This window comes from Scyliorhinus canicula, chromosome 13 (genome assembly GCF_902713615.1).
Source record: "Scyliorhinus canicula chromosome 13, sScyCan1.1, whole genome shotgun sequence".
NCBI classification, from domain to species: Eukaryota; Metazoa; Chordata; class Chondrichthyes; order Carcharhiniformes; family Scyliorhinidae; genus Scyliorhinus; species Scyliorhinus canicula.
In genome coordinates, this window is record NC_052158.1 from 5,027,793 (window position 1) to 5,099,881 (window position 72,089).

Genomic DNA, 72,089 nt, shown 5'->3' on the forward strand with positions numbered 1-72,089 from the left:
CAAGGAATTGGAGCAGCAGGGGATTATTCAAGGGGTCACATATGCCTCAACAAATAGTCCACTTCAGGTAGTAAGAAAACCAGATGGTACATTTAGGATGGTAACAAATTACAAAGCTTTAAATAAAGTCACAAAGAAGGACAAGAGATATTTAATAAATCCACAAGCTACCTTAGAGCAAGTCGCGGGAAAAACTTACTTAACGAGTATAGAACATAGAACATAGAACAGTACCGCACAGAACAGGCCCTTCGGCCCTCAATGTTGTGCCGAGCCATGATCACCCTACTCAAACCCACGTATCCACCCTATACCCGTAACCCAACAACCTCCCCCTTAACCCTACTTTTATTAGGACACTACGGGCAATTTAGCATGGCCAATCCACCTAACCCGCACATCTTTGGACTGTGGGAGGAAACCGGAGCACCCGGAGGAAACCCACGCACACAGGGGGAGGACGTGCAGACTCCACACAGACAGTGACCCAGCCGGGAATCGAACCTGGGACCCTGGAGCTGTGAAGCATTTATGCTAACCACCATGCTACCCTGCTGCCCCAATTCCCCAATATAGATTTGGCGAATGGATTCTGGAGTGTTCCATTAGACCCAGACAGCAGGGAGAAAACAGCATTCACCTTCGGAACTAAGCATCATGTATATTGTAGACTGCCACAGGGATATGTTAATTCTCCGAATCACTTTCAGGCAATAATCAGGGAACTGATTAAAGATGATTTGGCTTTAGTATATATCGATGATATATTAATTGGAGATGACGATCAGGACAAACATGTGGAAAGAGTGGCCAGGATAATTAGGACACTTAGTGAAGCAGGCTTTAAAATAGGGCTAAAGAAATGTCAAATTGGGAGAAGCGAAGTCAACTATTTAGGTTATTCAGTATCGAAGGAAGGTAGAGAGGCCAGTATTGAAATGAGGAAGAAGGTAGCTGACATTACTGCGCCCGTTTCGAAAAAAGGGGTTCAAAAAATAATGGGAATATTGGGATATTTAAGGCCAATAGTGAAGGACTTTAGTCTTTATGCTAAACCCATTTATGAAACATTGAAAGGGGATTTTATTTGGACCAGCGAGGCCCAGAGGGGGTTAGATCAGTTAAAGACAGCAGTTGCGATATCGGGACCATTAGTTGGGAGACAAGAAGAGGATGATTTAAGCATTAAATTAGACATATATAAAAATGGATATGGTATGGTGCTTGCTAATCATAGCAATCAGACACCTATCAAACATCTGACAGGAAACTGGTCGAGAGCTGAACAAAAATTTTCAGACTTCGAGAAATGTCTAGCAGCTATAACAAAAAGAATAGCAGAGATAGAAAACTTGTCGGGTGGTAAGAAAATTTATGTCACAACTGAGTTTTGGAATTAAAGGAGCTAACCAAGAGACAGATTTGCCAGCAAGGCGCGAATACAGCTCGATGGGAAAGATGGGAAACTATTCTTCTAAACCCTGACTTAATGTTTATTCATAACATTAAAAAGAGACAGAAACTTGATGAACCAGCTAGTAAAACGGAGTTGGTGAATGCTTGGGTATTATATACTGATAGTAGTAAAGTCAAGAAGGACGAAGAACAAGCCAGATGGGCATTCATTTTAAAAAATTCAGGAAAAATAGTAGTGGAGGAACAGGGAATAATCATTGGATCAGCTCAGACAGCTGAGGTAGAGGGAGTATTGCAAGGGTTAAAGGAGTGTCAGCAGAGAAAGCTGCAGGAAGTAACCATTGTAACCGATAGCTTTTTCGTGCAGCAAGGATTGGAGAAAGAATTGAAGTTTTGGAAACTAAATGGTTGGATGAACGGTAGAAATAAACTACTGGAACAGAAAGAACAGTGGGAAGAGATAGATAAAATTTTAGCCGATATGGAAATCCAGACAATTCATCAAAAAGCACACACAAAAGGAACTGGGGAACTGTGTAAGGGGAATCAGGAAGTGGATGAATTAGCCAGACTTAGGACGATAATCTTGGGGACTCTTGGGAACACAGCAGCCGACCTTCAAATGATAATTAAGCAAATACATGAAGCCACAGGGCATGGGGGTCATGTTGTAGTCGCAAGGGAGTTGAAAAAGTTGGGAATTAAAATAGCCTATTGGAGACAACATTTAACTGCAGTAAGGAGAAAATGTGAGAGATGTATGGCCTGTGGAGGACAGAGAGGGAATAAAACATATGGGAGCATAAAAACTGAGAAACCAATGCAAGAATGGTCATTAGATTATGCAGGACCACTTTTTCCCAGAAGCAGCAAAGGTAATTTGTATTTTTTAGTCAAAGCTGATAGCTGCACGGGAGAAATTGACCTTAGAGCAACCAGCAAAGCAAATGGAGCCACGACCAAAAGGGTATTGGCAGAAATGATGACCTCCAGAGGTAGACCAGAATCGATCCGAATGGACAATGCCCCGCACTTTAGAAATAATACTGTTATTAACTTTTGTGCTGACAGAGGAATAACAATCAATTGGGCCGTGAAATATGCACCTGAGAGTAATGGAATGGCTGAGAGGTCTGTAAGAAAAGTAAAGGATTGGATCATAAAGAATCAGAATGATAAAGGCTGGGATAAAGACATTGAAAGAATAGTATTTGATCTTAATAGTAATCTTGGAACCTCTGTCTCCCAGGGACAAGGGGACCCAAGTGAATCTGGGAATTATCAAGTAGGAGACGAAGTTTGGGTGAAGCTACCAACTAAGACTGCAGGGAAAATCATCCGTGAAGCTGTAAAATGTAAAGACAAGATTGTTCAGATTCTGGGTACACATAAAGTTGAATTAGAGAAGCATGGTGTCTGGAGCAAAAGAAATTGTATCACAATTAAAACACATGACCCAATTGGTGGAAAGACAGTGAATTAAAACCTGTTAGCAGCATTGAGTGGACAGATGATAAAGTTCAAATGTCATGTTTGGATCTTACTTTCATAAAAATCCAGTCGTAATCAAAATAAAGTAATTAAAGTAAATACAGTAGCAATACCAGGAATGTATCAGGGTATGGTTTTGACCAGATTGGATCACTGGGTGAGCAAAAGAGGTGTTTGAGATTCTTCGCATCTCACTCAGGGGTGCAATGACAGAAGGAGGAGGCTTAACAGGCCTTAATTGTATGGTGTACATCAAGGATATGGAAAATAAACCAGTTCAAAAAGAAATGGTGGCAAAAGAAATCCGGAAGTCCTGGAGAGGGCACTTCTGGGGGAATCCAAATGAAAACAGAAGGTACAAATTAAAGAATAGGGCCCTCTCCACCCTTGATCTGTTCATTTGATTTTTCAGGTGGAAAAAATAAATAACGAACCAGTTTACAAGAAGGAAGAGAACTACACCCCAGAGAAGAATCTTTTAGACAGGATTGGGGGAAATCTAATGATACAATTGGCTACATATTTGAGGGAATTAAATGAAAGAGCCCGGAGGAAAACTTTACGGGTTAGAAACAAATCAAAATATCAAATTATAACTGGACAGTGAAACCTCCGGTCAGACATCTCTAACTGGCCATTAGCTGATGGATGATCTGTGGTCTCCACGGGGTATGTACTACGCGGTGGAATTATTAAGGGTCTCGGCAGACAGCAGCGACTGACGAGGAACCCCAACATGATAAATGACAATCGTTTAAGAATTTTTGTAGCTTGATACCACGGCGGGAAAATTGTTACCAATGCAGCAAAACAATATTGCATTGAAGAGCTGTAATCGTTATTAAAGAAAGAAATTTCATGTAAATTGATAGGGACTGCTATATATATATGATAAGGGGGGTAGATGTGCCGTTAAAGAATTTGATCCGCATTTCTAAACTGTGTGAATGTTTTAATAGAGGGAATAGTCGTAGTTTAGTGTGTTTTCTTGATTTAACTAAATAGAACAGTACAAATAATATTGATGTTGTTTATATGTCATATTTAGTATGTAATGACTATTGGTCCCAAAGCCAAGAAGGGATGTTTCGATATTGTACCTTATTTCGAGTATTAAAATTGTGATTACAGTTGAAAATATGTAAAGTCGTAACACACAGTCTATTTGTGTGGTTAGGTAATGAGTAATGTGTTAAGATAAAATTTAATTTTTTTTTACTGTGTATTTAACAATAGGGAGAATTTATTTGGAAAAGAGACAGTTCAATGTGGTTTTGCAAATGCTGTAATGGAAAATATACACTTTCATGTTGTAAGGGAAACGATGACAGACAAAAGGGATTGGAAGGAAATTTGTCAGAAAGGTACTCTCTCATGTAAACCAGGGGTTGGCAGACATACATGGTTCACGACAATGTTAGATATTAATGTGGGGAAGTTAGGAATATAAGCAGGATCAAATTAACCTTTTAAATTAATGAAGCAAGGGGATCAGTGGGTGGTACATGATATCATAATTACCATTCCAATCAGAAATGGAAAGCAATTGTTACCTTCCTGAGCGGCTATGGCTATGGTTCACGGTAATTGGACTTGAGGAAGAAAAACAAGACTCTTATCGACACTGGTCTGAGATATGGATACATTTATGAATTGATTTCGGTGCACAATTTAAAATTGCAACACATGCATACAAATGACAAAGATCGGGGATATATGTTAGTACAATTGGATGGGGGGACAATTAACCAAATTATATAGTTATGTTTCAAATGTCAAGACGGGGTGTTCTTGAAAATACAGAAAAATGTGTCATTTGAAACATGGAAGTCTGGCAATATCTGGTCTGAGAGGGTACAGGGAAAGATCCCACAAAAGGTTAATAGCAGCTGCAAAGAGTAGGATTGTAAAATGCAGATTATCAAACACACAGGTTTCATGTGGTAAGCTAAAACAATGGCTCACACCTTCATAGAATGTAACTATCTCAGGAAGTATCTGGAAAGGCATGGATGAGAGTTTCAATTGACGAATGTTTAAAACAGGCAGGTCTTTCAGTTAAATTTTAGCATACAGCTAAAAGCAAAGTCTCACACCTTAATTGAAATAAACTCTTAGTAAACAGCTGGAAAGGATGGAAGATGCTCAGTCGAATTTGGTGTAAATTCTAAAGTGTAAAATTCTATGGACATCAAGTCAATTAAAAGAGGTTGACTTCCGGTGGTGCCCTCGAGGAGGCAGGTCGCAGGTCGGATCGCTCCCGCCCGAGATGGGCAAACGGACCTTTGTTTACGGACTTTTTAGGTACCTGGCAGCCTGAATCGGTGGAGGAGACGACAGGGAAGAGGCTTTCTTCCCGGGGTATGGGCGGCTGGACCAGAAGCGGTCGAGTGGAGCGGCAAGGATCGAAGCGGGAGCAGCGGGGAACCCAGGCCGGGCGGCCAAGCATGGCGGACGGCGGGGACCGAGGAGCGGAGGCTCACTGGCCAAGGGAGGAGCAGATGGAGTTTTTCAAGAACTGCTTCGCCGAGCTGAGGAGGGACACGCTGGACCCGATGAGAGCGGTGATGGACCGGATGGTCGAGACACAGGCGGCCCAAGGGAAGGCGCTCAGGGAGGTCGAGGCGAAGCTCTCCAGTCAGGAGGGCACGGTAACGGAGCTGGAGCACGAGGTGGAGGAGCTGAACGCCCGTCAGAGAAGGATGCAGGAGCAGCTTGAAGAGCTGGGGAACAGAGCCAGGAGGCAGAATTTAAGAATCGTTGGCCTCCCCGAGGGCTGCGAGGGGTCGGATGTGGGCGCATACGTGACGGGTATGCTTGAGGCGCTGATGGGACCGGAGGCCTTCCCTCGACCCCTGGAGTTGGATGGGGCACATAGAGCCCCCGCAAGGAAGCCCAGGATGGGCGACCGACCGAGGGCCTTGGTGGTCCGCTTTCACCGGCTTGCTGACAGGGAACGTGTGCTGCGATGGGCCAAGGCGGAGGGGAGCAGCAGATGGGAGAACTGCGAGGTGCGCATTTACCAGGACTTGGGACCGGAGCTGGCCAAGAGGCGTGCAGGATTCATCAAGGTAAAGGCAGCCCTCTACAAAAAGGAGGTGAGGTTTGGAATGCTATATCCTGCAAAGCTTTGGGTTACGTTTGAGGAACTCCACTACTACTTTGAGACACCAGAACAAGTTTGGACCTTTATTAAAGACAAGAAGCTGGACTTGAACTAATGGGCACTGAGTTCTTTCAGTGCTGTACAGTGGCGGCGGCCTGTTAACTTAAAGTTGCTCTGACTAGGACTTTTACTAAGAAAAAGAAGCTGGACTGGAACTAAAGGACTCGGGGCTTTCAGACATTTTGTGTGGCGGCGGTTTGTTAAATTATCCTGTACTGTAATGTTTTATCTAAGATTGTTTTCAGCCTGGACAGAGAGTGGGGGTTGGAGGGCGCACTGTTTAGGGTCCTTTGGGGGGATCGCAATGGGGGGGGGGGGCCTGTGCTTGGTACCTTCTGGTGCGAGATCGGGGCCTCTGATGGGGGGATGGGCTAGGGGCTAGTCACGGGACTTGAAAGGGCACGGTGGGATACAATTAGGTTAATGGGTCCCTGGTGGGTGGGGGGGAGGGCCTGAGCGCTGGGACGGGAGACAGGTAGGCGCCAAGGGCAGGGGTCAGTGTGACTAGCGTAGGTCAGGGGGCACCAGGGAGATCGGAGGGGGGGCGGGGCGAGCTAGGGCCAAGCGCAGGGCTGACCTGGCAGGCCAGGCCTGGGGGAGTAGGGGAGACCAGGCCGGGGGGGGGGGGGGGGGGGGGGGCGGGGAGGGAGAAGAGGGTTAGGGCCACGTTAGCTTAGTGTAGTGGAACACGTGTGGCATGGGTAAACAGAGCTGGCAGGGAAAGTGCCGTATGGAAGGATTTTTGGTTTCAACATTTATTAACATGTTTATTCTTTCCCACTGTTCGTTTTCACTATGTTAAGGCTCTTTGCACAGGGCCATTTTTCGCTTTGTAACTGTTACAAATTTGTGTTAAATAAAAAACTTCAAAAAAAAAAAAAAAGTAAATTAAAAGAAAATTGGAGACGACCTGTCTACGGGAGACACAATTTGAAGTCAAAATCAAAGGCAAAGTTATGAGCTGGGGACAATTGGAAAATTAAGCGATTCAAAAGCAGGAAGTGGAGGTAACACCTATTGAAACCGGGGCGTTTTGTAATCAGATCTGAGAGGTGACGTTATGCGCAAAATGAATAGTTGGTTGAATTTGGATGTTTGCATCAAGGATACTTTTTGACAATCAAAATGAAACAAGCTCATTTACAATAAAGTCATTAAAACTTGGTGACTCTTCGAAAGAGAATATAAACCTGAAGAAAGGGGACAGCCAGCAGAGCCAGCTCTCACAGCTCGGTGCATGGGAAGGATAGGACACAGCAACCGAGTTCACCAGCGAATACAACTCAAGAAGACCAGATTTTAAGAAGATTGATTGTCAAGGTGGGCCTGAAAGTCTCTACAACCAACCAGCAGCAGCCAGAAGCAAGGTCTTTTTTCCTTTCTGTAAAGAAAGTGTTTGCAGCTTTTAAAAGAAAAAATATAATAATAAAATAACAACTTAACCTGAAAAAGTGGTTATTAGCCTACTTTACTTCCTTAACAATGCAGGACCCAGGACATCGATGCTACTAAGGGTAAGTGGGTAAAATTCTTCGATGAAGGTATGGGTTATACTGGGGGATAACTTGAAAATATAGTTTGACCTAAATAGCACCCACCGAAGCCTGCATCGGAGTCAGGGAGTGAGAATCCCTGTTCACCATTTAGAATATCGACCTTTTTTTGGTATAGGGGGAATTCTAAGGATAGTGGTGAGTTTAAAATTCAATAGTTAGATGTTAAATAAAATCGTGTTGCATCTCATCAAGTGTTGGAAGTCTGTCTCTCGCTACACTGCATCAAACGCAGTCCACCTCGACCCAGCCTGCCCAACACATCATGGTACCAGGTATGGGTGCTGAAAATTGACAGACCTACCTTGAGTGAATCAGCGTTGACCAGGAAACAGCCATCTGGTGACATGGAAAATGTCCGCCCTCCTCCGCAGCTCTGCATCGCCGGCTACCTCGGTGCAAATTGGAAGATCTTCAACCAGAAGTTCCAGCTCTATCTCGAGGCCACCGACCTCAAGGCCACATCGGACGCCAGGAAGATCGCACTCTTCCTCTCCACAGCCGGGGACCACGCCATTCACATCTACAGCTCCCTTACATTTGCTGAAGGCGAAGACAAGACAAAATTTAAAACAGTCCTGCTGAAGTTCGACAGCCACTGCGACATTGAGGTGAATTAGAGCTTTTGAACGGTACATTTTCCAGTAGAGGCTTCAGGGGAAGGATGAACCTTTCCAATCATTTGTGACCCATCTCTGCATCCTCACGCATTCCTGCAACTATGACTCGCCAACTGATTCCATGATCCGGGATCAGATCGTTTTCGGGGTCCTCTCCGATTCCCTTCTCCAGCAGCTCCTGAAAGTTAAGCAGCTCACCCTCAACATCGCTATCGAAACGTGCGTTTTCCACGAGCATAACAACCGGTACTCCCACATCAGGGCGGCAGAAATGGCAAAGCTAAACCCCCACAAGGCAGAACGCGCTGACGTTAGCGTCATGACGTGTCCGAATTGTGGCTCCGCCCATTTAAAGCGGCAATGTCCGGCAAAATCACAACGCTGTCTCCAGTGTTGCAAGCTTGGCCACTACACAGCCCTTTGCAGATCTGCTCCACTGCCCAGCATCCAGCGATCCCAGCCACGGCGCAGGAGCGTCCGTTCAATACAGCAAGGCCATGCCAGACTCTGACCCCGACAGCCCAACAGATCCTGACGCCGAGTGCCTTAAATCCCCATTCCGGGTGGGCATCATTATTAAGCATGAGCTGCCTTTCTCAAAGATGGTGAAACAACTCCCAATTCTAAGCGTGGATCCTGACGATGAGTGGTGTGCTGTCCTCACAGTTAACAAGGCTCACATCCGTTTCAAGCTGGACGCCAGCGAACCTCATTTCGAAATCCGATCTCGACACCATCCGCGTCAGACCAAGCATTCTTCCACCGGCATGCCAGCTCCTTGACGACAATAGCAATGCCATTGCTGCCAGTGGCTCATGCCAACTCGGAGTTTCCAATAAGTCATTTAAAGCGGATTTGAAATCGTAGGACCTGACAGAGCTTCCCTGCTCGGTGCTCGGGCCTGACAGAGCTTCCCTGCTCGGTGCTCGGGCCTGACAGAGCTTCCCTTCTCGGTGCTCGGGCCTGACAGAGCTTCCCTGCTCGGTGCTCGGACCTGACAGAGCTTCCCTGCTCGGTGCTCGGGCCTGACAGAGCTTCCCTGCTCGGTGCTCGGACCTGACAGAGCTTCCCTGCTCGGTGCTCGGGCCTGACAGAGCTTCCCTGCTCGGTGCTCGGGCCTGACAGAGCTTCCCTGCTCGGTGCTCGGGCCTGACAGAGCTTCCCTACTCGGTGCTCGGGCCTGACAGAGCTTCCCTGCTCGGTGCTCGGGCCTGACAGAGCTACCCTGCTCGGTGCTCGGGCCTGACAGAGCTTCCCTGCTCGGTGCTCGGGCCTGACAGAGCTTCCCTGCTCGGTGCTCGGGCCTGACAGAGCTTCCCTGCTCGGTGCTCGGGCCTGACAGAGCTTCCCTGCTCGGTGCTCGGACCTGACAGAGCTTCCCTGCTCGGTGCTCGGGCCTGACAGAGCTTCCCTGCTCGGTGCTCGGGCCTGACAGAGCTTCCCTGCTCGGTGCTCGGGCCTGACAGAGCTACCCTGCTCGGTGCTCGGGCCTGACAGAGCTTCCCTGCTCGGTGCTCGGGCCTGACAGAGCTTCCCTGCTCGGTGCTCGGGCCTGACAGAGCTTCCCTGCTCGGTGCTCGGGCCTGACAGAGCTTCCCTGCTCGGTGCTCGGGCCTGACAGAGCTTCCCTGCTCGGTGCTCGGGCCTGACAGAGCTTCCCTGCTCGGTGCTCGGGCCTGACAGAGCTTCCCTGCTCGGTGCTCGGGCCTGACAGAGCTTCCCTGCTCGGTGCTCGGGCCTGCAAACCCCTGAACCTGGTTCAGCGAGTCCACACCATGTCATCCTCACAGGCGACCGCCTCACCTGATGAAAACTTCCAGGCTGAAATTGATGACATCATCACGCAGTACCTCAGTGTGTTCGAAGGTATGGGCACAGTCCCATACTGATACAAAATCCTGCTCAAACCAAACGCCACCCCTGTGGTTCACGCACCACGTCGGGTGCCGGCACCCCTCAAGGACCACCTCAAGCAGCAGTTACAGGACCTCCAGGACCAGGGCATCATGTCAAAGTTCACAGAACCCACGGACTGGGTAACCTCCATGGTCTGCGTCAAGAAGCCGTCTGGGGAGCTTCGAATCTGTATCGACCCCAAAGATTTAAATCGCAACATCATGAGGGAACATTACCCAATAACGAAACGAGAAGAGTTGACCAGCGATATGGCTCATGCCAAATTCTTTACGAAGCTAGACGCCTCCAAGGGGTTCTGGCAAATACAGCTGGACGCATCCAGTCGCAAGTTGTGCAAATTCAATACCCCGTTCGATCACTACTGCTGCAACTGGATGCCTCAGAGGTATTTCACCGCATAATGGAACAGATGGTGGAGGGCATCGAGGGGGTGCGAGTGTACGTTGATGATGCCATAATCTGGTCCACAACCCCTCAAGAACACATTGATCGCCTCAAGCAGGTATTCCACAGGATTTACGAGCATGGCCTCTGACTCAACAGGGCCAAATGCTCATTCGGTCAATCAGAAATCAAATTCCTTGGCGACCACATCTCGCAGCAAGGCGTGCAGCCAGATGCTGACAAGGTTTCAGCGATCAAAGCCATGAAGACCCCAGAGGACAAGAAGGCGGTCCTCCGCTTTCTAGGGATGGTCAACTTCCTTGGGAAGTTCATCCCCAACATGGCGTCACACACCACAGCCCTCCGCCATCTCGTCAGAAAACTGACTGAATTCCGGAGAACGCCTGCTCATGAGAAAGAATGGCGTGAGCTGAGGGCGAAACTTACCAAAGCCCCGGTGCTGGCATTTTTCGACCCCACCAAGGAGACAAAAATATCCACCGACGCGAGCCAGGATGGCATTGGGGCGGTGCTCCTCCAACGGGATGACTCCTCCTCCTGGGCCCCAGTTGCATAATCCTCCAGAGCCATGACGCCCACTGAGCAACGGTACGCTCAGATTGAGAAGGAATGCCTGGGCTTCCTAACGGGCATCGATAAGTTCCACCACTATGTATATGGCCTCCCTAAATTCACGGTTGAGATGAACCACAGGCCATTGGTCCACATCATCCAAAACTACCTCAATGACATGATGCCACGGCTGTAACAAATCCTTCTCAAGCTCCGCTGCTATGATTTTGATCTGGTCTACACCTCAGGCAAGGACCTCATTGTTGTGATGCCCTTTCCAGGTCTATCACCACACCGTGTGAGCAAACTGACATCGTCTGTCAAATCGACGCTCAGGTTCAATTCTGTGCCTCCAACTTTCCAGCCTCTGATGAAAGGGTCATTCATATTCGTGAGGACACGGCCAGGGATCCACTGCTCCAGCGGGTGATGCAGCACTTCATGAATGGCTGGCAGAAGGGACAGTGACCCCAGTTTTACAATGTCAAGGACGATCTGACGGTGGTGGACGGCATCCTCATGGAGCTGGATAGAATCGTGATTCCGCAGAGCATGCCAGCTATGGTCCTCGGCCAACTCCACGAGGGCCATCTGGGGGTCGAGAAATGTCGACGCAGAGCTCGGGAGACAGTCTACTGGCCGGGCATCAGCCAGGACGTTGCCAACACGGTCCTCAACTGCCCTACATGTCAAAAATTTCAGCCAGCTCAGCCTAAAGAAACTCTGCAGCAACCTGAGATGGTAACCTCCCCGTGGTCCAAAGTCAGTGTCGACCTGTTCCATGCCAAGGGGCGTGACTCTGTCCTCCTGGTCGACTACTTTTCCAATTACCCCGAGGTGGTGAGACTATCTGACCTCACGTCAGCGGCGGTGATTAGGGCGTGCAAAGAAACATTTGCCAGACATGGGATCCACTCACGGTGATGAGTGACAACGGCCCCTGTTTTTACAGCCAGGAGTGGTCTGACTTTGCCCGGCTGTACTATTTTCGCCACGTCACATCCAGCCCCCTGTACCCACAGTCAAACGGGAAGGCCGAAAAAGGGGTTCACATTGTCAAACGATTACTGTGTAAGGCTGCAGGCCCGGGCTCCGACTCCAACCTGGCGCTGTTGGCATACAGAGCTACCCCGCTGTCCACTGGGTTGTCCCCAGCACAGATGCTAATGAACCGCTCTCTGCGAACAATGGTTCCAGCCCTCCACATTCCCGACCTTGACCACTTCCTGGTCATACAGAGGATGCAGCAGTCTCAGGCCCAACAGAAGTCAGCGTACGATGCTCATGCCACAGATCTTCCCGACCTGGTCCCGACTGATTGAGTTCGTGTACAGCTGCCTGACGGCGCGCACGTGGCGTCGGGGGCCCAAAATGGCGGCGTGCGGGATCATTCGTGGCGGTGGGGGATGGGGGCAGCGAGGTCAGCGGGCCGCACGGAGCCCTAGAGGAGCGCGGGGGGGGGGGGGGGGGGGACCCGCGGTCGCTGCTCGGGACGGCAGCGACCGACTTTGATTGACAGACGGCCACAAAGTGGCCCTTCTTGCCGCAGCTTTTGCAGGTTGCGGTTCGGGCCGGGCAGCGTGGGCGGGGGTGCTTGGCCTAGCCGCAAAAGTAGCAGCGGGGCCCCGTGGGTTTATCGGGGCATCCCGCAGCGCAGGCCTGGGGGGGGGGTCCGAGTCTGCAGAGGTGAGGGGGGTCGTGTTCCACGCTGCCCAGGGGGCCGCCGCGCGGTCGGGAGAATACGCGCGGGCGTTGCGGTCAGCGAGATCTGAGGAGGATGCAAGTGTCCTTGCCTCAGCGAGGCTTAAAGTGTCTTTTTCCAGGAGTCTCGGGCCTATTTGGGACGATTGCATACCCGCAACGAAAGCGTCTCTGATCAAACGTTCGGTATGCTCGGCCGCAGAGACTTGCGGGCAGGCGCAATTTCTCCCCAGGACAACGAGGGCCCGGTAGAATTCGTCGAGGGACTCACCGGGGAATTGCTGTCTCCAGGAGGTGCCGTGCGTAGACCTGGTTCACGGGCCGGATGAAATGTCCCTTCAGCAGGTCCATAGCTGCCTCATAGTCGGACTCATCCTCAATGAGAGTGTAGACAGCGGTGCCCACGCACGAATGGACGATGTGGAGTTTCTGTTCCCTCATCGGGCGGTTTTCTGCTGTGCTGAGGTAGCTGTTAAAACACGCCAGCCAGTGTTTAAAAGTTGCTGACGCATTTGTGGTGTGCGGGCTGATTCGGAGGCAGTCTGGCTTGATTCGAAACTCCATTTCAAAAAATCCTGTGCATTAAATTGATGCACCATCAATCGGACCCGAGATGAGAAGTAGTTCCAAACGACAGGCTTTAATGCACAAGATATGTGCCCGGCAGTAGACGTACAGAGAGAGAAAGGCCGACTGCCAGCCGGTACGGGTTCTTATACTCCGCCTCGTATGCGGAGCTATCTACCTCTCAGCCAATTGGCAGGGAGGCACATGACTTGCCACAGCCAATTGGCAGAGAGGCACATGACTTGCCTGGGCCAATGGGCAGCGAGTCTTCTGCACCAATGGCAGCTCGGTTCTAGGGTACCGTAATGTCCCTAGTCATACTACCACACTCACATGCAAAATGTGGCAGAATTCACTGGCCATTAATCAGATGTGGAAACTGGCCCAGCAGCTACCAAGTAAATCACCCTGGATATGAAAGAGCGGAAGTCAAACAATACAGCTGTTAAACTGGACATAGCAGTTAGAAAAATCCTAAATTTGACACATGTAGGATAAAGATTCTGCCTATTCCTGTTAATTCAAACTTACAACTCAAATGACTTTGTAGTTTGATTTAGTTTGGATAGGAACAACAGGGAAACATCAACAGATCATAAGAGACATTAAAATACCAGGCACCTCTAAACACTCTTCAAGTCACAGCAAAGTACAAGCTATCGATCTCTCAGGGTTAAACCCGCCAGTCCACACAAGACCAAGCAGGCTGGGCAAACATGATCTCTGGAATCTCACTCTCTGTCCGTCACACATATCCAGCCCACGGCCTCTGGAACCCATTGTGTCTGTGCCCGGACTTACTCTGGGCACAGGACCAACCCCCGTGACAGAACCAGAACTTCAAGCTAACGCTAATGTTAAGGTAAAGCATCCACACGTTTGTATAATGACCTTTGCAGCCTCAGGATATCTGTAAAGTGGATTACCTCTGAAGGTCATTCACTATTAAGCCAGAAAATATGGCAATTAACTTGCACACAGACAGATCCTTCAAACAGCAATGAGAATAACCAGGATTTAGTGTTTGTGAAGTTTTCTTCAAATATTGCCTGAACGAGGTTAAAAGCAGACCCAAATGACAGTGGAGCACTCACTGACTATTATGCCGAGATTGTGAAATTGAATTTTCACCTAAATTAAGAGATTGGGAAAATCCCGGCAAAAATTGAGCCCTTATGTAGGGTTTAAATCTCAATTTTCTGACTCAGAGGCAGGAGGGCTGCTGTCAGCCATTCTGACATTGTAGCAAAGACAGAGTTACAGGATGCCTGATTTACAATTGTGTACTATTTGTTCAGAAGTAAAACTCAAAGAATCACCTTGGCTCCACATTTTGCTTCCCGACTTACTAAACGTTTGTGTAATTCATTAGTTCCAGATTTAAATCGAGGTTGCAAAGGTACTTCAGTGTCTATGATGCATCTTCGGCATCACATGGGAATACAAAGTCAGCAATAAAGGTCTCCATTCCAGGGCAAACACAGCAAGAATGTCAGCACTGATCAGGCAAAATAGCCGTCACTGGCTTAGACATGTGCATGTGATGACAGCCAGCCGCAGCCACATCAATATGGATACAGGGAGGCAGCCCCCTCTCAGAGACCAGCAACGCATCCAAAGCTCAGATTTTAAAATGCTGTCAGTAAAGGCATGAAAACCCTCAACATCAACCGTGACAAAGTGGGAAACTCCAGCTGATAGTCAATGCAAAACACCAGCTGCGGGCAGGAATTCACCAGCAGAACAACATGTGGTTTCGGAAGCTCTAAAACAGGCACCAGTCCTCCAAACAGGCCATCACCAAATATCATCCCACATCATCAGCAAGGAGCAACTTCCCATGTGGCATTGTGGCAGACATTGCCTTTCCAGAATCAGCTTGGTCAGGCAAAGGGGCAGCAGGTGATCCCTCTGACCTCTGCCTGACCTCTGCCAATCTACCAACACAGCACAGCCAGAACAGAACGAATGTTTATTGTTTAAACTAGCGAACCTCTGAGAAACTGAACATCGGCAAACTCTGACACAAATGAACAAATAATCAGCACCCCCCCGCAACCCCCCCCCCCACACACGCAGCCCCCCCCCCACGCACGCAGCCCCCCCCACACACGCAGCCCCCCCCCCCCCCCCCACACGCAGCCAGCCCACCCCCACTCCCCATTTCCCCCAACGCCCTGCACGGCCGCTCCGGCCACCCCAACATCCGCTCCGGCCACCCCAACACCCTGCACGGCAGCTCCGGCCACCCCAACGCCCTGCACGGCCACCCCAACACCCTGCACGGCAGCTCCGGCCACCCCAACACCCTGCACGGCAGCTCCGGCCACCCCAACGCCCTGCACGGCAGCTCCGGCCACCCCAACGCCCTGCACGGCCACCCCAACACCCTGCCCGGCAGCTCCGGCCACCCCAACACCCTGCACGGCAGCTCCGGCCACCCCAACGTCCGCTCCGGCCACCCCAACGCCCTGCACGGCCGCTCCGGCCACCCCAACGCCCTGCACGGCCGCTCCGGCCACCCCAACATCCTGCACGGCCGCTTGGTAATTCTGGATACTCACTGACTGCATCGAGAAGGGCAATTAAACATCAATAAATTTGATGTGAGAATCACCCAAATCCAATGAATGAATAAAAACCCAACAATCACACTCACCCAGTACTCAGCAGCCACAAACTCCACCAAAAGAAAGTGAATCAATTAAAATATTATTCATGGAAAAAATTCAAACAACCTAGTAATTCTGCAAAGCTGATTTTTATCAGATAAATCTTAATTTTCACAGTGATATAATATAAATTTCAGTCAAACATATTTAGAATAAATAAACACCACCCTAACTACCAAATATCTAACTTGAGTTGGAGTCAGGCTGGGTTTACGCAAAGGGACAGGTCAGGAGGAGCTGGACAATATGTTTCAGTTTGTGTTTCCCACAAAGTTGTGGTGGTATGATTAGCATAGCTGCCTGCCATTGGTGCAGAACACCGGCTTACCATTGGCCCTGGTCGGTCATGTGCCTCTCGACCGGTTGGTTGAGACCAGTCATGTGACGGCTCCCCGATTGGTCGAGAGGCTGAGTTAACCCCACCTCCAGGGTGGGGTATAAATACCCAGTACTCCCGGTGGTCGTCCTTATACTGTAATGGACCGCAGGGCTAACATCTAGCTGATTAAAGCCATACTTTTGTTCAGCAACTCGTCTCGCATTCAATTGATGGTACATCAATTTAATCAGCTAGAAATTTGAAGATGGAGCTCCGGATCAAGCCCGAATGCCTCCGCATCTGACCGCAAACTCCGAACGCACCGGAAATCTTCAAACATTGGCTGGCGTGTTTCGATAGCTACCCGGCGACCGCAAGCAGCCCCCCACCATGGCACAGAAGCGTCATATTCTCTCTTCCAGCGTGGGCATGGCAGCCTACGCGATGATGGGAGAAGAAAAGGAATACGACGCGGCCATGGATAAGCTAAAAGGACAGTTTCTTAAGCTGGTAAACCGAGTGTTCGCCCAACATCTGCTGGCTACCAGACAACAGTTCCCCGGTGAGTCCTTAGACGATTTTTACCGGGCCCTCGCTGTCCTGGGGAGGAATTGTACCTGCCTCCAAGTTTCAGCCACCGAGCACATGGAACTTTTGATCAGAGATGCTTACGTGGCTGGGATGCAGCCCACCGCTATCCGCCAGCGGATGCTGGAGAAAGACGACCTCAGCCTGACTGAGGCACGAACTCTATCCACCTCACTGGAGGTCGCTGACTTAAACGCCCGCGCCTATGTCCCCAGCCGCGCTGCAGCGCCCTGGGCCTCCTGGCAACTTCCCCACCGCCATCCGCCGCTCCCGACCCCCCTCAGGCCTGCGCCGCGGGTCGCCCCGACAACTCCGCGGGGCCCTGCTGCTACTTCTGTAGGTTCGCCAAACACCCTCGCCTGTGCTGCCCGGCCCGCTCCGCCCTTTGTAAGAGCTCCGGGAAGAAGGAGCCATTTTTCGTCGGTCTGCCAGGCCAAATCGGTCGATGCTGTGCTGCGCAGCAACCAGGGATCTCCTCCTCCGGGCCCTTCCGGGCCCTTCCAGCGCACCGCACCAATCTCCCCGCCCCCCCCCCCCCCCCCCGGCCCCCGGGCCCCTGCGCCCGGCCTGCGCGCCTCTCTGCCCCCGCTCTCAGCAGCTCCAATCGGCCCGCCGGCACCGCTAACCCCGCCCCCAGCAACCACGAGGGTCCTGCGGGCGCCGCCATCTTGGGCCTCGGACGCCACGTGCCGGTCCTGGGCGCCGCCACCTTGGGGCCTCGACTCAACGTGCGGGTCCTGGGCACCGCCATCTTGGGGCCCCGACCCCACGTGCGGGTCCTGGCCGCCGCCGTCTTGGGGCCCCGACTCCACGTGCGGGTCCTGGGCGCCGCCATCTTGGGGCCCCGACTCCACGTGCGGATCCTGGGCGCCGCCATCCTGGACTGGCACACAAGGTCCTGCCAGCACCCACTCGGCCGACGACGACGATGGATCTTCTCCACGGCTCGCGGCCATTCAGCTCGACCAGTCACGTCGACGCACGCTCGCCAAGATGACGACGCAAATCCACCTCAACAGGCACGAGATGGGCTGCCTGCTGGACTCCGAGAGCACGGAAAGCTTCGTACACCCTGACACGGTAAGACGCTGCGCGCTCCCTGTCCACCCTGTAAAACACAAAATCGGGTTAGCCTCAGGTTCGCACTCCATCCGTATCACCGGGTGCTGCATCGCAGACCTCACGGTCCAGGGGAAGGTTTTAAAAAATTATAAACTCCTTATCCTCCCCGACCTTTGCGCTCCGGAACTCATAGGACTGGATTTTCAGTGCAACCTGCAGAGCTTGACCTTCCAATTCGGCGGCCCTATACCCCCCTCACTGTCTGCAGCGTTGCGTCCCTCAAAGTGGACCCCCCCTCCTTGTTTGCCAATCTGACCCCCGATTGCAAACCCGTCGTGACCCGGAGTAGACGGTACAGCGCCCAGGACCGGACCTTCATCAGGTCCGAGGTCCAGAGTTTGCTGAAGGAAGGGGTCATCGAGGCCAGCAACAGTCCCTGGCGAGCCCAAGTGCTGGTGGTCCGGACTGGGGAGAAAAACCGGATGGTCATCGACTACAGCCAGACTATCAACCGGTTTACGCAACTGGACGCGTATCCTCTCCCCTGTATTTCCGCCATGGTAAACGAGATTGCGAAATACAAAGTCTTCTCCACGGTGGACCTCAAGTCAGCTTATCACCAGCTCCCCATCTGCGCGAGTGACCGCAAGTACACCGCGTTCGCGGCAGATGGGCGCCTCTACCACTTCCTAAGGGTTCCATTCGGTATCACAAATGGGGTCTCGGTCTTCCAACGGCAGATGGACTGAATGGTCGACAAGTACGGATTACGGGCTACCTTCCCGTACCTCGATAATGTCACCATCTGCAGCCACGACCAGCAGGACCACGACACCAACCTCCGAAAATTCCTCCAAACTGCAAAACTCTTTAACCTAACTTACAATAAGGATAAGTGCATGTTTAGCACCGACCTTCTAGCCATCCTCGGCTACGTAGTGCGTAAGGGAGTGATAGGCCCCGATTCCGAACATATGCGCCCCCTGATGGAACTCCCTCTCCCCAATATGCTCAAATCCCTTAAACGCTGCCTGGGTTTCTTCGCTTACTACGCCCAATGGGTTCCCAATTACGCCGACAAGGCCCGTCCCCTCATTCAGTCCACGACCTTCCCGCCATCGTCAGAGGTCTACCAGGCCTTTAGCCGCATCAAAGGGAACATCGCAAAGGCCACGATGCGCGCCATTGACGAGTCCCTCCCCTTCCAGGTCGAGAGCGACGCATCTGAAGTAGCTCTGGCGGCCACCCTGAACCTAGCGGGCAGACCCGTGGCCTTCTTCTCCAGAACCCTCCAGGCTTCCGAACTCCGCCACGCCTCAGTGGAAAAGGAAGCCCAGGCCATAGTCGAAGCTGTGCGACATTGGAGGCACTATTTGGCTGGCAGGAAGTTTACCCTCCACACAGACCAACAGTCAGTGGCCTTCATGTTCGATAATGCACAGAGGGGCAAGATTAAGAACGACAAGATCCTGCGCTTGCAGATCGAGTTGTCCACGTACAACTACGATATCTTGTATCGTCCTGGGAAGCTCAATGAGCCTCCTGATGCCCTGTCCCGCGGTACCTGAGCCAGCGCACAGATAGACCGCCTCCGCTCCCTCCACACGGACCTCTGCCATTCAGGGATGACCCGTTTCTATCATTTCATAAAGACCCGCAACCTGCCCTACTCCATCGAGGAAGTCAGGACAGTAACCCGTGACTGCCACATCTGCGCAGAGTGCAAACCGCAGTTCTACCGCGCCAAGCGCGCACATCTGATCAAAGCATCCCGCCCCTTTGAACGTCTCAGCATAGACTTCAAGGGCCCCCTTCCCTCTAGCAACCGCAACATTTACTTCCTGATGGTGATCGATGAACACTCCCGCTTCCCCTTTGCCATTCCCTGCCCCGACATGACCACATCGACCGTCATTAAGGCCCTCCTCTCCATCTTCTCACTGTTCGGCTACCCCGTGTACATACACAGCGATCGGGGGTCCTCCTTTATGAGCGACGAGCTGCGTCAATTCCTGCTCAGCAGGGGCATTGCCTCTAGCAGGACGACCAGCTATAACCCCCGGGGTAACGGACAGGTCGAGCGGGAGAATGGTACCATCTGGAAGACCATACAACTGGCCCTCCGGTCCAGAGATCTCCCTATTTCCCGATGGCAAGAGGTTATCCCCGATGCCCTATATTCTATCCGCTCCCTCCTCTGTACCACAACTAATCAGACACCTCTTGAACGTCTTCTTGTTTTCCCCAGGAAGTCGTCCTCCGGATCCCCTCTCCCGACGTGGCTGGCCGCCCCCGGACCCATCTTGCTCCGGAAGCATGTGTGGGTGCACAAGACCGACCCGTTGGTGGAACAAGTCCAGTTACTCCACGCTAACCCGCAGTATGCGTACGTGGAGTACCCGACGGTCGGCAGGATACGGTCTCCCTCCGGGACCTGGCACCCGCCGGCGTGCGGCCCTCCCCCCTTCACCACAGACCCCCCCCCCCCCCCATCCCTTTTCCCCCAGTGCCCTACCCAGGCCACCCCTCCCCCATCCATGGCGTCTCCCCCACCAGCCCGGGTTACGGAGACAGTTCAGGACCATCGCTCCCGGAGTCCAGGACATCAGCTGAACCACCACCATCGGCTGAACCAACGTCACCAACTCCACTGCGGCGGTCTGCCAGGACGTCACGGGCAACAAAAAGGCTGATCGAGTCCATTTAACTTTCAACACCACCATGGACCTTGTATGGACACTATGCACTGTTGCTAAATGTCTGGGCCAGTGGGAAGCCAAGGAAACATTTTTTTTCCTTCTCTCCTTACTACTCATACCACCAGTTCTCTCCCCCCCCCCCCCCCAGATCTCTTTGAAACCCCCCCCCCCCGCTTCTTTCTCTGCAAGGGGTGAATGTGGTGGTATGATTAGCATAGCTGCCTGCCATTGGTGCAGAACATCGGCTTACCATGGCCCTGGTCGGTCATGTGCCTCTCGACCGGTTGGTTGAGACCAGTCATGTGACGGCTCCCCGATTGGTCGAGAGGCTGAGTTAACCCCGCCACCAGGGCGGGGTATAAATACCCAGTACTTCCGGCGGTCGTCCTTATACTGTAAACGACTGCAGGGCTAACATCTAGCTGATTAAAGCCATACTTTTGTCCAACAACTTATCTCGTGTTCAATTGATGGTACATCAAAAGTTAAACACAGTTTGACCATCCATGCCTGGGGTTGCTTTGAGCCAGAAGTTAATGAAGGAGAGCAGCAGGCTGCCAGTCACTCACAGGAGAAAATCCCCACCTCCTCCCATCCTCTCTCCACCCACCCCTACCACTAACAGACCTTCACTCTAATTGCCTGGGTTCAATTATTCCCAGAGAATAATCAGCTCTGAAAAAGAGTCATATAGAATTGTAACATTAACTCTCTTTCTCTCCCCACAAATGCTGCCAGATCGGATTCGTTTTCCCAGCATTTTCTGTTTCTATTTCGGATTTCCAGCGCCTGCATTATTTTCCTTCAATTATTCCCTGTTGGTCCCTCTCACCATGTTTATTCTTAATTCTGCTTTGGCTTTGTCTCCAGGTCTCAAAGTGGGTGGTAACTAGAGCAGTAAATAACATTAATTCCTTGAGGATTGCAGTGAACGTCATGAGGGAATTACTGAACTAAATGTGTTCAGCAGCAGAGCAGGAACATTAGAACTGAATTTGGTTTGAATCAGGAAGTGCTGAGTGTGAACATGGTTTCCAGACAACAGGAGGACAGTTTGTCCGAGGAGGCAATTTGTCCCATTTGTCTTGATTTCTTCACTGATCCGGTTTCACTGGAGTGTGGACACAACTTCTGCCGCTCCTGTATCACCCAGTGTTGGGAAAAGAAGGAGAGAAACTCCTGCCCGGAATGTCGACAGGAGTTTCCAGAAAGAATCCTCAGAGCCAATCGGGTCTTAGTGCATCTGGCTGAGAAAGCTCGAAAATTAAAGCTGAATCGGGAAGAGAAGGAAAGTAAACTTTACTGTGAGGAACATCAGGAAGAACTGAAGCTGTTTTGTGAAACTGACAAGGAATTGATCTGTGTGAATTGCGTAGTTTCGCAGGAACACAGAGAACACTGCTTCATCCTGATTAAAGAAGCTGTTGAAATCTACAAGGTAAAAAGGAACAGATTTGATCCCCTGATTATTTGATCACATTTTCAGGGTCTAACACTTTTATTTTGTGATTTTCTCTCCCAATCCCAGGATGAGGTGAAATCTTCCTTAGATTCTCTCACAGAGAAGAAATTGACGGTTCTAGAAATGGAGCAGCAGCAGAAACAGAAGATTTCCCAAATTAGGGTAAAGTCTCCCTGTGCTGAGCTTCCAAACTTAATTCATTATTTTGTTGTTTATATGACACAAACATATTATTTTTAATGTTTCTTCTTATAGAAACAGTCGGTCAGTCTGCAGAGCCACATCACATCCGAGTTCACTAAAATGCACCAGATTCTCACTGAGAAAGAGCAGCGTTTCATCCGAGATCTCAGGGAAGAAGAGGAACAAATTCTGAAACCAATGGAGGAAAATCTTTGTGAAATTCAGGAGAATTTAAATTCTATTCAGGAGAAACTCTCAAAGTTGAAAAACCAGTTGGAACAAAAAGACGGAGTGAGATTTCTGAAGGTGAGGGATTATATTTCAGTTTAGTTCAGTGAAAGTTCACAGTCACAACACGATCCACACGAGCCTCCTCCCATTCTACTTCATTTCCCTGTCAATATATCCTTCTGTTCCTTTCTCCCTCATGTGTTTATCGAACTTCTCCTTAAATGTATCCCTGGCTTTCCATGGGTGGGTGGAATTAAATGCTATCCCCCCCCCCCCCCCCCCCGGGTACATTTAGTCAGGGTGTGGGGTGAGGGGAAGGGGACATGGGGAATTACACTGTGTGGAGTTTCTGTTGTCTTTCCATCTCTACACAGATTAAGTCCGTGGTGGTAAGTCTTGTGGGACAGCCTTCCTGTAACCAATTCAGCCCCTTAACAGGGCAATTAATGTTCTCATCCTGCTGACTCTGGTATTCCCCCAGCAATGAGCAGGGGTCTCACAATACGGGAAGTCTGAAAATCAAACCCTGTTGGGATTTTGTCGTGGTTCCCCAGGACGACAATTTGTTCGTACCGATTAAAACACCGAGAGTCTGAGAAGCGATCTTTCAAGCAGTGAACTTTATTTTTCCTAGCACAAGAAAAACAAAGCTGGGATGTCCGGAACAATCCGAAGAGCCTCAGGGCTTACTGTCTTTTATGTACATTTCAACTCCATATCTCAAACTCTTATCTTACTTTACAGCCCTCTTATCTTGCTTTCCAATCTGTCCTTGCTTTGGCCACCATTGTTTTTAGTTGGCCCTTTATCTGTCCCATTCGAGATTGGTCGCTCCCTATTTCCTCTCTTTGCTTCTTAAACCATGGTGGTTATAACTCTTGTCCTTATCTTGTTCCTGTGTAAACTTCCCTGCTTGTGAAACAATCGTGGTTTTGCTGACTTAGGCCGAATGTACAGAAAAACATGCTCACTCTATTCTTGTCTTTTTATGGCCATTATTTATGGTCAACCATTAAGTTGAGCCACTGAGCCGTATTCATTGTTCTCCCAAGTGACTATTATTTGTCTTTGTTAATTAGTAAATGCTATACTACTTTTCTGGGTCTTCTGCTTTAATCATATTAACTATACTTGATTACATTAGGTCACACGAGGTATATTAACTATACTTGATTACATTAGGTCACACACTCATCTCAATATTCACCTAAATCTACTTTATCATTTCACTAAAACCTATGATTCTGAACTTCATACCTAACTCATACAATATCCAGTACAAATTCCCTTACATGTCCCCCCTTTGAGGCTATTCCCTAGCCTCATACCAATTACCAAGCTCAAATAATCCCCTTGCTTGATCCCATTTACATTTTATTTTAATCACTCTTTGCAGGCAATGTGGAGGAGCCGAATACTTTGGTCAGGGATCAATGTCCCTATTCCATCTTTATCATAATCTATCTATCCAGGTTCTGATTCTTGGGTTGCTCCCCCAGATTGCCTGCTCCTGACAGTCATCAGCCAAAAACCTTCCCACCCTTGGCAAGGGAAGGGAAAAAGACTGATTCCTGTGTACAGACTAAGTTCTCCGAGTCTCTTGCGGATTCCAGCCAGGTGCTATTGTTGTTACAAAGCGATCTTCCATTATTATAGTCCTTTCACAGAGTGATGAGTTTCAATCTCGACCAAGGTCATGGTGAATCCACTCATCGGAGGCAGCTCAAGGTTTTCCCGTTCCTCTGTTTTTCCTCGTGAGCGTGAGCTGCTTGTCACCATCATCTGCCGTGCTGCAACTCTGGTAAGGAAGGATCTCAGGGCGGGTAGAAAACAACAAAATATGAATCCTAGAACGGTTATGATTGTGATTGCTACAGCTCCAGCTTTGGCAAACCATGCCCCCCATCTTCCTAACATTCTATCCAACCAACTCCATGCCTCATGCCCAAACCCAGCATTTTCTTTCACTTCTGTCCTAAGATTCTTCAACTTATTCATGGCTTGTGTAAATGACCCCTCTGGATCAGTGTTGTTAGGGATAAATGTGCAACACTGGTCTCCAAACATAACGCAGACCCCTCCTTTCTCTGCCAGGAGCCAATCTAATGCCTGTCGATTTTGCCATGCCATTTTACTGGTCGCATCCAACTGCTCTCCCAATGCTTCCAGGGCATCATTCGAATAATTAATAAACCTCTGCTGATTATAATAGATGTAATTGATCCACTCAGTGTTTTTGCTGGGTGTGATCCAAACAAAGATGGATTCAAACCCTGCAGCTATTTCGTTCCTAGCTTTGAACTCATTCGGAATGCCTCGGGGCTGTCCGATTGCGTCTAGTTGTACCCTAGGGTCAGGGGTATATGCCCTCTTAACTTTTCGTGATTTAATTTCTTTTTCCACCGGCAGTATTACAGTGCTCTGGGCCAACATAACTCGGGCACACAGTCCCCTCCAATTCAGTGGTAAGTGTGCCAGCAGCCCTTTTTCCGGGCCACAAAGCCACCAGAGATCGGCCAGTTGGTTTACTTGATAGTCTAATACATAAGGAGGGGGTGGCGATCCCCCATCAACTGGGATGGTCAGACTACGGGCGTCAGTTATATTCCAAATCCTTTCACACTCTCCTGTGTAGTGTCCCAAACTACTCCCCGTGCTGCTTCCCCTCCAATAACAATCTTGGATTCGTAAGTCAGGCTGCACCCTCCATTCCTTTGGGGCCGCGTCCATTGCCGTTCTTGGCCAATGTGGACAATTGTGGGCTATATTGTACATGCCCTTTTTTACCCTAGCAAGCAGGACACACACGTAGGGACATATCGGCGGCAGCCCTTTACAAAGGTCAATACATGCGGATCCTGAACAGTTTATCATCTCATACGTGAGCGTCCTAATCCCTGTCTTATATGTCTGTGTATATGTGGTGTGTGCACGGCAATTTTTCTCTTTCCAGATTTGCCGCATGGTTCTACATTCTCCTGATCCCCATGGTACATCAATTACTTGGGTGTTAGGTCTCTCTGATGCACATACCACACAATCTTTCCCCTCACTGTTTTTCTGACCTGTATACTCAGCCCATTTCCACCATTTGTTTCTTGTTGCTTTCTCCCAAACAGTATTCGTACTCACTAATCGTCTACGTCTTGTTAGTCTTAATACTCTACCTTCCTGATTCTGCACCCCTATGTCCTCTGCATCCCACATTCCTTTTTTATGAGTTAAGGAAATCCCCAAGGGAAATAGTTTCCAAGTCCCAGGTAGGGAACGAGGCCCTTTCCCTGTTCTCACCTCCCTCGGCACCTTGACTAACAGGCTCAAGCTGGGCATTTGTATCATCAGCCAGCTCATGCACAGAACCACTCTCATCATCTGCTACTATTTCTGTTCTACTTTGGCTCTGCTCCTCCTCCTCACGATTCTCCTCGTGTAGTGCTATCTCTTCCTCACTGCTACTTCTATCCGCCCTGCCACTATCTTCAGTCTCCCTTCTCTCCCCTACCCCGGGTACCGTTCTGGTACAATGGTTCAAGTGATACCACAGTGTACTGCCTTCTACTTGCAACGCCGTGGGAGATACTTTGGTGACTTCAAACGGCCCTTCTCGTCTGGGTTCATGCCAACGTCTCCGGAACTTTCTGATGTATACTTGATCTCCCGGTTTGATCTGGTGTTCCGTTGCAGGGCTCTCCTCCTCCTTGGCCTTTTCCTGTTCAAAAATAGTTCTATGTATAAAAGTTAATTGTCGTACATACTCTCTTGTGTCCTGATCTAAACACTCCAACGCGGGGCCCCCTGCTCCCCCGATCTTTGGCACCGGCATTACTCTTCCTGTCATCATCTCATGTGGGCTTAAATGTGTGATTCTGTTTTCCTGACTCCTGTATTGCATTAGAGCCAATGGCAGAGCATCTATCCAGTTTTTTCCTGTCTCGCTGCAAATTTTGCTTATTTTAGCCTTGAGGGTTCCGTTTGCTCTCTCCACCATTCCTTGGGATTGAGGATGATACACACATCCAAACTTCTGCTTTATTCGGAGTGCTGAGAGTGTCTCTCTCAGTGCCCTCCCTATAAAAGCAGATCCATTGTCTGAACTTAATTGCATGGGTATGCCAAATCTTGGGATAATTTCTTTTGACAGGAAGTTAATTACCGTTCCAGATCCTTGATCTTTGGATGGCGTTGCTTCTATCCATCTGCTGAATCTATCAATAATCACTAGCATGTATCTTTTCCCCCTCACCACCTTTCCCATATCCACATAGTCCATGCATAGATGTTTAAACGGCCCTTCGGGAATGGGTATATGCCCTATTGGGGCAGTAATGCCCTTCCTGATATTATTCTGAGCACACACCTCACACAGACCTAGTATATAGTCAATTGAGTTTTGCAGGTATGGTGACCAGAATCCTTCCTTCTTAATCTTCCTAGCCACTTCTCCTCTTGCACAGTGATCCACTCCATGTGCTTCACTAATTAGTACGGTTAGTAATGATGTGGGTGCTATGACCAACCCCTCCCCATTTCTCCATATTTTGTCATGTTGTCCCTGTAGTGCTCCTCTATCTTTCCACATTGTTTTTTCAGCTACAGGGGCTTCTTCCTGTAATTGTGCCACATCTTCTAATGTGATTTGAGGTTCGATATTCCCCACACCTGGCCCTGGGTGCGGCCTTGCTATTTCTACTGGGGCTATCGTAGCCTCAATGTATCCTGACGCTTCTTTAGCCGCCTCGTCGGCTTTGGTATTTCCCTGTGTGATGCTATCTGTTCCCTTTTTATGCGCCTGACACTTAATTATGGCTAATTCCCTTGGACCCATCATAGCCCTTATTAAAGCCCTGATTTGACCTTCGTGTTGAATTGGTCCTCCTCCGCTTTTCATAAATCCCCTTTGCTTCCATATTGCCCCAAACAGGTGGCAAACCCCGTGGGCATAGGCCGAATCAGTATAAATTTCCACTGCTTCCCCGTTTGCTAATTCACATGCTCTGGTCAGTGCTTCAAGCTCCGCTAACTGGGCTGAGCATGGCTGCTCACATTCTTTTGCCTCCAGTACCTCAAATGTTTTCCCTTTCTGTTCAACTACTGCATAGCCAGCATGATTTCCCCTATGATCCCTATGACACGAGCCATCAACATACAACGTTCTCTTTTCTTCTGTGTTTAACCTATCTGCCTTCAGATCTTTCCTCAGTTTCATAAACACTTTTGTCTCTCTTACACACTCATGCTCCTCTCCCTCATGTGGCAATGGCATATATTCAGCTGGGTTGGCCCTATTGCACTTCACTATCGTAATGTCCGGGAATGTGGTCAGCATTTGAAAATGGTGAATTCTAGCCGGCGTCAGAACAAACTTCCCTTTTTCAATCAATTCAGCTACTTTATGGTGTACATGTATGTTTATCGGATATCCCATTGTGACCGTAGCTGCCTTTTCGTACGCCCACCAAGCTGCTGCCAGGCCTTGATAGCACGGAGGGTATCCCATTGCTACGTCATCTAGCTTGGTACTATAATATGCTACAGTCTGCCTTCGCCTCCCCTTGCAATTTTCCTGTGTTAACACTGCTGTAGCAAATCCGGCTTCTCTGTTACTCACAAATAAGTCAAAGGGTTTGTCATAGGTCGGTAAAGCCAATGCTGGTGCCTGTGCCATTTCTCTCTTTATATTCTCAAATGCGTCTAACGCATCTTTATCCCATGTTAGTTTGGCTTTTAATTCTTCACACCCTGCTTCCTTCATTATCTTTCGTAGTGCCTGCGTTTTTTCTGCATAGCTTTCCACCCATTCTGAACTGAATCCTGTCATTCCCAAAAATGTCATCATTTGTCCCACTGTCTGTGGTTTCGGAATTTTTAGTACTGCGTCTATTTGCTGTGAAGCTATCCCCTTCTGCCCTGCTGATATTTCTCTCCCCAAGTATTCTACCTTTCTCTGGCACAGCTGCAGCTTCTTCCAGGATACTTTATGACCCCCCTCTGCTAGTCTTTTCAAAAGTTTTAAACTATCCTTCCTGCATTGTTCTTGTGTTTCTGTGCATAATAGTAAATCATCCACATATTGTATCAGTGTTCCTTCCAACTGTATTCCTTCTAAATCTGCTCTCAACACCTGATTGAATACATGTGGGGAATGTTTAAATCCTTGGGGCATTCTATTGTATGTGTATTGTTTCCCCTCGTACGTAAATGCAAAGAGATACTGACTTTCTTGAGCTAGTGGCACACTAAAAAATGCCGAACATAGGTCGATTACAGTAAACCATCTACTTTCAGGTGGTATATTTGTCAACAAGGTGTAAGGGTTTGGAACCTCTACTGGCATATCTTCCACTACCTCATTAATTGCCCTTAGGTCATGCACCAATCTCCATTTTTCTCCGTCCGCCTTTTTTACTGGTAGGAGCGGTGTATTACACCTGCTCCGGGTTTCCTTTAATACCCCTGCTTCTATCAATCCCTTAATCGTTTCTCTAATTCCTTCAATTGCTTCTGTCTTGATTGGGTATTGTGGCCTATAGGGCCCCTGGCGTCCTGTCTTTAATCTGACTTCAACTGGATTAGTGTTTTTAACCCTCCCTACATCCGTGTCCTGTCTGGACCACAACTCCTGTGGGAGGGAGTTCAAATCCTGCTCTAAGCTCTCTCTCCATTCCAGTTCCTGTTTCTCACTTTGCACTCCTATTGTTATCTGCTTTGGTTTCCCAAGCATCTTAACCTCCAAAATTATTTTCGTCATTTGTCCATCGCTGGACGTCCAAATATCTACATTGTCTGTCTGGACAAATTCTAAGTCTTGTGCTCTCAACACCATTGGTCCTAGGTCCTTTGATCTATATCCCGGATTTACTTTCAATGTGACATGTGGCTCCGCCCCAGGTACAGAGAACCAGTTGTCAATCCATTCATTCCTAACGATTGCGAGGGCCACTCCCTCTAGTCCAATTAAAATACTTCCTGACTTTATTTCCTGTTCTCGTCCCGCCTCCCTTTCCCATTTCTCCTGTATTTCAGGTTCCTGCCCTTCATCAAATATCATTGTACAGTGTAATTCTGTTCTCGGCCATTTGGCTTGTGGAACCCAAGTGTCTATAAGTTTTCCCCAAACTTCCCATATCTGTTTTTTAATTTGTTCCTCTATATCTCCCAGCCAATATACATTAACCCCTTCCTTTCCTGGTATCTCTAGTGAATACATTCCCATCAAATCAATTCCTTGTTCGGTGCATTCTAATTTCAGTCCTAGACCTAGGATTGCATCCCTTCCCAATAGGTTTAAAGGAGTTTTATCATATACTAAAACAGGTACATGGGTAGTTTTGTTTCCAATGGTAACAGGCACCGGCGTCGTCATTCGAGCTAGTGTTATTTTCCCCGAGAACCCCACAGTTTTTATAAACCGGTTTGACAATGGTAGGTGATCCGCATATTTCGTTTGTATGCACGTACACGTGGCGCCGGTGTCTATCATCATGGGGACCTCGATCCCGCCTACTCTAACATTAACTATAGGTTCCTGCTCTGCGGTTTCTGTTATTTGTACGTACTGTCCTACCATTTCGGGGTTCTCTGGGCCTCTCTATGCGAAACTCTGATGGTTCACCGGCCCTTGAAACATCGGGACGCTGTTCGGCGACCCTTGGATCAGCTGTTGGCCTGCCTGTTGCTGGTTTTCTCCCTGTCTGGTGGAACTCCGCGGGCAATTCCTTTTTATGTGCCCTGTCTCCCCGCACCCCCAACACACACCTGGAGGGCCAGGCAGTGGTCCCTGTCTCGGAGTCTGATAATTAGCCTGTCCCTGCCCTCTCTGATTCTGAAAGGGTGGCCTACCCCCTCCCTGTCCTTTCCCATTTTTATTCCAGTCAGTCTGATTTTGCAGGGCGTACGGATTTTGATAATTTAGGCCATGGGCTTGTGGGTTCATGGACAGTGGGAAGGCAGAAATGTTATAGGTTACGATGGGCTGGCCTCCATCTCCGCTCCCCCCTATTGTTAGTGCAGGAATTTCCCCTGGCTTTTGCTCCACCACCATCGGTGCTATTTTTCTGGGTGTGAGATCTTCTTTTGCCTTTAGCTTATCCTTGTTTTTGATCTCCTCCAATTGTGCCTGAAGGAGTTTACGTTGTATCTCCTTCAGCTGTTTGTCTGCATTCTTTTCATCTTTGCGATGTCTTTCTACTGCATGGGCAACATAATCCACAAACTCCTGGTAGCTTTTTGAGTCCAAGCCCACCACATCCTCCAGTCTTGTCTTAGCTGAGACTGGCAGGCCCTCTAGAATTGCAGCCCGGAACATGGAGTTGGTCAGCGGGTCTGTTAGAATGTCCCTCTCCGTGTCCCTTCTCCACCTTTTTAATTGATTTTCCACATACACAGCTGCATTCTCCTCCTCACCCAATGGCTCTCCCCTTAGGGTTTTTACATCCATTCGATTGGGGTACATATTCCTCAGTGCCTGCCAGATGTCTTGTCGGTACATGTCCATTAGTGTCCCATCTACCTCAGGGTCATAAGCTGCGGTCGGGATGCCGGCACGTCTCATTACTTCTGCCATTTGGTCCATTCCTAGCACCTTTGTCAGGAGAGCTTTGATGTCACCCAGTGCCATCCTTTTTCCCACCATTCCTGCCTCCAACTGTCCAATCCACCTTCCAGCTCCTTCCAAAATATTGGGTAATTCATTAATTAGATTAGGCAAATCCTGACCTGACCAAGGGATATACTGCGGTCTGCCACCCTTCAGAATCACCGGGAGTATCTTATTCCCTCTTTTCTCCCTATCTGGAAACTTTACAGTTTGGCGTCTTACCCGTGTCGATTTTCTTTGTTCCCCTAACACTGATTGTCCCCCTTCGTCGTCACTACTTTCTTCTGTCTCTCCTTCCATCTCTCCCTCGATTCTCTCTGGGTACTTCCACCTCCATGCTTTCCCCACTTCTCGTCTGTCTGCCTCTTTGTTCCCTTGCCAACATGTTTCCTTTATGCTTCTTTTTCTTTCTCTTTCCTCTCTGCTGGCTTCGACTCTCTTTTCTTTTATTTTTCCCTGTGACGCCTTACTTTCACCCTCGCAAGGATCATGACTTGTTTTCCACTCACATTTTCTTCTACTATTCTTTTCTTCCTCGTCTCGTTCCTTTTCCTTTTTCATTACCGTCTTTACCCATTCCAAAATGTCTATTACATTTACTTCTTCCTCCAACTGCTTTCTCCTTTGGTTTAACTCATTCAACTCCTCTTCTGTTTTCTTAGCCTCTTCCTCTACACCTTGTTTCTTTTCTAACTCCCTTCGTGCCCATTCTTCCTTCGTCACCTCTTCTGTGTCAAATACTCCCTCAAAATTCATCGTGCCTGATATAACTGGGTACAGTCCCGTGGAACCCTGTTCCTCTGAGTATGGGGGCGGGGCTACATTTGGATCTTCTAATTTTGCTTTTTCCTGAAGTTGCACTGGCATTTGCATCCATACTTCCCTCCATGCCCTTCTCCTTTCTCTCCCTTCCTTTTCAAACAATGCCAGTATCTCTAGTTCTTTTTCTCGCTTCTCCTTTCTTTTCTTAGATTTATCTTTTATTTTATAGTTCTTTATTATTCCCTTCTGGTCCTCACACCTCTCTACGCACCATGTGCCTTCCTCCGGCCACTGTGTATTAGTTTTACTTGTTCTTTTGGCCCATTTTTCAGAGACGTGTTCTATATCTCCCCTGAGGGCTGGGAACTTATCCCCTAATGTTTCCACTGGTGTTTTACCTTTGTGTGCCATTACCCGTCTTTTTGGATTGCTGTCACAATTTTTATCACTTAATCCGTCAGAGTTGGGTATCACCGTGATTATTACTTGCTGTGTTGTTTTTCCGTGCTCAGTCCCCTGTTTACCTTTACCTTGGGTTTCCCTTGCCAATATCTGTAACTCTAACCGGGGTCCCGATATCCACTTCCCCGTAGTCCCCTGTCCCGGCACTATCTTCCTTTCCCGGGCTAGAGGGTAGTAGGTTTTTACTTGCTCGTCTATGTGTACAGACACCCTATATCGATCAGATTCCTTTATTAATTTCTCTAGAGTTTCCAAGTTTATTTCGTCTATCCAATTCCTATCGGCTATTCTTTCCCATTTTACATACGGCCACTCGTTCTCTACCTCTTCTAAGTTAGTTATATGTGTAATTTTTCCCCAATCCAGTGTTGCTTCCGTTTCTGTTATTATCCTTTCTTAACCCCCTGACTAATCTTCCTTCCCAACCGATTGTACCAATCTCGCCGCTAGGCGGTTTTGTCAGTGTGACCTTTCCAAGTTGTTAGTTATTACCCTACCTGTGTTCCGACTCTCCTTCTTATTTCTGTCCTCCACGCTGCTGCCTCAGACCAGTTTGTTCAAATTGGTCTTTTACTTTCTCTATTCTAGCTGTTAATCCCCCTCTCCGGGGTTAGATTCCCCTCCTGTGCTTTTGACTACCGTATTAGGTCAGAGAGCGATCTCTCACTGATCTCTCTCCCTCTCGGTTGACGTCCCTTACCCGAGGTCCTGGGTAGGTTTGGACTGGCAGATTTTCCCGCACTTACTCTCTTCTGGGCAAGTCGTAACCTGGAAAAACCCGCTCCAAACCGGTTGACTTAACCTAATTGCATTACCTTAGCGTTCGGCCTTTTTCCCGTCTCACTTTTTACCCACTCACAGACAATACAGTATTACAGTGCGCTTTGCATGCAAAACTCTACTCTTCAGATCAGACTCAGTCTCTCAATACTATTTTACACAATTTGGTTTTAGTTATGCAGGATATCTTTGTGGTTGGGGAGATCCAGGACCAGCAAAGAGCCGGGTGCGCCGGGCCTCGAGATCCCTTTTCCGACAACAAGGATTTACATGCAATACAAATCTGCTTACCTTGCTGTCAGAATGCCGGCTTTGGGATGTCCAGCCCCGGTCGGACCTTCGCCTCCGCCACTCCTTCCAGATGCTTTTCTGGGCGATCTCTCACCAACCCTGCTTCGCAGCGCCAATTTTGTCGTGGTTCCCCAGGACGACAATTTGTTCGTACCGATTAAAACACCGAGAGTCTGAGAAGCGATCTTTCAAGCAGTGAACTTTATTTTTCCTAGCACAAGAAAAAACAAAGCTGGGATGTCCGGAACAATCCGAAGAGCCTCAGGGCTTGCTGTCTTTTATGTACATTTCAACTCCATATCTCAAACTCTTATCTTACTTTACAGCCCTCTTATCTTGCTTTCCAATCTGTCCTTGCTTTGGCCACCATTGTTTTTAGTTGGCCCTTTATCTGTCCCATTCGAGATTGGTCGCTCCCTATTTCCTCTCTTTGCTTCTTAAACCATGGTGGTTATAACTCTTGTCCTTATCTTGTTCCTGTGTAAACTTCCCTGCTTGTGAAACAATTGTGGTTTTGCTGACTTAGGCCGAATGTACAGAAAAACATGCTCACTCTATTCTTGTCTTTTTATGGCCATTATTTATGGTCAACCATTAAGTTGAGCCACTGAGCCGTATTCATTGTTCTCCCAAGTGACTATTATTTGTCTTTGTTAATTAGTAAATGCTATACTACTTTTCTGGGTCTGCTGCTTTAATCATATTAACTATACTTGATTACATTAGGTCACACGAGGTATATTAATTATACTTGATTACATTAGGTCACACGAGGTATATTAACTATACTTGATTACATTAGGTCACACGAGGTTACCCTAGGTTACATACTCATCTCAATACTTCACCTAAATCTACTTTATCATTTCACTAAAACCTATGATTCTGAACTTCATACCTAACTCATACAATATCCAGTACAAATTCCCTTACAGTTCTCGCTCCCGTTTCCTCTGACTGATGGTTCTTGACTCAAGGATTTTATAACAAACAAAATTACACAGACACGGGGATTGGCTCAACCACAAACTTGTTTAGTAAAAACACTCCCAACACCGAATACAAAGAGCTCCAAACTAGTGTAAATAACATTACACAACATTTAATTGTTTTTCCCGATTTAAATCCCACCACAGTTTAACCTCGGCTTCCACATAAACACATAAATCACCACAACTTATTAAAAAGCCTCTCCGGAAAATCCACAGACAAAACCCCACATTTCAGCCCAAACCTTCCTCAATTCAAACCCAAATCCCCCCAGGATTTGGTTGTTCTCCTGAAGTTATTTTAAAAACCTCAGCCCCAATCCCCCTGGGATTTAGCTGATAAATTCCAATTCCCCACCCGGCTGCTCCTTCTGGTGTGAATTGTAGGCCCGGGAGCCAGGTTGACCGTTCTTGACCCTCCTTCTTGACTGCAGTGCCAGACCCTTGGATCTTGTCCTTTTAATGATGATTCTTATCGGAATATCACAAACACATTTCCTGAAGCCATCCTGCTGGAGGGTCAGTGCTCAGCGCCTTTCAATCTCTTTACACAGTCATTTTCAGTAAGTCAGACTTAATCCCGGGAGGTTTTCCTGCCATCGACAGTCTGAGCTTGACCTCTCGTGTGATTCTCTATGTCCGGACACCATGCTCACTGCTGTGACAGACTGGAGTAAATTCCACCCCGTGTGATACGTAGTCAGTTCCACATTCTCATCACTCTCTCGGGAAAGAAGTTTCTCCTGAACTCCCATTGGATTTATTTGTAACTATATTATGTTTCTATCCCGATTTCTGGATTCTCCAGAAGTGGCAATACCTTCACTGAATCTCTCAAATCCGACACCTTTCATCATTTGAAAGATCTCTATCAGGTCTTCTCTTTTCTTCAGTAAAGTTGATCAACCTTTGCTGTTAGTTGAAGCCTCTCAGTTGCTGTCGATCTTTTTGATACTTTCTCCTGTGCTTCAATATCCTTTGTGGAACATCCTCTTTCTATTCCATGTCTGCAGCAATGGGAATTGACAATTCTCAGCAGCTTGTAACAATGTGAGGGTCATTTCTGCTTTCTGGATATAGACAGTCCGTCTCTGTCAACTCAGATTTGTGTTTTGTTTATTTCAGGAGGAAGCATCTGGGAAGAGGAGGTAGGACATGAACTTTACTGAAACTCAGGGCAAGTTGGTGAAATTACTCAGCAAAGTGTTTATGGTCAATTTATAATCAACTCTTTCATATTTACAGGATTAGCGATAAGATTAAAAAGCTGTCACTAGCAGATGGTGTCCTGTCCATCGGAAAATTCAACAGCCCTTTACCGTTCCCAGTGTGGAGAGAAATGCTGGATGTCATTAACCCTGGTAAAACTCAGATAAGTTCCTCTGTTCTGATTTATTTATTTTTTTTAAAATATTGAATGTATTTGAAAATTTTTATAATAATATCATTAACAATGACATCAACATGGTATAATAGGGCAGCACGGGGGCTCAGTAGGTTAGCACTGCAGTCTCACGGCGCTGAGGCCCCAGGTTCGATCCCGGCTCTGGGTCACTGTCCGTGTGGAGTTTGCACATTCTCCCCGTGTTTGCGTGGGTTTCGCCCCCACAACCCAAAGATGTGCAAGGTAGGTGGATTGAACACGCTAAATTGCCCCTTAATTAGAAAAAAAAAATTAATTGGGTACTCTAAATTTAAAAAAAAACATGGTATAATAAACATTTACCCCCCCCCCATCCCAATCTTCACACACCCCAACCATAAAACAACAATCCGGCCCTCTCCCCCGCCTCCCGCTTGGAATTCTGCATCTGCTGACATTTTAATTTTCCCCGAGAAAGTCGACGAACGGCTGCCACCTCCGGGTGAACCTGACCATTGACCCTCTAAAGGCGAGCTTTATTTTCTCGAGACTGAGAAACCCAGCCATTTCACTAACCCAGGTCTCTACACTCGGGGGCTTCGAGTCCCTCCACATTAACAAGATCCATCTCCGGGCTACCAGGGAGGCAAAGGCCAAGACGTCGGCCTCTTTCGCCCCCTGAACTACTGTCTCGTCCGACACTCCAAAGATCGCTAACTCCGGAATCGGCACCACCCATGTTTTTAGTACCGTGGACATTGCCTTAGCGAAACCCTGCCAAAACCCTCTAAGCTTCGGGCATGCCCAAAACATGTGGACATGATTTGCTGGGCTTCCCGCGTACCTCGCACACCTATCCTCTACCCCTAAAAACGTACTCATCCTAGCCGCTGTCATGTGTGCCCGGTGGACTACCTTGAACTGTGTCAGGCTGAGCCTGGCACATGATGAGGAGGTGTTAACCTTGCTTAGGGCATCCGCCCATAGACTCGCCTCTATCTCTCCTCCTAGCTCGTCCTCCTACTTGCCCTTAAGCTCCTCCACCGGAGTTTCCTCCGCCTCTGAAAGCTCCTGGTAAATATCCGATACCTTCCCCTCTCCCACCCAGGTACTGGAAACTACTCTATCCTGTATCCCCCATGGCGGCAGCAGCGGAAAGGCCGGCACCTGTTTTCTCAGGAAGTCTCACACCTGCAAATACCTAAACCCATTCCCTGCTGGCAATTCAAATTTATCCTCCAAGGCTTTCAACCTGGGAAAGCTCCCATTTATAAATAGAATCCCCATCCTTCTAATTCCTGCCCTTTGCCATCTCCGGAACCCACCATCCAGCCTGCCCGGAACAAACCGATGATTATTATAAATCGGGGTCCAAACCGATGCTCCCTCCACTCTCTTATATCTCCTCCATTGCCCCCAGATTCTCAGAGCCGCCACCATCACCGGACTTGTGGAGTATCAGGCCGGCCAGAACGGAAGAGGTGCCGTTATCAGTGCTCCCAAACTGGTATCTTTACATGACGCCGCCTCCATCCACTCCCATGCCGACCCGTCCCTCTCTACCCACTTCCTAATCATGGCTATATTAGCCTCCCAGTAGTACATCGAACAGTACAGCACAGAACAGGCCCTTCGGCCCTCGATGTTGTGCCGAGCAATGATCACCCTACTCAAACCCACGTATCCACCCTATACCCTATACCCAACAACTCCCCCCCTTAACCTTACTATAGGACACTACGGGCAATTTAGCATGGCCAATCCACCTAACCCGCACATCTTTGGACTGTGGGAGGAAACCAGAGCACCCGGAGGAAACTCACGCACACACGGGGAGGACGTGCAGACTCCGCACAGACAGTGACCCAGCCGGGAATCGAACCTGGGACCCTGGAGCTGTGAAGCATTTATGCTAACCACCATGCTACCGTGCTGCCCAAAATATAAATTTAGTGTACCCAATTATTTTTTTTCCAATTAAGGGGCAATTGAACGTGGCCAATCCACCTAACCTGCACATCTTTTTGGGTTGTGGGGGCGAAACCCACGCAGACACGGGGAGAATGTGCAAACTCCTCACAGACAGTGACCCAGGGCCGGGATTCGAACCCCGGTCCTCAGCGCCGTAGGCAGCAATGCTAACCACTGTGCCACTGTGCTGCCAACGTAATTGCAGCGCCAACCCACCCTCCCACTGACTGCGCTCCAGCGATTGCCGAGTACTCAGTATCCACCACCTCCGGTATTAGCGCCCTGCCCTGAACACAAAAGTCGATGCGAGAGCATACCTTGTGGACATGTGAGAGGAAGGAAAACTCCTTCACCCTTGGCCGTGCAAACCTCCATGGGTCTACTCCCACCATCTGTTCCATAAACCCTTCCAATTCCTTTGCCGGCCTCCTCCCTGTCCTGGATTTTGACCGTTCCAATTCCGGATCAATGACTGTGTTAAAGTCTCCTCCCATGATCAGGTTATGTGACTCTAAGTCTGGGATCTTACAAAACACCCACCTCATCAATTCCACATCGTCCTAATTCGGAGCATATATGTTCACAAGTACCACCCACACCCCCTCCAACTTCCCACTCACCATTATGTACCTTCTCCCCCTTGTCTGACATGATTCTCCCAGCCTCGAATGCCACTCGTTTGTTGATCAAGATCGCTACCCCCCTGGTCTTTGAGTCCAGCCCTGAGTGGAAATGAAATGAATGAAAATCGCTTATTGTCCCACTACCCTCTGTGTAAAACACTTGCCTCGTACATCTCCTCTAAACTTTGCACCTCGCACATTAAACCTATGCCCCCTAGTAATTGACCCCTCTACCCAGGGAAAAAGCCTCTGACTATCCACTCTGTCTATGCCCCTCATAATTTTGTAGACCTCTATCAGGTCGCCCCTCAAAATCCGTTGTTCCAGTGAGAACAAACCGAGTTTATTCAACCGCTCCTCATAGCTAATGCCCTCCATACCGGGCAACATCCTGGTAAATCTCTTCTGCACCCTCCCTAAAGCTTCCACATCCTTCCGGCAGTGTGGCAACCAGAATTGAAAACTATACTCCAAGTGTGGCCTAACTAAGGTTCTATACAGCTGCAACATAACTTGCCAATTTTTATACTCAATGCCCCGGCCAATGAAGGCAAACATGCCGTATGCCTTCTTGACTACCTTCTCCACCTGTGTAGCCCCTTTCAGTGACCTGTGGACCTATACACCTAGATATAGAACATAGAACATAGAACAGTACAGCACAGAACAGGCCCTTCGGCCCTCGATGTTGTGCCGAGCAATGATCACCCTACTTAAACCCACGTAACCCGTATACCCGTAACCCAACAATCCCCCCATTAACCTTACACTACGGGCAATTTAGCATGGCCAATCCACCTAACCCGCACATCTTTGGACTGTGGGAGGAAACCGGAGCACCCGGAGGAAACCCACGCACACACGGGGAGGACGTGCAGACTCCACACAGACAGTGACCCAGCCGGGAATCGAACCTGGGACCCTGGAGCTGTGAAGCATTGATGCTAACCACCATGCTACCGTGAGGCCCCAAAAGATATCTCTGACTTTCAATACTCTTGAGAGTTCTACCATTCACTGGATATTGCCAACCTGCATTAGACCTTCCAAAATGCATGACCTCACATTTGTCGCATTAAACTCCATCTGCCATCGCTCTGCCTAAGTCTCCACACGATCTAAATCGTCTGGTCTGTAACCTTTAGGTGTGTCTCTTGTAGCATTGCCATGTCCGTCTTCAGCCCCCTCAAATGCGCAAACACACGAGCCCTCTTGACCGGCCCATTCAGCCCTCTGACATTCCATGTCGTCAGCCTGGTCGGGGGGCTTACCACCCCTCCCCCTCCCCCTGCCGACTAGCCATCACCCTTTTAGGCTAGCCTCTAGCTCGCGCCCTCCGCTTCCTTGAGCCCCCCCGGCCTCAGGCATTCGCCTTTCCTGACCTCCCATTTGTCCCTTAGTAACAGTTTCTCCCCAGTCAGCAAAGTAGCTCCACCCACCTCCCTCCCCCCCTCGCAACAACACTAGCAACCCAACCCCCCAAGTCCAGCTCCAGCTTAACACCTGCTCACCCTCCACTGTGCTTCCAAGAGTCAGCTGACCCATGCTGACTTGATAGCGCCGCCCCTGGCACCAAGCAGTCTGTCTCCCCATTGTTCTCTCCCCTCTCCCCCCACTTGGACAAACATATTCAAAGCATCACATTCCCCAGGAAACGAACATCAGAAACAAAATAGTGAAGAAACAGCCACTTTAGAAAAAAAACACCCAAAAAACAGAACCAACCCCAAAGACCACCCCCCCCCAACCAACTCCCTGCAAGACAAAGTTACCGTGAGCCATTCAAACAGCCCCTTATTACACACAGCACTACTGATACTGATACAGCCCAGCACAACAAATCACCACCACAGTCATGTCCAAGGCTTCAGTGTTTTTTAATTCACCTCCAGCCTCTTTTCTGGCGTTTCAAAGTAGAAGCCCCGTTCCTCATGTGTGACCCACAGACGGGCTGGGTACAGCATCCCAAACTTCACCCCCTTCTTAAAGAGGCCGTTTTTGCCCAATTGAATCCAGCTCGCCTCTTGGCCAAATCCGCGCCCAGGTCCTGATAAACGCGCACCTCACAATTCTCCCACTTGCTGCTCCGTTCCTTCTTGGCCCACCGCAGAACGTGTTCCTTGTCCAGTAATCGGTGAAAGCGTACCACCATCGCCCTCGGCGGCTCATTCGCTCGGGGCTTCTTCGCGAGGGCTCTGTGCGTTCTGTCCACTTCCAGGGGCCGAGAGAACGCATCAGCCCCAATCAACTTCTCCAACATGTCCGTCACATAAGTCCTTGCATCCAATCCCTCACTGCCTTCAGGGAGGCCGACAATTCTATGATTCTGCCTCCTGGACCTGTCCTCCAGCTTCTCCTGCATTCTTCTCTGGCGGTCGTTCATCATCCCCACCTTGGTCTCCAGCACGGTTATGTATTCCTCGTGCTCGGACTCCTTTTTCTCCACCTCCTGGATCGCTCTCCCGTGGGTCTTGATTCTGCACGACTTGATCAATCGGAGCTTTAATCGGGTCCAGCGTGTCCTTCTTCAGCTTGGTGAAGCGATCTTCAAAAAACTCCACCAGCTGCCCCGTTGACCACTGTGCCGTCTCCCCGCGGCCCTGCTTCTCCGCCATGTTTTCCCGCGTTGCCGGCTCTGCTCGCGTCTTCCTCATAGGACTTTGTCTTCTCACACGGCCACTTCTGGTCCAATTCTCCGTACACCGGAGGGAGATTTCTCCTGTCTCACTCTTCACTGATTTATCCAATAAAATCCAGAAAAAAACAGAGGAAAAGGTCCAAACGTCCGTCACAGGCGGGAGCTGTCAAATGTGCGACCTACTCCTCCATGGTCGTCACTGGAAGTCCCTCTGTCCTGATTTATATCTTATATTTGAATCATTATCCATATAAATATCACAGACACCGGGCGGGATTCTCCGGCCCGCCAGCTCCCTTTTCCTGGGCGGCGGCCCTCACCGGCAGCGGGATTCTCCGTCTCTGCCACCTGCCAATGGGATTGCCCATTGTGGCCACCCCACACCGCCGGGAAACCCGTGGGCGTGGGAGTGCTGCCGGCGCAACGGAGAATCCGTCGGCAGAGAGAATGTTTAAGGGCTTTGTTATAAAGAAATGAGGATAAAAATGGTCCTGATTGGAATTAAAGTCTGATTCATGCAACTAATCTACTTTCTAAAAATCATTCTCAGCTTGGCCAGCTGAAACTGTCAGCTCCCTAAACATCACCAATACAGGAACTCTCAGATGGAGCTCTGTCTCCAGAACCCATCGATACTTTACAAACTTCAGCAAGTGGAAACTCCGCCATTCCCAGCTGAACATTTCCTCCTCTACAATCCTCATCCTCCTGATACATCTCCACCTTGTGGACCAGACTCATGTCCATGGCCAAGGTTAGGACAGGAAGCCTGGGAATGAGGCTTTGTCTGCCTGTTGAGGGAGGAGGAGTGGTGAGGGGGATGGAGTCAGCTGGTCTTCACTGTGGACCTGGGGAACAAACCCTGGATTGCAATCCATTTCCTGAAAGTGTCAGCAAAGCCCATTTTCTCAATTGTCTTGAGGAAAAATTGCTCCCACTCTGGATGAATATCTTTTATACATCCAGGGAGAGGATTAAGGTAGAGGTTTGTCTGTGGAGAATCAGGTTGGCCGTGCCACCTGGGCACCTTGGCAATGCCAGGCTGGTAGTGGTAGGGTGCCTGGGTGGCACCAGCAGTGTCAGGGTACTGATGTGTTATGTACTCTGGGATAACACAGGCTGCAACTGGATGCAGCTTTCCCCAAAAGATACTCCTGACCCTGAAGTGAGTTCAATCTGATTTATTGAACCAGTAGCACAGTTAGCACAGTTCTCTATGAGTTCGACTCTCTGCCAACCTAAATGTGGTTACTCTGTCTGACTGAACCAGACTAGCTCTCAGCCACGTGCTGAAGGTGTGATACTGTACATACGCCCTGACTCACTCTGTAGATGTTCATCAGTGGAAAGAGGCAGAGTGTGAGTGCCTCGTGCCTTTTACAGTGAGATACCACCCCTCAGTGTCCTGCCTGCTGATTGGTCATGTCCTGTTCTCTGTGTTCATGAGCTGCCTGTCTGTATATCATTATCTGCATACTGCATATCGCAACACCTCCCCTTTTTTTATGTTTTGTTGGCATCTGGGAACGTACTTACATGTGGTGGCATATATTAACATCTTTACAAGCCGTGGCATATGTGAACGTATTTACATGTGAAGACAGCTGTCTAATGTGAGAAAACAGAATATAGCAAACAAAACAAATGTTCATAAGTCCAGTCTCTGGGGCTTGCGTCTGATCCTTGTCGACCACCGGAGAGGTGGTGGTGGGGACGACGGAGCCTTGACAGGCGGGATAGAAGCCTGACTGCTGGCCTCGTAGTTCGAGGTATCAGGAGGTGGCAAAACAACAGACGGAAATGGAGAAGAAAGCGGTTGCGGGCAGGCAACTTTGCACAGTGCCCGTCTGTTTCATCTCACAACAGAACCATCAGCCATACGTACAACATACGAGCGGGGCGCTGCCTGTCGAATAACGACAGCTGGAGCTGACCAGCCACCATCCGGTATCTTGATCCTGACAGTGTCTGCCGGGGATAACACGGGCAAATCAGTGGCATGAGCATCATCGCCCTGCTTTTGCTGGTTTCGGAGCTGCTGCACCTTCTGCAGCACCGGGAGGTGAGCCAGGTTGGGCAAGTGTATGGCTGGAAGTGTCGTCCGCAGGTCCCTGTTCATTGGGAGTTGAGCCGGCGACATGCCCTGTACGCAAGCAGCGCAAGGTAGATGTCAGAAGCAGAATCCGCGGCCTTGCAGATGAGCTGTTTCACAATGTGCACCCCATTTTCAACCTTCCCATTGGACTGCGGATAGTGTGGGCTGGAAGTTACATGTTTAAAATGGTATGACTTGGCAACATAGACCACTCGTGGCTGCTGGAGCACGGGCCATTGTCACTCATGACAGTGTGGGATACCATGCCTGGAAAACGTCTCCTTACAGGCCTTGATGATGGTCCGAGATGTGAGGTCTGAGAGCTTCACGGCTTCAGGGTAGTTCGAGAAATAGTCAATAATCAAAACGTAGTCACGACCATTCGCACGAAAGAGGTCGATGCCAACCTTGGACCACAGGGAGGTCTAGATTTCATGCTGCTGGAGCGTCTCCTTGCTCTGCGCTGGCTGGAAGTGTTGACAGTTCGCACAGTTGAGGACCATGTTCGAGATGTCCTGGCTAATACCGGGCCAGTAGACAGCCTGTCCGGCTCTGCATCTGCACTTCTCGACACCCAGGTGTCCCTCATGGATTTGGCAGAGCACCAAGCTCTGGAGACTGAGTGGAATGACAATCCGGTCCAGCTTGAGGAGGATACCATCACTCACCGTCAGGTCATCCTTTACATTGTAAAACTGAGGACACTGCCCTTTCTGCCAGCCATTGGCGAGGTGGTGCATGACACGCTCCAAGAGGGGGTCTTTGGCTGTCTCCTCGCGGATACGAACCACCTTCTCATCAGACGCCGGGAGGGTGCTAGCACAAAGCTGCACCTGTGATTCAATCTGCCGGATGATTTCCAGCGGTTCACTAGGCAATGTGATGGAGGGGGGACAATGTATCAGCGATGATGAACTCCTTGCCAGGCGTGTACACTAAGTCAAAGTCGTACCTTCTGAGTTTACGGAGGATGCGCTGCAACTGAGGCGTCATGTCGTTCAGGTCCTTGTGGATAATGTGGACCAGAGGCCTATGATCCATCTCGAGAGTGAATGACAGTGAACTCATCCAGCTGGATTTGCCAAAATCCATGTGACGCATCTAACTTGGTGAAAGAACGTGCGTGTGCCATCTGACTGGTGAGTTCCTCCCGCTTCGGGATGGGGTAGTGTTCACGCATTATATTCTTATTGAGATCCTTCAGTCTGTATATCATTATCTACATGTCTGCATATCGTGACAGGTACCCTGCCCAGTGGGCGTGCCCCTGGGGGTCTCTGATCCCCTGGGAGACCCCCACGATGCCATTCTGCCTGGTACCTGTTTGTGGAAATCAGTACCGAACGGCGCCTGCCCGAGGTCTCCGAGGGGAAGGGAGATTAGAACAGGGGTGGGCAAACTACGGCCCGCGGGCCGCATGCGGCCCGCCAAAGGTATTTCTGCGGCCCACCAAGTCATTAAAAAAAAAAAAAAAAATTTTTTTTTATAAATATTTTTTTTTTTTTTTTTAATTTTTTTTTTAAAGGTTAATGGGTGGGGGGGCTGTTGGGTTACTTACTGGTATAGGGTGGATACGTTGACTTGAGTAGGGTGATCATTGCTTGGCACAACGTCGAGGGCCGAAGGGCCTGTTCTGTGCTGTTCTGTTCTATGTTCTATATGAGGCGCCCAGAATCATAACCGGGTGAAGTAATTATTTTACTTAATATACTATGCGGCCCTTTGTGAATTGTGAATTTCTGAATGCGGCCCTTGCACGGAAAAGTTTGCCCACCCCTGGATTAGAACATAGAACATAGAACAGTACAGCACAGAACAGGCCCTTCGGCCCTCGATGTTGTGCCGAACAATGATCACCCTACTTAAACCCACGTAACCCGTATACCCATAACCCAACAATCCCCCCATTAACCTTACACTACGGGCAATTTAGCATGGCCAATCCACCTGACCCGCACATCTTTGGACTGTGGGAGGAAACCGGAGCACCCGGAAGAAACCCACGCACACACGGGGAGGACGTGCAGACTCCACACAGACAGTGACCCAGCCGAGAATCGAACCTGGGACCCTGGAGCTGTGAAGCATTGATGCTAACCACCATGCTACCGTGAGGCCCCAAGATTGATCCCACACCTCGGGAAACTGAGGAATCTGCATATTAAAGTGAGACCAGCTGCCTCAAGTTAATATGTCAATTTCTGCAAAGTGACCCCGCCCACAATGGGCAGGATTCACATCACAACGTCTCGAGAGATCACGTTAGATGTCACGGGACGTTGTGAGCCGGGTAGATCCCGAGAGCGGGGTCTCCTGGCTTTTATCGTCCACGCTGAGCCGCGGCGAGCTGCTTTTCGGGCGCAGCGTGGCCATTGGATCGCGTCCTGAGTGTTGCCGTGGGGACTGAAGTGCAGGCTCTTCCCGTTCCCTTGGGGGCGCTATTCAGGAAGCGAGTCAGGACATGCAAATGAGCCAGTGCTCTTCCCACGGGAATCAGAGCAATTCCCATTCCCGCTGGTGTCTGATTCGCTGGGGCCTGAATTAGTGCTGGAGAGCCTGACAAGCTGGAGCTGTTTATAAACGCTCCGCTCCCCAAACACTCCCATTCCAGCCAAGAAGGTGGCTCCACGGAGACCTGCCCCCAGACTTTCTGAGTCAGTGGCCAATCGCATGCTGGACGTGGTGGAGCAGAGGCAGGACACCCTCTTCCCCAGGGTGGGCAGGAGACCCAAGCCCACCATCATCAACAGGGCCTGGGAGGAGGTGGCAGAGATGGTCAGTGCTGCCAACCTCACCAGGAGGACTGGGGCCCAGTGCCGAAAAACGATGAACGATCTCCTGAGGGCAGCTCGGGTGAGTCACCACCTCTGTGTCCCTGGCATCACTCCTGTCCCTCACTCCTCACAACCCACCTGCCTGCATCTCCCTCACACCCCACCCTGCACCAAACCCCAACATCTGTATTGTCCTCTTTGGCCTGGTGCCTGGCACACACATGCCACCAGCTACAGACCTCCCGTAGAACTCACCTCCATGCGTCTCACCATGTCCTTTATGTGTTCCCGAGGACAAGGTGACCCACAATCACCGGGAGCGGCAGAAAACCGGCGGGGGCATCCCAGACCTGAGAGTGCAAACCCCCGGGGAACAGAAGGCGATGGAGCTCGCGGGCGAGGCAGAGGAAAGGGCCGTCTCAGAAACAGAGGTCGGCATGTGGTAACCAAGTGAGAGCCCAATGCAAAGCTGATGTCCCAACAGCAACTGAGTGACCCCCTCTCCCACAGACCTCTCCTTCCCAAGATCTCACCGTGTCTCTTGTCTTTTGTCTTGCGGGATCACCATCAGACGAGGCCGGGCCGTCCGGGGTCGCTGACCCCCAGCCACATCCCCAGAACACCCCGGAGCACCAGTCCGGGGAAGACACCGACTTCTCGTCACTGCTGTCACCTGCACCCTCCACCATCGCAGAGACTATCACCTCGGGGGGCATTTTAGTGAAGAGGCTCCTGGGTCACCTTCTGGTGCTCACTTCACACAGGCTGCAGCACATCAGGTGGAGGCAGGGACTCCCGAGGGAGCGGGCGGTCGGAGGGCTGCCCGATCCCAGGAAGCAGCTGTAGTCCGGACAGGTATCGAGCTTCTGGATGTATGGCGGGGGCAGGGCCCCAGGACACTTGAACCTGGGGTCACCCTCAGTGAGAGGTGGCAGGAAACGGGGCCAGAAGTGTGAGGCCGCCGTGTATGTCAGCTTACCCAGTGAGTGAGCCGTTACCACTCACTATCTCCCCAAACCCACTCCCCACAAGCTATATGGGCCTGTGAGATGGATTGGCCGGCACACATGCAGGGATGACCCAGGCGGACAGTGGAATGTTATCCTAAAGGCAGGAGTCAGACTGTGTCAAACGATGAGGAGATCCAGAGCTCATCTCCCAGCGAGTCGTCATCATCCTCCGTCCCGTGGACAAGACCCACTGATACTGCCAACCCAGCGCCAACACCCTGTGGGGATACTGGTAGGGCCCTCGGAGGGAGGGAGGGGGAACTGGGGTAGTAGGGTGGAGTGAAGGGAGGAGGGACGGGGAAGGTGCAGTGAAGGGAGGAGGGACGGGGAAGGTGGAGTGAAGGGAGGAGGGACGGGGAAGGTGGAATGAAGGGAGGAGGGACGGGGGAGGTGGAGTGAAGGGGAAGGTGGAGTGAAGGGAGGAGGGACGGGGAAGGTGGAGTGAAGGGAGGAGGGACGGGGAAGGTGGAGTGAAGGGAGGAGGGACGGGGAAGGTGGAGTGAAGGGAGGAGGGACGGGGAAGGTGGAGTGAAGGGAGGAGGGACGGGGAAGGTGGAGTGAAGGGAGGAGGGACGGGGATGGTGGAGTGAAGGGAGGAGGGACGGGGAAGGTGGAGTGAAGGGAGGAGGGACGGGGATGGTGGAGTGAAGGGAGGAGTGACGAGGAAGGTGGAGTGAAGGGAGGAGGGACGGGAAGGTGGAGTGAAGGGAGGAGGGACGGGGAAGGTGGAGTGAAGGGAGGAGGGACGGGGAAGGTGGAGTGAAGGGAGGAGGGACAGGAGAAGGTGGAGTGAAGGGAGGAGGGACGGGGAAGGTGGAGTGAAGGGAGGAGGGACGGGGAAGGTGCAGTGAAGGGAGGAGGGACGGGAAGGTGTCAGCGGCTCTGGGGAAGGGGCACCACATGGAAGTGGGGGGGTTGATATGGGAGGTGGGACAGGACTCAATGATGCTCCAGGTTTCTGCATGGGCCTCGTTATAACGGGTCTCCGCGTCGGTCTGGGGCCTCTGGACAGGTGTCATTAACCATGACTTCAGCGGTTAACCCTTGTCGCCAAAGAGCGAACCCCTCACCTGAGGGAGCACCTCGAAGGTGCCGGGAACCGACGAGTGCGCCAGGATGTAAGCGTCGTGCCCGCTGCCTGGGTATCGGGGGAAGACGTGTGTGATGTACAGCTGGTGGTCACACACCAACTGCACATTCAGGGAGTGGAAGCCCTTCCTATTGATGAAGGGCCCCCCTGATGATCCGGTACTTGTAGGGGGACATGCGTACCATCGATCACCCCCTGGACCTGGGTCATGCCAGCGATGGAGGGAAATCCTGCTGCCCGGGCATCCTGGTGTGCCTGATCCAGACTGAAGGTTATATAGTCCGCTGCCCGGGTGCATAGGGCATCCGTCACCGCGCGGATGTACCTGTGAGCCGATGTCTGCGAGATCCCAGACAGGTCCCCGCTCGGCCCCTGGAAAGTCCCAGAGACAGAGAGGTTCAGGGCGACCGTCACCGTGACGGCCACCGGGAGCGGGTGACCTCCTCCAAACCCCAGCAGTGCCAGCTGCACCACCGCCTGGCACAGGTGGCACCTGGTCTCACTGGTTAGCCGATGTCTTCGGCGGCACAGGCGGTCCGGCAGCTCCTCGAAGGACAGGCGCCGATGGTAAACACGTGCCCTGATGCGGCGCCTCCTTCACACCTCCTCCTCGGCCTGTTGGACGGCCGGCACTCGAGCCTCACCGGCTGGGCCCTGCTCTTCTGGGGCAGGCTCCTCTTGTGCAGGATCCTCCCTGAGCAGGCCCTGTGCCTCCAGCCTCCGTGTGTCCGTAACGGCAGCTGTGGCCAGGTAGATAGCGAGCATTCCTGGCTGTGCTCCAAATATTCATTCTCCGCAGGGGGGAATAGAGAAGACATGTTAGCACGATGTGTATTCCCGAACCCATCCCGATCCAACAGGCTACACGGTGACCCTGAGTTGTACTTCAGCTCCACCCTCCACATGTCCCCACAAACCCCACCCCCACCCCTCAGTCGCTCCCCCCGATATGTTGCCGTCCGCACTGCACCCCTGTCCCCATCAGTGAGTGGGACCGGGCCTGTGATGTGGGGAGGCTCTATCCTCAGCGACCATCCCTGTCGACAGGGGTACCGGTGGGTGACGAAACCCGTGTCAGCGACAGGCTCTCTGGCCTGTGTCCTGTTTCCTCCAGTGGGGTTTACTGTGGGTCTCCTCACTGGGTGGGCCGTGTGTTATCCCACCAGCAGGGTGGCACCTGGTTGTGGGGTGGAGAGGGTCACCGTGTGCCACCAATCGCCTCCATGCTTAGAGGCTTGTGTGTGGGCAGGTCCTACAGATGGGGTGAGGCAGGGAAGTGTGTGTCTGCTGGCAGCTTAGCTGCAGTGTGATGTGGGTCCTGGGTGTGACACACAGGTTGTTACAACCTGTTCGGGGGCAGGGTGGATGGGAGCAGGGGCGCGGTGGGCAGGCAGGGCTTGGAGACAGCTGGTGGTCCTGAGGGGTGGGCTGGCTGATAGTGTGACTGGTGAGGCCTCTGCCCTGAGAGGGGCAGTGTGCCAGGGAGGGTGCCAAAGGCCACGGTGCATGTGTCCTTTGTTTGGGGTGAGCTCTGCTATTCCCCTGCTTCCCCTGCAGTGGGGCTGAGCTTCTGATGAGGGAACTGAGGAGTGGCAGCACCTGGTGTGTGACTGATTGAGCTTGGCCACGCCCATCCCGGTGATGGCTCAGCCGGGGTCTGAGGCTTTCCAGAGGGGCGGCCTGGGTGGGCTCCCAAATGACCAGAGGCTCTGTGAACATTTCCAGGACACAGTGAGCAGTCAGCAGAGTGAGCAGCCAGGGGCCTGTGAGAAGCAGCAAAGGGGTGTGTTTAAAACCCAGACTGCAGCAATGGGGGTCTGAGCCAGGCCACCCCGATCCCGAGGGGGACACCCTGAGTGCACAGACCTGTCACCAAGTCGCTCCCCGTTACTCCCCCCGGCCCAGGCAGACACCCCCATCAAGTCCCACAATTAATGAGGCTTTTTGAGAGTTTATTACCCTCTCTCTGCCCCTCAGCAGCCATGGAGCCCAGTCCCCGTTTGGAAATATTTGCACTAATTCACACCTGCGTGACTTCTGCCTGAGAGGGCGGAGCATCATGGAAGGGCGGAGCATACTGTGTCCAATCCGCTGATTAGATTTAAATCTATGTCAATGAGGGTTTTACATGGGCCCGCTGCAGGGCACAAACTTTGATTTCACCGCCAGGGAGGGACTGGAGCCTGGCGTCGGAATCAGTGCCGGGCACAAACCTCGATTTGTGCATTACGTCCGATTCTCCGCCCGATCGCACTTCCGGTTTCGTGAAGCGGAGAACCCGCCATATTTGTTTCCACGGAGCAGAATGGAAACATCTCGGTGTTGAGATCTTCTTCTAAATTTGAGAAGAGATTAGTTTATTTTGATGATCTCTCTCACACACACACAGGCACACACACAAACACACACACAGGCACACACACAAACACACACACACACAAACACACACACACACAAACACACACACAGGTACACACACACACACACACAGTCACACACATCAGGTTGGCTTATTTTGATGTTGAGGAACAGGAAATCAAATCAAAAATGGTGATATCTTCCCCAGATCCCCAGTGAATCTCCCCCCAGATCCCCAGTGAGTCTCTCCCCCTGATCCCCAGTGAGTCTCCCCGATCCCCAGTGAGTCTCTTCCCCGATCCCCAGTGAGTCTCTCCCCCCGATCCCCAGTGAGTCTCCCAGATCTCCAGTGAGTCTCTCCCCTGATCCCCAGTGAATCTCCCCCCAATCCCCAGTGAATCTCCCCCCAATCCCCAGTGAGTCTCCCCCCGATCCCCAGTGAGTCTCCCCCCGATCCCCAGTGAGTCTCCCCCCGATCCCCAGTGAGTCTCTCCCCCCGATCCCCAGTGAGTCTCTAATTTTCTGATTTTTCTCCCAGTCTCTGTGACCCTGGATGTGGAAACAGCGAATCCCTGGCTCGAGGTGTCTGAGGATCTGAAGAGTTTGAGATGGACCGGGACCCAGAGGAGTCTCCCTGACACCAGGAAGAGGTTTACACACTGGCCCTGTGTGCTGGGATCAGAGGGATTCACATCGGGGAGACATTACTGGGAGGTGGAGGTGACGGGGAATCGGCGCTGGGGTCTGGGAGTAGCCGCAGAGTCTGTGGAGAGGAAGGACTTGGTCAGTCTGAGCCCAGAGACTGGATTCTGGACCATTGGTCGGGGCGATGATCAGTTTTATATAAATTCCTCTCCTGAATCCCGTCTCCGTGTCGGTCAGATCCCCGGGAAGGTGGGAGTTTATCTCAGTTATGAGTCTGGGACAGTTTCATTTTACAACGTGGACACCAAGTCCCATCTCCACACCTTCACTGGGAATAAATTCACTGAGAAACTTTATCCTTTCTTCTGGACTTGGGATAAAAACCAGTTTCTGAGAATCTGCTCCGGTTCTGATCGGACCCGAAAGGGGCGGGGCCTCAGGGTGGTGACATCATCACTGACATCACAAGGTCAGGGGTCGGGGATCAGAAATCACTCTTGACAACAGGTTGTACTAAATGAGTCATTTAATTTCCAAATTGTAAAATCTCAATCAGACTGTAAATAAGAACAACACAAATAGAAATGTCAGAGAAATAAAATAAAAACGAAATTAAATATCCTGAACTTTTGCTTGCCGTTCATTGTAGTGCCAATTGCAGCCACACGATGGTGATGTCGAGCTGTACAAAGATCAGTAAAGTTTTACAGCGCAGTATCGCCACCTGCTGCTGGATACCTGGTACTGGCAGGAATAAAAAAAACAAAAAATGCTCAAACACTCGCTGATCTGACAATTCAGGCCGGACCTTTCTTCACAACTGAAAGAGAATTGGATCAGAAACAAAGGAGGAAAAATAAACATTAGCCTGGACTTTTAAAAAAAATATCTTTATTGTCACAATTAAATGAAGTTACTGTGAAAATCCCGTCTTGAAGCCGCTGCAGTCCCTGAGGTGTAGGTACACCCACCGTGCTGTTAGGGAGGGAGCTCCAGGATTTGGACCCGGCGACACTGAAGGAACGGCCGATATATTTCCCAGTCAGGATGGGGACTGACTTGGAAGGGAACCTCCAGGTGGGGGTGATCCCAGGTATCTGCTGCTCTTGTCCTTCTAGATGGTGGTGGCCATGGGTTTGGGATCACTGCCTGTGCGGAGTTTTGCAGTAAAATGGACGATAGTCATGAGTAGCGATAATCAGCAAAGTGACAGGATATTGCTCGTTCAAACTTGAACAATTGCAAACCTTGCATTGATATAACAGCACCCTGCAAATAACACTGACAGCTTTTAAGATAAGTCACACGATACTCACATTTTAATCAATTAATTGTTTGATTATAACTTAACTAAACTAATCATTTAACATTAATTTCCGTACATTACAGAAGAATTCTGAAACAACATTCCAGTAACCATTATAATCAATTTCGATGAGCATTAAGTATTAAAGACCCAAGAAGTAGCGCTTTTGGCTGATATTTACACAGCTAGTTACATGTGGGAAAATGGTCATATACTTACATTGAAATAAACCTGGACAAACTAAAGCCAATTGTTGGAAATTAACTGGGAGACCTGTAGAAATGTTTAACAAATCCTCAGAAAAGTTTTGTCAGATTAGGAAATGGGTTTTGAAATTGGAATTCCCTCCCTCACAGCACGGTGGGTGTACCTGCACCCCATGGACTGCAGCGGCTTCAAGACGGCAGCTCAGCACCACCTTGTCAAAGGGAAACTAGGGATGGACAATAAATTCTGACCTAGCCAGCGATGTCCAGAACCCATATGGAAGAATAAAAACTGTTACGAAGCCTGGAGATTGCTGCATTTGGACATGAACTGCTTCAATATCTGACTAATAATCTTTTATTGTCACAAGTATGAAGTTACAGTGAAAAGCCCCTAGTCGCCACATTCCGGCACCTGTTCGGGGAGGCTGGTACAGGGATTGAACCCGTGCTGCTGGCTTTATTCTGCATTAACAAACCAGCTGTCTAGCCCACTAAGCTAAACCGCCCCATTAGCTACGATGTTGAATGTTGGGCGATTAAGACTCTGCCTTCTTACTCAGGTGGATATATAGGATCCCACTGAATCATTTTGAGTTGGGGAGAGTTCCTCCCCGTGTCCTGGTCAATATTTATCTCTAAATCAATGTGGCTGTGAAATTTTTTAGATGCGAATTGACCTTTGAAGTCATGAAACAAATGGAGGATTTTCTTTTAAATGATGTGTGTGGTGTGAATTTAGTTTATTTTATATCACTGTTAAAAGGCACTAAATCTTTGTTTTAAGCAGAGTAAAAGGCAGCTTTGAAGAAGGTTAACTTTTTTATTTGAAACTGAAGTTTGGTTGTCAGCTTCCCCACCCCTCAGGGTTCTCAGACACTGAATAGAAACACAAGTTGCTGCAGTCCCAGAGGCTGCTTTCCCCTTTTTGAGAGAGAGCTGACTGGTGGTGGGTTTAACCTGAGGGTCACCACATCTCAGGCGAGGAGCAAGGTTGAACCTTCCTGAATAACCATAGCTGATATGGGAGTTGAACCCACATTGCTGGCATCGCTCTACATTACAAACCAGCCGTCCAGTCAACTGAGCTGAACCAACTCCCTTTAACCCTACTCCCATTTGCCGTGTTATATTGGCCAATGTAAAACAATCTTACTTTTCAGTTCAGCGATGCTAGAATGCCCATTGCTGTGAATGTTTGTGAAACAAGTGCATTGAGCGAGAAAGTTCCAGCAGGCTGATAGCGATATGGTGAAGGGTTTACCAGGTGTGGGCCATGAAAGCAACGTGAACAATGTGAGGGATGAAGCAGAAATTCCACATTCTATACCACCCGCATGTCCTCACGCTTGGTGGAAAGCCGACTGATGGGGATTTTTTTCAGGGCCAGAATCGTCCCCAGAGCCTTCGTTTGTCAACAAAGGGTTTCTTGATATCACGATGAGTGGATCGAATTGGCTGAAGACTGGCTTCTGTGATGCTGGGGCCCTCCGGAAGTGGCCGAGGTGGATTATCCACTCGGCATGTCTGGCTGAAGATAGTTGGAAATGCTTCAACCTTATCTTTTGCACTGATGTGCTGTGCTCTCCCGTCATTGAAGACCATTTTTAGAAGTGTTTCAGGAGTGCGACAGACCAGAACTGTTGGTTGTGGAATCGCTTAGCTCTGCCTATTACTTGCTGCTTATGCCCTTCACCACGCAAGTAGTCCTGTGTTATCGTGCACCAGGCTGACACCTCATTTTTAGCTCTGCCCAGTGCTGCGTCTGGATGCCCTCCTGTATTCCACATCAGGCATTTTCAAAGTTGGGGTCGTGACCCACGGGGCGGTGACGGGAGGGTTGCGTAGCCGTCCGTCGCGGCGTTCTCGATTGCGCAAATTTGCGCACAATAGCCGGCTTTTAACAATGCCGGCTGCGAGTGGCCTTCAAAATGACGGCTGCGACCTGATGGAACCATCAATTCACCAGACACGTGTTTCCGATATGAATCTAGGCTTTAATCGACTTACTTCAGAGAACAGCCTGTTACCCGTTGATGAACTCTTAGTGAACTCAGGCTGACTCTGGACAAGGGTATTTATACAGCTGCACTAGGGGGAGGAGTCATGGGCGGAGTCAAGGGTGGAGCCCAGGACAAGTTCCTGAGTACTCCCAGAGCTACTCCCCCTAGTGGTAGGATAGCGCTACTGCACTTACAAAGACAGTGTGAATTACAATATATATATATATTACATTCACCAGACGACCATATAAAAAATTGTGGGTGCACTGCCGTCATTTTGAAGGCGGCTCGCAGCCGGCATTGTTAAAAGCCGCCTGTTGCGCACAAATTTGCGCAATTGGAGACGCAGGAGAAGATTCTTCTTTAAGTTGTAATTTAATGTTCCTGCCTGAAGGGAGGCAGAGAGCAGGTCACGCCTCCTGAACGTCGACATCACGGGCTTTGGGTGCGATTGCGATATTTTGCCAGCAGCAAACAAGGTGAGAGAAAATGGTGGGTCGCGAAGGTTGGCTGGCGTGGGTCATGAAGGTCGGAGGCGTGGGTCGCGAAGGTCGGCCGGTTAGTAAAAATGGATCCCCGGAAAAAACTTTGAAAAACACTGCTCTACATTGAACTGGGCATAAGCTACTGGTTTGACGGTGTGAGATCAGAGATTGATGTTCACAAGTTTAGTAACTAAACAATTCACCTGAGCAAGGAGCAGTGCTCCGAAAGCTAGTGATTCAAAACAAATCTGTTGGACTTTAACCTGGTGTTTTAAGACTTCTTACTGTGCTCACCCCAGTCCAACGCCGGCATCTCCACATCATGGTAAATTTCTAAAGCTAGTCTGTTAACTTATAAACTACTTGAGCAGGAAAGTCTGAAAGCCAATGTATAAAACAGCTTTCTTTACAAAGGAACAGAATATTTCCCCAAAATATGGACACGGACATGGGGTTGTTTCCTTAACTGTCTCTTCTTCTCCCGGTGAAGGATGATTGCAATGCTTCAATGTCCTTCGAAACAATGGGTGGAATCATCCTCTCCTGTTGGCAGGGGATGTGCTTGGCAACATAAGTAGACAATATGGCAGGAAGGCCAAAATCCATAGTAGTCTGCGTTTGGTACGTCCAATGTTGGGAACATAATTCTAATGCGTTTGCATTTCAAAGTGCTGACGTGTTTGACAACTGAATATGAATGATATGTATCTGGTGAACGGCATTTCGGGGTTAGTTTGCTACCTAGCTGCAGGAAGCACTCACAATCTTCAGCACCACATTATTTTTAGGCAAGTCTATACTTGCTGGCGAATGTCTTTTGCCCACCATACCTCGGGCAGCACGGTAGCACAGTGGTTTGCACAGTTGCTTCACAGCTCCAGGGTCCCAGGTTCGATTCCCGGCTTGGATCACTGTCTGTGCGGAGTCTGCACGTTCTCCCCGTGTCTGCGTGGGTTTCCTCCAGGTGCTTCGGTTTCCTCCCACAGTCCAAAGATGTGCAGGTTAGGTGGTTTGACAATGCTAAATTGCACTTAGATCATAGAATTTACAGCACAGTAGGAGGCCATTCGGCCCATCGAGTCTGCACCAGCTCCTGGAAAGAGCACCCTACCCAAGGTTAACACCTCCACCCTATCCCCATAACCCAGTAACCCCACCCAACACTAAGGGCAATTTTGGACTCTAAGGGCAATTTAGCATGGCCAATCCACCTAACCTGCACATCTTTGGACTGTGGGAGGAAACCGGAGCACCCGGAGGAAACCCACGCACACACGGGGAGGTTGTGCAGACTCCGCACCGTGACCCAAGCCGGAATTGAACCTGGGACCCTGGAGCTGTGAACCTGGGACCCTGTGGAGCTACCGTGCTTCACTAGAAAGGTGGGGTGGGGTTACTGGATTACGGGGCTAGGGTGGAGGGGTGGGCTCGGGTACGGTGCTCTTTCCAACGGCCGGTTCAGACTTGATGGGGCCGAATGGCCTCCTTCTGCACTGTAAATTCTATGACAGGGAGCGTGGGCGATGGGCAGTGATGAGATTGTTCACAACCTGCCATTGGTGTTAAGTTGTTCCAGCAACAGGAGTTGGACACTGAGCCGCTCGACGTACTTCACCATCCATTTAGGTCATGGCTGATCGTTGCCTCAAACATATTCTCCCCATAATGTGCGGCCTGGAAGTGTGTTGGGGGCAGGTTCAACCCAGACATTAAGGAGGGCGTTAGGTGATTATTTGAATGGAAACAATGTGCAGGGGTTTGGAAGAAGGCAGGGGAACAGCACTAAGACATGGTGCTTGTTTGGAGGGCTAGTACAGACAGGACGGGCCGAATGGCCTCCTTCTGCCATTTTCCCGCCTCTCCCTCAGTCTATCCCGTTTTTTCAGTGGGGATTGCAACATCCTCGTTCTCTCCCTCCCTTACCCCCGCGCCGGACCGCACCCAACCACCTTCTCCTCCAATCACAGTCTGTCTTTCCCCCTGCCCCGCCCCCTCCGTGATGCTCACCTCCCCCTCCTCCAATCACAGTCTGACTTTCCCCCCCTGCCAGCACCTGCTCCTCCAATCACAGTCTGACTTTCCCACCTGCCCGCACCTTCTCCTCCAATCACAGTCTGACTTTCCCACCTGCCGGCAACTTCTCCTCCAATCACAGTCTTACTTTCCTTCTAGCCCGCCCCCTCCATGATGCTCACCACCACCTCCTCCAATCAAGTCTGACTTCCCCCCCAAGCCGGCACCTTCTCCTCCAATCACAGTCTGACTTTCGCTCTGCCCCGCCCCCTCCGTGATGCTAACCCCCTTCTCCTCCAATCACAGTCTGACGTTCCCCCTGCTCCGCCCCCTCCGTGACGCTAACCCCTTTCCTCTCCAATCACAGTCTGACGTTCCCCCTGACCAGCCCATTCTGTGTAATTCACTTTCTCCTCCCCTCCAATCACAGTCTGACTTTGTCCCTGACACTCACCGCCTTCCCCTCCAATCACAGTCTGCCTTTCCCCTGCCCCGCCCGCTCCGTGATGCTCGCCCCCTTCACGTCCAATCACAGTCTGACATTCCTCCTGCCCCGCCCCCTCCGTGATGCTCACCCCCTTCCCCTCCAATCACAGTCTGACATTCCTCCTTCCCCGCCCCCTCCGTGATGCTAGCCCTTCCCCTCCAATCACAGTCTGAATTTCCTCCCGTCCCGTCCCCTTCGTGATGCTCACCCCCTTCCCCTCCAATCACCGTCTGACCTTCCCCCCCTCCCACGCCGTGACTCTCCCTTCCCCCTCCCCGCCAATCACCGTCTGTCTGCTCCCCTCCCCCTTTTTCTCCAGTCGCTCGCGCGTTTTCTTCCAGTTGAGGTTTGAACGCCAACGTCGGGGCACCGCCGCTTTCGCCGACCCACCAATCAGCGCCCGCGTCCTGCCCCGCCCCCCCTCTGATGACGCTGCTGCCATGGAGGCTCTCAGGGAGGTCGCCACGTGGCTGCTGGGTGTGTCAGTCTGTGGTGCCCTGGCCCTGCTGGTGCTACCTGGGTACCGGCCTGGCATTGCCAAGGTGCCCCGGTAACACTGCCAGCTGGCATGGACACGGCCAGGTTGGTGGTGCCAAGCTGGCATTTTCTGCACCGGTATGATCCGTCCGGGGTTACCCGGCGTGGGGGCCGCCGGCCCACATTGCGTCGGGGGGGGGGTCAGGGATCTGGACGTCAGGCCGGATTCTCTGGCCGCCTCCACCCTGGTGACTGGAAATTCCCGCCCGAGGTCAGTTTACCGCCCATGGTGATCCTGCGGCGGGCGGGAAGAATCCATGTGCCCTGTGGCTGGATTCCCTGTTTGAAAAACGGCCATTGTGAAAACTGTGGCCTTTTACGCCCGAAAAACTGCCGGCAAAAGGCCACAGATTCACAGTCTTGCAGGCAGCTGTCGTGGAGCTCGCACTTCCAGCTCAGAGGCGGCCGCCATGCTCCATGGTGGACCTGCACAGTCAGACGTCTTACAACATCAGGTTAAAGTCCAACAGGTTTGTTTCAAACACTAGCTTTTGGAGCACTGCTCCTTCCTCAGGTGAATGAAGAGGTGGAACACCATGGTGGACCTGGACCATGGAAACTGCGCGCCCGATCCCGACCGCCCGCTCAAAAATACCGGAGTCCCGAATTGACGCACCCCTGCCCTCTGAGCGGCCCTCCCCCGACTGCGGCGGCCACGGACTGAGTCCGCAGCCGCCTCAAGAGTATCCCAAACGGCAGCACCCTGTGTGTTCCATGCCGTCGGGAATTCGGCCGGTCGGGGGCGGAGATTAACAGGCGGGCCTCTGGCAATGGCCTCCGGTGGCAGATACTGTGCGTGGCGTACTCCCTGAGTACGCCGCTTTTTGTGGAGGCGGAGAAATGCTGAACCGGCGCCAGTCCCGATTTCATGTAGGAAGCTGGATTCTCCACCCAGGTGCCGAATGCGATTTCGGCGTTGGGGTGCGGAGAATCCAGCCCCTGATCTTTCGCTACAATCTACAAAATGGGGCTATGCGTACGCAAGTCGCATTTCTTAGCCATGTGTTTCTTGGCACTGGCTAAATGCCCTCGGTAGTGGGCTTTGTTCCCTTTTGGGAGAATCGGGCCCTTTGACATTCAGCTGTGGGTCAGCGAGAGATCAAGTGCATGGCATCTCTGAATATTTGATTTAACATTTCGATTTTCTGTAAAAAATAGGTTTTCGCACCCTGCACACAAAATTTGAGGATGAACGAAACTAGGAAGCATCGTGAACGGCGAGGGGGATGGAACTTCGAAATGACATAATTAGGTTGGTGAAATGGGTAGATATGTGGCAGATGAAATTGAAGTGCGGCACAGTGGTTAGCACTGCTGACTGACAGCGCCAGGGACCTGGGTTCAATTCCGACCTTGGGTGACTGCAGTTTGCACTTTCTCCCCGTGTCTGCGCGGGTTTCTTCCGCGTGTTCCGCTTTCGTCCCACAGTCCAAAGATGTGCAGGTTAGGTGGATTGGCCATGGTCAGTGTGTGGGTTCATGGGGAAAGGGTGGGGGAGTGGGCCGAGGTATGGTGGTCTTTCGGAGAGTCGGTGCAGACCCGATGGGCCGAATTGCCTCCTGCACTATGGGGAGAAGTGTGAAGTGATTCATTTTGGTAGATGATTGTGGTGAGACAATTTGAATAAAGGGTCCAACTCTAATTGGGGTTAGAGCAGAGCTGAGGGACCCGGGGGTGTATATGTGGATAAATCATTGAAGGTGGCAGGTCAGACTGAGAGCGGGGTTAATAAAGCATACAGCGTCCTAGACTTTATTCATAGGAGCATAGAATTTATGTTAAAATTGAGTATAACACTCGTTCGATCTCAATTGTAGTATTGCGTCCAGTTCTGGGTGTCACACTTCAGGAAAGATGTGAGTGCAGAAAAGATTCACCGGAAGGATCCAGGGATGAGAAACTTCCGTCCCATGGATCAATTGGAGAAGATAGAACTATTTTCCTTCGAGATGAAAAGGTCGAGAGATTTGATTGAGATATTCAGAATCATGAGGGTTCTGGTCAGAGTAGATAGAAGAACTATTCCCCTCGGTAGAAAGAGAGTTGTGTGATTGCTGAATTTGCTTCCAAGTCATTGTTTAAAGTACAGTGTGTAGCACTGTTGCTCCACAGTGCCAGGGTCCCAGGTTCGATTCCCGGCTTGGGTCACTGTCCGTGCGGAGTCTGCACATCCTCCCTGTGTGTGCATGGATTTCCTCTGGGTGCTCCGGTTTCCTCCCACAAGTCCCGAAAGACGTGCTGTTAGGTGAATTAGACATTCTGAATTCTCCCTCCGTGTAACCGAACGGGCGCCGGAATGTGGCGACGGGGGCGGGGGGGGGGGCTTTTTCCAGTAACTTCATTTCAGCGTTAATGTTTAGCACAGGGCTAAATTGCTGGCTTTGAAAGCAGACCAAGCAAGCCAGCAGCATGGTTCGATTCCCGTAACAGCCTCCCCGAACAGGCGCCGTAATGTGGCGACTAGGGGATTTTCACAGTAACTTCATTTGAAGCCTACTTGTGACAATAAAGATTATTATAATATGACAAATTTCTTCACTGACAGGTGGTCATTGTATTTTTTTATGCAGGACCGGACGTAGCCCTGTTATTTGTTCCAAACGAAGCACCTTTGAGTGTCTGCGGATCACAGAAGCTCAAACACCAGGTGAACTGACCTGTTCCTCTTCAAACTGGTTTGGCCAGATCTTTTGTACAATCCCAAGAGGGCAGATGGGGCCTTAACTTAACAGCTTTCATCGTAATGCAGAGCCAAGAACGGAGCACAAGGGTGAAAATGTAAAAACCGAGGCATTGCTTATTGGCAACCGATGTAAATCTGTGAGCAGAGAGGGATGGGTGGATGGGACTTGTTAGGAGTATCGGCATAGGCAATAGAGTTTTGGATGGCATCCAAGTTTACGGAATGTGGAAAATGAAAGACTAGCCAGGAGTCCCTTACAATTGTCACGTTTAGAGGTTACAAAGGCAGGGCCAGGGAGAAAGATCGGGGATCTCAGTGTCCTCCTGCTTCCAGGTCCCTTATTCCCCCCGCCCCCCCATCTATACTCTAACTCTTGCTCTCAATCATGCATGATACTTTTTCCCCTTAGAATATTCACCCAATCCTAGAAAACTTCCAGTAAAACTATAATGCTCATTGTTGGCATTTGGTGACAAATTTTGTCCAATATATATGCAGCATGTGCCATTAAAACCAGTAACAATGTGATGCAGTGTTGGCTTGAGTGTATCTTATAGGTGATCCCACCAGACTATTAAACAGAGAGGCCAAATTCTACTTTAACAATAAATAATAATAATCGTTATTGTCACAAGTAGGCTGACATTAACACTGTAATGAAGTTACTGTGAAAAGTCCCTAGTCGCCACATTCCGGCGCCTGTTTGGGTGCACGGAGGGAGAATTCAGAATGTCCAATACACCTAACAAGCACGTCTTTCGGGACTTATGGGAGGAAACTATCTTTGGGCAGCACAGTAGCATTGTGGATAACACTGTCCATGTCCAGGGTCCCAGGTTCAATTCTGGCTTGGGTCACTGTCTGTGTGGAGTCTGTGCATCCTCCCCGTGCGTGCGTGGGTTTCCTCCGGGTGCTCCGGTTTCCTCCCACAGTCCAAAGATGTGCAGGTTAGGTGGATTGGCCATGCTAAATTGCCCTTAGTGTCCAAAATTGCCCTTAGTGTTGGGTGGGGTTACTGGGTTATGGGGATAGGGTGGAGGTGTTGACCTTGGGTAGGGTGCTCTTTCTAAGAGCCGGTGCAGACTCGATGGGCCGAGTGGCCTCCTTCTGCACTGTAAATTCTATGTAAATCTCTATCTATGTAAACCGGAGCACCCAGAGGAAACCCGCGCAGACACAGGGAGAACGTGCAGACTCCGCACAGACAGTGACGCAAGCCGGGAATCGAACCTGGTCCCCGGATCTGTGAAACAACAGTGCTAACCACTGTGCTACCTTGCCGCCCAACATCGTGCAATATTGTTAATTTGACAGCCAGGTACCTTCTAGTTATTTAAAACACTACAGACCATCAAACTGATTTTGGTGACTGCCTCAACCCTTGTTAACATGTTTTTGACATTGCACCATATGAACAATGACCCAAAATTCATATTTAGGAGAAGGATTTAATACAGAGTGGAATGATTGAACAACTGATGTCTTCGCTGTCAGTGAGGAGCCCTCCAGTGTCTGTGCAACACAACGTCGAAGAATCCAGAGGACAAAGACTGAATGGTTCGCGATTGCATCTGTGTTTCCTCGTTCCGCAAGTCTGAAGACTGCTGAATTGCTGCTTTTCAATAAAATATAGTTTCAGAGTCTACTTTGCAACACAACTTTGTCACAATATTTTAAAACCTCAAAAAACTCCTAAAAGCGCCAAGATAGGGCTGAATAATATGTGCTGCTAACGAGTGAGATGCGCATGGACCGACATATTATCGGGAGCGACAACATCAGGTTGCATTCTCGGTGATAGGCCAGTCTGGGATAAAATACTTTAGCGGGCGGGTCTGAAAATCAAGAGCCGACTCACGCAATGCTAAGCTAATTGGCTCGTTACGCTGATTAAAGAGGTAACCAACTGCCATAATACATGCAGAATGGAATTAAAGAGGGATTTCCACATGGCGGCATGGTAGCACAGTGGTCAGCACTGTTGCCTCACAGCGCCAGAGTCCCAGGTCCGATTCCCGGCTTGGGTCACTGTGGATTCTCCTGGTCGCTTGATCAGATTTCCGTGCCTCCGTGACAATCTCTCTTCTTTACCTGTTGGTTTTCTCCTGGTAGCTTCGATCTTCTGTTTGGTTCCTCCTACGTCCAGCCTTTCCGATGCACCGAGAGAGAGCTCTGAGAGCTGAATCTCCTGTCCGTGTGGAGTTTGGGCATTCTCCCCGTGTCTGTGTGGGTCTCACTCTCACAACCCAAAGATGTGCAGGGCAGGTGGATTGGCCACACTAAATTGCCCTTAATTAGGGAACAAATAATTGGGTTCTCTAAATTTATTTTTAAAAGCAATCAAGTGGGCTGTTTTGCCATGGATTATATTGAGCTTCTTGAGTGTTGTTGGAGCTGCACTCATCCACTGAAAGCAAGCACGCAAGTACAGCAAGCAGCTAAGAAGGCAAATGGTATGTTGCCCTTCATTGCAAGAGGACTTGAATATAAGAACAAAGAAGACATCGCAGTTGTACAAGGCCTTGGTGGGATAGCTTCTGGAGTATTGTGTGCAGTTTTAATCTCCTTATCTAAGAAATTATATATTTGCCATAAACAAGTGTTATGAGCCAGGGTTTAGAGAACCCCAAAGTGTATCATGGAGTTAACCTGACCCACAACTTTCAATAGATTGTGGTATGGGGAGCACACGGCCCACTCTACAAGTGTGGGTACAGCAGAAATGGAAAAGTATTTTTTAAAGCAAAACAATGTTTATTCTATGAACTCAAGTTAACCATTTTTAAAACATACAGTGAACAACTTATCAACCATTAATTCAAATGCAACCCCCAAAGAATACAACACTTAAGTAATCCTTTAAGCTTTCCTTTTAACATCCATAAGACTTAAAACACCTTTTACCAGAAGCACATCAGGTTAAAGTCACTACTGTTATTAGTTTTAAATCACCAGGATCGATTTACAGTCTTTAGATTACAGAGAGAGATTCATACACCTTCTGGCTGTGACTGCAGCTATCCAGCTCTGAAAACGAAACTAAAACACACCCTGCAGCAAACAGCCTAAAACGAAAGTAAAAAGCTGACAGACAGCCCAGTTCCACCCACTGTCTGACATCACTGCAGTAATAAATACCCATTTCTTAAAGGTACTCTCACTACAGATATTTATATACACACCCATTTATAAACACCCATTTCTTAAAGGTACTGTCACATGACACAAGTGCAGTGACGATTCACCAGACTGATTCCTGGGGCAGCAGGACTGACGTACGAGGAGAGATTGGGTTGGCTAGGCCTTTACTCACTGGGTTTAGAAGAAAGAGGAGATATAATTGAAAGAAATAAAGTTTTGATAGGACTGGACAGACTAGGTGCAGGGATGTTGTTTTCCCCGAACTGGTGTCACAAGGGGTCACAGTCTCAGGATATGTAATTGGCCATTTAGGCCTGAGATGAGGTGAAACGTCTTCACACAGGGTGGTGAACCTGTGGAATTCTCTACCACAGATGGCTGTGGGAGACCAAGTCACCTGAATATAAGAAGAAAATAGATTTCTGGACTGTAAATGTGTCAGCGATATGGGGAGACTGCAGGAGATAGAAGATCAGCCATGATCAAATTGAATGGTGGGGCAGGCTTGAAGGGCAGAATGGCCTACTTCTTTTCCTATTTTCTATGTTTTGGATGCTGAACAAGTGGTCTCCTTTCTTTCAGATGTTGTTGAGCTTCTTGAGTGTTTTTGGAACCGCACTCATCCAGTCAAGTGGAGAGTATTCCATCAGACTCCTGAATTGTAGACCGCGGACAAGCTTTGGAGAGTCGGGAGGTGAGTTAATCTCCGCACTACACCAAGCAACTGATCTAATAATAATAATTGCTTATTGTCACAAGTTGTTTCTTATCGTTACTGTGAAAAGCCCCCAGTCGCCACATTCCGCCGCCTGTTCGGGGTGGCCGGTACGGGCTTTGAAAGGTCGCAAAGTGGTTGAGGGGAAGATTTTTAAAAGTAAATTTAAGGGGCAATTTAGCGTGGCCAATCCATCTACCCTACATATCTTTGGGTTGTGGGCGTGAGACCCAGGCAGACACAGGAGAATGTGCAAACCTGGGTCCTCAGTGCCGTGAGGTAACAGTGCTAACCACTGCTCCGCCGCGTGGCCCCGATGAGGGGAAGAGATAGGATAAATAAGCCATGTCTCATTGTTCATGCCAGTAGTTTTGAGGAGGCTTTGGGAAAAGTGAAGAGAGCGGAGTCCTTTATTAACACTATTGTAGAGTTCAGGCGCATAATGAATGAAGATATTTATATTCCAGAAAACCAGTTAGTGAAGGATAGAACCGCAGCTAATCTTTGCTCACGTTATTATTTATTTATAGAGTTACATATTACAGCAGATACCTCCGACCTCAACTGCCATGGTTTCAGCCTGTGTCTATTTATAGTGGATGAATCTCCAGTTAATGGATATTATCTGTATAATGAATCTCCAGGTAATGACCACAATCTATATAATGAATCTCCAGTTAATGACCACAATCTGTATAATGAATCTCCAGTTAATGGATATCTGTATAATGAATCTCCAGTTAATGGATATTACCTGTATAATGAATCTCCAGTTAATGACCACAATCTATATAATGAATCTCCAGTTAATGACCACAATCTGTATAATGAATCTCCAGTTAATGACCATTACCTGTATAATGAATCTCCAGTTAATGACCATTATCTGTATAATGATTCTCCAGTTAATAACCACTATCTGTATAATGAATCTCCAGTTAATGGATATTACCTGTATAATGAATCTCCAGTTAATGACCACTATCTGTATAATGAATCTCCAGTTAATGACCATTATCTGTAAAATGAATCTCCAGTTAATGACCACTATCTGTATAATGAATCTCCAGTTAATGGCCATTACCTGTATTATGAATCTCCAGGTAATGACCACTATCTGTATAATGAATCTCCAGTTAATGACCACTATCTGTATAATGAATCTCCAGTTAATGGCCATTACCTGTGTAGCCACTGTAGCCACCTAAAATGGACACTGAACCAAACAAAATGGAGAATTGCTAAGACTGTAGGGAAAAACAGTTTAGCCAAGGCAAACAGCCTGCAAACACTCATTAGCATTTTGCAAGCAGCAAAACCAGTTTCTGGCCAGGTGGAAGATCTCCAACCAAAGGTGATAATGGCAGAACGTTCTACATACTAATGAGGCAGTCCAGATCTAGGCACACACAATGGCAACATTTGGGTTTGAATAAGATACTTTAAGTGGATGTCCAGACAGAGCGGCACCAGAAGTATCCACTATAGAAACCGCCCCCACCATCGAGAAAGACCCTTACATTGGAGGAATTCAAAAGATATCGATTGGAAGCTATCCAATCGATACCTAAAGGTAAAACCCGCCCAGGGAGAGGGAAGGACATTGGGGACCCCTATAAATATAGACCCCCACACATGGTCCTGTCTGTTGTTTTCGTGCTCCGGCTTTGACCAAGACCTCCAACGTGTATCCTGACTCCAGCCGTTGAGCACCAGCCGCCGAACCGTAAGTGCCAATACGACGCTCGCTACGCGAACCAAGCCCGCTAGACCCCCAGTGACCAGCACGCTTTCTGAAGGTTGCAGCCCAAGACCGGGACGAAGGCCTCGCTCCCTGACCTTGCCTGTTCCTGTGTAGTTAAGTATTCTGTTTGCTTAGTTTAGTCGTAGCTTAGTCCCTTAGTGTGTGCATGCGTATTTATTATAATTGTATAATAAATATTGATCGTTTGGAACTTACTAATCGGTGTATCGTTTTATTACTTTGAACTTGACCTTGAGATATATGTGAGTTGTCTATATGGCAACTGGCGACTCCTGAGCTGAAAAATACATAAGACAGAGCCTAGTGGTGTTAAGCACACGGCCTTTAACACAGGCAAGTTAATACACCCCAATAAACGCGTTTTACACTCATAGCAAAACGTGCAACACCTGTATAATGAATCTCCAGGTAATGACCACTATCTGTATAATGAATCTCCAGTTAATGACCACAATCTGTATGATGAATCTCCAGTTAATGACCATTCCACTACCTGTATATCACAGTTTCTGACCACTACCTGTATAATGAAATTCTAGTTAATGACCACTCCACTACCTGAATAACACAGTTAATGACCACTCCCAGTATAATGAATCTCCAGGTAATGGCCACTATCTGTATAATGAATCGCCAGGTAATGGCCACTATCTCTATAATGAATCTCCAGGTAATGACCATTTCACTACCTGTATAACAGTGTTAATGGCCACTACCTGTGTAGAGTGAAGCACAATTATTTACAGTTAACATCGGCAGCTGTCTCTGCTGGTTTAAGTTAATTTCAAAACTTGTAAATCGCAGGAAATGCATTTTAATTCAGTTTACCACACTGGACAGAGTCGGACATTGTAAATGGTCTTCCCCATTTTTCCTCTGTTCTTTTGAACTATTCTGAGATCAGTATTTCATTACAAATATCACCTTTCAGGTGGAGGTATTCACAGAGCTGGTCAGATGTGGATCACTTAGTCAAACTCTCTCCCTGACTGTGGAAGTCAACCAGCCAGCAGAAAGACCACAAAACATGGAAATCAAAGAATCAGCTACTCACCTGCAGAAGATTCTGGAATCAATTTGTAACGGTCGTACGCTCGCCACCTACCCCTCGCAACTCAAGGACTGTGCTGTATAACTTTTTGTTTCTATTACTGAGTATTGGATTTGATTGTTTCTTCTAATCTGCATGAATTTAGGTGCATGTGTTTTATTATTTCGCCTTATCTTTTTAGTACTTAACTCAAGAACTGGTTAAATTGGCTCCTTTTACCCGTAACTATTGGGTTTGGAAAAGGTATCCAAGGGAAAAGGAAGCTTTTTAGATTAATCCTTTGTTGAAACAAGAAGAGGGTGAGGGTTGAGTAAAGACACAGGGCGGGGATTCTGCAACCCTCCGCGCCAAAATCGCGCCCGGCGCAGGGGTGGAGAATATCCGTTCACCCCGGAAATCCGGCGCGACGGCGCTTTCGCGATTCTCCACGGACCCGCCAGTAGAGCGCGCGTGGTTGACGGGGTGCCGATCGGGGGCCATTGGAACAGGCCCTCGTGGCGATTCTCCGCGGTCGACCAGCCAAACTCCCGCCGGCGCAGTTTACATCTGGTACCACCCGGCGGGGGCTCAGACCCGCGGCCGCGGTGGCTGTCCTGGTGGGGTGGGTGGGGGTATCTGACTATGGGGGAGGGGCCTCAGAAGTGGCCGGGCCTGCGATCGGGGGCCAGCGATCAGCGGGCCATCACGATCTGGGGGGGGGCCTACCTTACTCCGCGCGGGCCCGCTGTGCGGCTCCGCCATGTCGGCGGCGCCCGCATTGAGGTAGGCCACCGCGCGCATGCGCGGACCCGGTTTTGCCAGCAGGGCCCCCCCCAGCAGCCAGAGCTGCGGGAGGCACGCCGGGACCCTGGTAGCTCCCTGGAAAACCGAGAATCACCTCGGACCTTCGATGAAATAGTCTGGAGTGATTCTCGCCCGTTTTCCGGAAAGGAGTCATGAAAAGGGAGAATCCCGGCCACCTAGTCAGTCATTCCTCCTCACCTGGGTTTGTAACAATTTCGGGGGTATCCCAGTCAGATGGGGACAGATTGAAGGATCTCGCCCAGATCAGCAAATTTTGGGGAACCTCTATGAGGGGCTGGTCGTAACATAAGGTATATAGTTTTAAAACATGCTCTGAAATGAAGCACAATTGTTTATTCAAAGTGAAATGAAATCTGAATACCATTCAGCAGCATTGCTGAGAAATTCAGCTTCCATTGCTTCTGCTTAGATGATATCTTCAATCTTACATATCAGTGCACATCAAGGATCACAAGGTGACCAGCCAGATGATATGACCAACCATTACCTTCGTGAGAAAAAATTGAATTTCCTTCACAAGACCATAAGACATAGGAGCAGAATTAGGCCACTCGGCCCATTGAGTCTGCTCTGCCATTCAATCATGGCTGATATTTTTCTCATCCCCATTCACCTGCCTTCTCCCCATAACCCCTGATCCCCTTATTAATCAAGAACTTATGTCTTAAAGACACTCAGTGATTTGGCCTCCACAGCCTTCGGCGGCAAAGAGTTCCACAGATTCACCACCCTGTGGCTGAATAAATTCCTCCTCATCTCTCTTTTAAAGGATCGTCCCTTTAGAGAAATACAGCACAGAACAGGCCCTTCGGCCCACGATGTTGTGCCAAAATTTTGTCCTGGGTTAATCATAGAATTTTGGACACTAAGGGCAATTTATCATGGCCAATCCACCCAACCGGCACATCTTTGGACTGTGGGAGGAAACCGGAGCACCCGGAGGAAGCCCACGCACACACGGGGAGGATGTGCAGACTCCACACAGACAGTGACCCAAGCCGGAATCGAACCTGGGACCCTGGAGCTGTGAAGCAATTGTGCTATCCACAAGGCTACCGTGCTAGTCTGAGATGGTGTCCTCTGGTTCTAGTTTTTCCTACAAGTGGAAACATCCTCTCCGTGTCCACTCTATCCAGGCCTCGCCGTATCCTGTAAGTTTCAATAAGATCCCCCCTCATCCTTCTGAACTTTATTTTTTTATTCCTACGTGGGATGTGGATGTCCTGGGGTCCCCGGAAGATTATCCTCGGTCTCTGGATTACTAGTCTAGTGACAGTACACAACACCATGGCCTCCCTATGTTGGCAAACCAGTATTGGTTACTAATCCTGAATGGCTCTCGACGATGGGAAGCTTCCTTGGACCTCTCTACTCCATCTTATGTAAATACATTGACAGTGCGTTTAGGGAGCTGGTTCCAGGTTTTAATTCCAGCGACAGTGAAGGAATGGCGATATAATCCCAAGATGGTATGTGGCACGGAGGGAAACTTGCAGGTTATGCTGTTCCTATGTGCCTGGGACCCTTGTCCTCGGTGGCAGAGGTTACATTTTGGAAGATGCAATCGAAGGAGGTTTGGAAAGTTGCTGCAGTTGCATCTTTTCTTCAATTAATTGATGGGATGTGGGTGTGGCTTTCTTGGCCAGCATTTATTGACCATCCCCAGTTGCCCTTGTGAAGGGAGATGGGATACACGGCTGCCACTGTGTCCCAGTGATGGTGGGAGGGAATGGTTAAGGCTGTAGATGGCGGGCCAATCAAGCCGGCTGCTTTGTCCTGGATGATGGACAGACTTTGGGGAGCCAGGAGATGAGTTACCCGCCGCAGGATTCCCAGACTCTTACCTGCTCTTGTAGCCACAGTATTAATGTGGCTATTCCAGTTCAGTTTCTGATCAATGGTAATCCCCAAGATGTTGATAGTGGAAGATTCAGCGATGGTAACAGCATTGGCTGTGAAGGGGAGATGGTTCCATAGAATGTGGAATCCTTACAGTACAACAGAAGTTCCTTCGGCCCATCGAGTCAGCAGTGACCCTCCGAAATGAGCACTCTACCAAGGCCCACTCCCTGCCCCATTGCTGTAACCCTGCGCATTGATCGTACCCAATCCACCTAACCTGCACATCTTTGGTTCCCTTGTTGGAGATGGCCATTGTCTGGCATATATGAGGTGTGCATGTTACTTGACACTTAGCCCGAACCTGAATCTTGCTGAGGTTGGGTGGCACAGGGGTTAGCACTGCTACCTCACTGCTCCAGGGACCCGGGTTCAATTCCAGCCCTCGGGTGAGTGTGTGTGGAGTTTGAGCAGATTAGGTGGCTTGGCCATGCTAAATTGCCCCTTACTGTCCGTAAGGTTAGATAGGGTTACGGGGATAAGGTGACGGCATGGGCTTAAGTAGGATTTTTTAAGTAGCCCTTTCCAAGGGCTGGTGCAGACTCAATGGGCCGAATGGCCTCCTTCTGCACTGTAAGGATTCTATGGTTCTGGGTCTTGCTTCATATGGATACGGATCTCTTTAGTATCTGAGGAATGATGAATGGCACTGAACCTTGCCTAATCATCCGTGAATAATCTCCATTTCTAACCTTATGATGGCAAAAGCTAATCCATGAAGTAGCTGAAATGGTTACGCCTTGGTCACCACCTTGAGGAACGCCTGCACTTCTGTGGATTTATACATTATCCATTGGATTCCATCCACTTATCATCCACTGTATCATTTGCAATCTCCTGTTGAACTAATTCTAATAAATCTGCAAATAGCAAAATATGTGACCAGGTGAATGCCGAATTAGATTACTAGAAATTTAATTAACTTAATGATGTTACATGTTGTCATCAGGAGCCGAAACATTGATTCGAATTTGGAGTTAATACATATAGATACGTAGAACATACAGTTCAGATGGAGGCCATTCGGCCCATCGAGTCTGCACCGACCCACTCACTTCCACCCTATCTTCATAAACCCTCCTTAATGTTTTGAACACTAAGGGCAATTTATCATGGCCAATCCACCTAACCTGCACATCTTTGGACTGTGGGAGGAAACCGGAGCACCTGGAGGAAACCCACGCAGACACGGGGAGAATGTGCAGACTCCACACAGACAGCGACGCAGCGGGGAATCGAACCTGGGACCCTGGCGCTGTGAAGCCACAGTGCTAGCCACGTGAGCTACCGTGCTGTCCAGATGCGTTCTCTCCATTTACATTCAGCGGAGGAAGTCCATCCTTCTGGGGAGATACTCTTAAAGTTTTCATAGTCATTTTGTTTATTGTGATTCAGGAGTTCCAGAGCATCATTTTCCTTCCTGACCCTGTGCTGCATCTCCTCAACTCTCACTGCAGTTAAGGAGTAAATGTGAAGACCGTACTCGTTTGAAATTTCCGTTGAATGTGAATTGGTTAGCGCGGTGTTCCTGAATTTTCCCATCCAATATTCTCAAAAGTTCTCCGAAGTAGCTGGAATCCTAGTCCTGATGTCTCTGCGCGTCTGTTCCACAACCTCCTCACATTCTTGCAAACACCATCTGCCCACTTCTCTGCTCGATGCAGCCATTGACTTTTGTTGGTGGAAATAGAGCAAAGATGTTTTGTTCATGTTTTGTATCATTAACTGGCTTCCTGTCAATGTGGGGCTGGATTCTCCACGGGCGGGACACTCTGTTTTGCCGGCAGCCTGGGGGTTTCCTGACGGCGTGGGGCTGCCCCACAATGGTAAACCCCATTGACCAGCCGCTGTCACGGAGCATCCCGCCGGCGGGGTAAAACAGAAATGTGTCGCAGCGGGGCGGAGAATTCAGCCCCTGATTTTTAGTAACATGGAAGACTTTC

At 49.6% G+C, this 72,089-nt stretch overlaps 1 protein-coding gene across 1 annotated transcript; it reads left to right on the plus strand.

The window, feature by feature from the left end:
* Positions 1 to 21,732: 21,732 nt before the first annotated feature.
* On the plus strand, positions 21,733 to 51,677 carry LOC119975823 (zinc-binding protein A33-like). Its single transcript, XM_038815703.1, has 6 exons — positions 21,733 to 22,166; positions 22,257 to 22,352; positions 22,446 to 22,679; positions 35,610 to 35,632; positions 35,730 to 35,845; positions 50,945 to 51,677. Exons 1-6 carry the CDS (start codon positions 21,756 to 21,758, stop codon positions 51,550 to 51,552), a joined length of 1,488 nt encoding a protein of 495 aa, XP_038671631.1. The 5' UTR covers positions 21,733 to 21,755; the 3' UTR covers positions 51,553 to 51,677.
* The last annotated feature ends 20,412 nt before the right edge of the window (positions 51,678 to 72,089 follow it).

Excerpts from the sequence above, each read along its gene's own strand:
- LOC119975823 (XM_038815703.1), top strand. The coding sequence starts at position 21,756 with ATGGTTTCCAGACAACAGGAGGACAGTTTGTCCGAGGAGGCAATTTGT. Across the intron at positions 22,353-22,445 it reads AGAAGATTTCCCAAATTAGG|AAACAGTCGGTCAGTCTGCA; the intron begins GTAAAGTCTCCC and ends TTCTTCTTATAG. Across the intron at positions 35,633-35,729 it reads GAAGCATCTGGGAAGAGGAG|GATTAGCGATAAGATTAAAA; the intron begins GTAGGACATGAA and ends TCATATTTACAG.